This window comes from Hordeum vulgare, chromosome 1H (genome assembly GCF_904849725.1).
Source record: "Hordeum vulgare subsp. vulgare chromosome 1H, MorexV3_pseudomolecules_assembly, whole genome shotgun sequence".
Lineage (NCBI taxonomy): Eukaryota > Viridiplantae > Streptophyta > Magnoliopsida > Poales > Poaceae > Hordeum > Hordeum vulgare.
Window position 1 is genome coordinate 10190246 of NC_058518.1, and position 71931 is coordinate 10262176.

Below are 71931 nucleotides of genomic sequence, written 5' to 3' on the forward strand. Positions count from 1 at the left end.
ATTTACTATTGCCTCTAGGGCATATTTCCAACAACCTCCACTCTGGCCCCCCGCCGGCGACCAGCCAGTGGCGAAGGTAGAGGGTGGAGAGGGTTGTCCACAGCTCACCCTGAGATAAAATTACATGCATAATTATATTGTTGGCCCACCCTGGCCCATAGCGCTAGGTCGCGTGGACTTGCCCACCAACTCACTCCGGCGACGGCAAGGGGTAGGGAAGCAGAGAAAGGAAGGTTTTGGCGGCTAGGGTTGGAGTGTCTCCGGTGTCGCCCTAGAAATTCTATTAAAAATATCATCGAAAAACTGCTTTTCATGAAGTTATTACTGTACATATATTTTCATGCATGCATGGCTTCCTTGTACATTTCTAGGGCTGGCAAGTAAATTTAAATTATTGGTCTAAATAAAATTTTATTCTTACAAATTATGTCCCTAAGAAAAGCAAATTGTAATTTTAGCTGGATTTTTTTAGAGATGACTACGTTGGTACAACTTGAAAAAAGCACTCATCTTGCTCCGAGTTCACGACCTGCTTACCAATGAAGCCCGTGCCTCGCTTCTCCTCCACCACACCAATGTCGTCACTCCGCCTCCGCCTCCGCCTCTGCGCCCGCCACTGCTCCTCCACCTCGAAACCCTCACGCCGCCGGGGCTGGGATCCCCACGCCGCTTTCGCCGCCGCCGCGGAGCGTGCGCGATCTGGCAACCTCACCCCGCAGGACGCACACAACCTGTTCGACGAATTGCTGCAGCATGGCAATCCTGTCCAGGAGCGCCCCCTCAACAACCTTCTGGCCGCCCTCGCCCGTGCGCCGGCATCTAACACATGCAGAAACGGCCCTGCACTCGCGGTCGCCCTCTTCAGCCGCATGTCCCAAGGTGCCCGCCGACGGCTCGCGGAGCCAACGACCTGCACCTACGGCATCCTCATGGACTGCTGCTGCCGCGCACACCGCCTGGATCTGGCCCTCGCCTTCTTTGGCCGTCTCTTCAGGACGGGCCTGGAGGCAGAGCAATTCGTCTTCAACACCCTCCTCAAGGGACTCTGCCACGCGAAACGGGCGGATGAGGCCTTGGAAGTGCTTCTTCACAGGATGTCTGAGCTGGGCTGCATCCCCGATGTGGTCGCGTATAACATGGTCATCCATGGCTTCTTCAAGGAAGGCCAAGCAGGCAAGGCGTGCAGCCTGTTTCATGAAATGGCGCAGCTAGGCGTTATGCCTAATGTGGTGACATATACCTCAGTTATCAATGCGCTGTGTAAGGCCAAAGCAATGGACAAGGCAGAGTATTTCCTTCGTCAGATGGTTGATAATGGCGTTGTACCAAATAATGTGACATATAATAGCCTCGTCCATGGATATTCCTCTTCAGGCCATCAGAAGGAAGCGGTTAGGGTGCTAAAAGAAATGACAAGTCAGGGTATCATACCAGATGTTGTTACTTGCAACACGCTCATGGCCTCCCTTTGCAAGAACAGAAGAAGCAAAGAAGCTGCAGAAATTATTGACTACATGGTCGTGAAGGGCCTGAAACCTGATATTGTCTCGTACAGTATTCTGCTACACGGGTATGCCAACGAAGGATGCTTAGTTGATATGACTAATCTCTTCAATTCAATGACTAGAGCTGGTATTCTCCCTGACTGTCACGCTTTGAACATACTGATTAATGCATATGCTAAATCTGGCATGATGGATGAGGCTATGCTTATATTTAAGGGAATGCGGAAACAGGGAGTGACTCCAGATGTAGTCACCTATTCCACGGTAATAGATGCATTTTGCAAAATGGGTAGCTTAGATGATGCTATGGTGAAATTTAATCAGATGATTGACATGGGAGTACAACCGGACACCGCTGTTTATCGTTCCCTAATTCAGAGTTTTTGTACACACGGGGATTTGGTGAAAGCAAAGGAATTGGTTACTGAAATGAGGAACAAAGGTATGCGTCCTCCTGATATTATGTTCTTCCATTCAATCATGCAGAACCTATGCACAGAAGGAAGGGTAATAGAAGCACGGGATATCCTTGATTTGATAGTGCACATTGGTATGAGGCCTGATGTTTTCACATTTAGTTTACTGATTGGTGGATACTGCCTAGTGTGCAAGATGGCAGATGCATCGAAAATATATGATGATATGATGTCATATGGTTTAGAACCTTCTAATATGACATATGGTATACTTATTAATGGCTATTGCAAAAACAGAAGGATTGATGATGGGCTGATTCTGTTCAAAGAAATGTTGTGCAAGGGACTTAAACCTACAACTTTTAATTATAACGTCATACTGGATGGATTATTTCTGGCTGGGCGAACTGTTGCTGCAAAGGAAAAGTTTAATGAGATGGTTGAATCTGGAGTAAGTGTGTGCATCGATACATATTCGATAGTTCTTGGTGGACTTTGTAGAAATAATTGTAGCAGTGAAGCCATCACGCTATTCCAGAAATTAAGCACAATGAATGTCAAATTCAATATTGCAATTGTCAATATCATCATTGGTGCATTCTATAGGGTTCAGCGAAACCAAGAAGCCAAGGATTTGTTTGCTGCAGTATCAGCCAATGGTTTGGTAGCTGATGTCTTTACCTACACCATAATTATGTCAAATCTTATAAAAGAAGGTTCAGTGGAAGAAGCTGACAATCTCTTTTCATCAATGGAGAAGAGCGGCTGTACTGCTGATTCTTATATGTTAAATCTTATCATCAGAAGGTTACTGGAAAAAGGAGAGATAGTCAAGGCTGGGAATTATATGTCTAAAGTTGATGCAAAGAGCTACTCACTTGAAGCTAAAACTGTGTCGCTGCTGATCTCTCTCTTTTCAGGGAAAGGGAAATATAGAGAACACATACGGTTGCTCCCTACAAAGTATCAGTTTCATGAAGAAGCGGGCACAGTTGAATAGATTGATACATGGTAAACTTTATTTGTTGCTTGCCATAGGTCCTGCTTGTACAAATAATGGATTTTCTATACGTAACAGGAAATTCAGTTTAGAAGAAGCTATCAGGATGAAGTAAATAGTAATCAAGCGTGCACTGGACAGAAGAAGCAGCAACAAACTGAAGATTTATATCCTGCCAATATCCATGGCTTGGCTTCACATGGAATCGAGTCAACCAACCCCTGGCGCGGTTTCATGTGGCTCCACTGAAGGTGCAATCCTTTCTCGGCCAGTGCACCCCTTGTCAGCGCATGCGTACCCCTTCACTCTTGTGTCTGGTCTGAGAAGGAATTTCAAGAAGCTGAGCAGGAACCGGAGCTTGACCGGCTTGAGATCTACGCCGTCAAAGCCAGATTAAGGTTAGTTAATCATAACATGGTACTAGAAAGGTGTTTTGTTGAGTGTTGCGGTGGCTCCTGATGGTCTGGTTAGGGTGGTGTGTGAAGAGGCAGAATGCAAAAGTCTGTATAATATCTGCTTGTGTTGTTATTTTTGCAGCTTCTAGTCTCTACAGGTTTATTTTAGTGCCGGGCTCCATTTTTTTAATTTTTTTATTGAGACAGCACCATGTTGATTTTATACCCTGTAACTTTGCTTAACTAGATCATGCTGGTGTTAAGGCTGGGAATCACAATATCGATGGCCTCAGCATTTTTTCAGCAGTTTAACAAAACATACTCGGTGTTGTTCCTTTTTTATTCAGTGCTCAGTATATCACGGCGGTATGACTATAATAAGGATATATGGGTGATGCATTTGTAACTTCTCTGTTCCTTGGGACAGAAGAGAGCTGATAAATTCTCTATTCTTTTTGGCTTTGGTAGTATAAACATAAAGCAGGAAGTAATAAATTGATATGTGGTACTGTCTTGTTAATGAAACAGGGTCGTTATTACAAGCCTGATGTTTCCACATTTAATTTACTGATTGGTGGATACTGCCTAGTGTGCAAGATGGCAGATGCATTGAAAATATATGATGATATGATTTCATATGGTTTAGAACCTTGTAATTTGACATATGGTATACTTATTAATGGCTATTGCAAAAACAGAAGGATTGATGATGGGCTGATTCTGTTCAAAGAAATGTTGTGCAAGGGACTTAAACCTACAACTTTTAATTATAATGTCATACTGGATGGACTATTTCTGGCTGGGCGAACTGTTGCTGCAAAGGAAAAGTTTAATGAGATGGTTGAATCTGGAGTAAGTGCATCGATACATATTCGATAGTTCTTGGTGGACTTTGTAGAAATAATTGTAGCGCTGAAGCCATCATGCTATTCCAGAAATTAAGCACAATGAATGTCAAATTCGATATTACAATTGTCAATATCATCATCGGTGCATTCTACAGGGTTCGGCGAAACCAAGAAGCTAAGGATTTGTTTGCCACAATACCATCCAATGGCTTGGTAGCTAATGCTGTTACCTACAGCATAATGATGATAAATCTTATAAAAAAAGGTTCAGTGGAAGAAGCTGACAATCTTTTTTTATCTATGGAAAAAAGTGGTTGTACCGCTGACTCTTGCATGTTAAATCATATTATCAGAAGGCTACTGGAACAAGGAGAGATAGCAAGGCTGGAAATTATATGTCTAAAGTTGATGCAAAGAGCTACAAACTTGAAGCTAAAACTGTTTGGCTGTTGATCTCTCTGTTTTCAAGGAAAGGGAAATACAGAGAACACATCAAATTGCTCTCTACAAAGTATCAGTTTCTGGAACAAGCAGCCACTGTTGAATTGTTGGTACATGAGTCTGAAATTTAACTTCTATCGCTTGCCATGGGTCCATCTGCTTGTACAACAAAGGCATTTTCTATATGTAAACAGGAAGAGTGCAATTCAGTTGCACCACCAATGAAAAGGCAGAACTAGGCCTGCCAAAACAAAACCGAATCAAAACTCAAACAGATGGAGCAGCATTTTTTTTTTTTGAAGCTGTACAGTCTGCTAGCCAAACACCTACAGGAGACTGTCGGCGGAGCATGTAGTGGCTGTTGTCTAAGCGTCGTTGCTTCTTCCAGCATCTATGGCCTAGCCTCACACGGAATCGAGCCAACCAATTCCCGTCGGTTTTGGGTGGCTCCGTTGAAGAATGAAGACGCAATCGTTTTGAGCCGCCAGATATGCATGGCCAGATTACTCAGCGAGCCTGCCCCTTTTCTCTGATTCGAGAGAATTTGAAGAAGCTGAGGAGCAACAGGTGCTTGACCGGCTTGTGCGCATCGAAGCCAGTTTGAGGTTAGTTAATCATAACAGGGTACTAGAGGGGTGTTTTATTGACTGTTGCTGTGTATTATGTTATATTCCATTCTCTTGATGATTAGGGTGATCTGTGAACAGGCAGCATGCAAAAGTCTGAGTGACATATGCTTATGTAATTAGGGTGACCTGTGAAGCATGCAAAAGTCTGAATCATACATGCTTGTCTAGTTATTTTCGCAGCTCTCTCTTTGCCATGTACATGTTTTATGGATCCAGTTGTAGCAGTCTATTGAGGTCTGGAGGTTTAGTTTAGGGCCGGTCTGCAATTTTTTTGTTTTGATCGATGCAGCACCATGTTGAGTTTAATAATCCTGTAACTTGGCTTAAGTAGATCATGCTGGTGTTATCTCTAGGAATCACAATATCAGTACTCTTTGTTGTTGCACAAACTGACGCAGATCAATATTCAGAGGTAATATGGTTCTGCCCGTAATTTTCATCGACTGTCAGCATGTTTCTTTTTTATTCAGTACTCTGTATGTCATGGCGGTATGACTATAATAAGGATATATGGCTGATGCATTCTGAACTTCTCTGTTCCTTGGGATAAAGCTGATAAATTCTCTATTCTTTTTGCTTTGCTAGTATGAACAGAAAGCAGGCAGTAATAAACTGATATGTGGTACTATTTTGTTAGCGAAACAGGGTCCTTTTTATTATCTATTTTTCCAGCAATAGTGTGCCGTAAAATTATAGATCGGTTCATTCCTCTCATATCTTTTTTTGAGACAGAGTCTGATGGATTTCGGTGAGCTTCCCCATGGTTTTCTCCTCTGTTCCTTTGGTAAAGAGCTGTTCCTTGATACATTTTGTTACTATAGAACATACCTGGCCAAATGGGCCGCCACGGCACGGTCCGTTGTAAACGGGCCCGGCACGGCACGTTTACTAATCGAGCCGTGCCGTGCCAGCCCGTGAGCTGCGCCTCCAGGCCCAAGCACGGCCCGGTTATTAAACGGGCCGGGATGTTGGCCCGATTAGCACGATGGGCTGCATATTTTTAGCCTCATGGGCATGGACCATATATATAAAATAAACAGGCCGTGCCGTGCCGGCCCGCGTGCCCAGCCTCCAGGCCCAGGCACAGCCCGAGGCGTGCTGCGTGCCTGGCACGGGCCCGTTTAAGTCGTGCCGTGCCTGGTCCATGGCAGGCCGTGCCGGTGGGCTCGCAGGCCGGCCTGTGTAGCCCGGCCCGTTTGGCCAGCTATACTATAGAACAATTGGTGTGCGTTTTTTTTTTCTTTCTTTTAGTTGTACGTTGTAAAACCATGAAAACTGTTTATTTCGTTATATTCAAAATATCTAATTTATTTTCTGTTACGAGGGCTCAAATTCAGCAATTTTTGTTCCTTCATAATTTTTCATTTACTCACTGAGTAGTGAAGGTCTTTGACCTGAAATTCTTGTACTAATTTAGCAAAATCGTTCTTTGAGAAGCACTCCAAAACTGGTTTGTCTTGGATCTGAATCACATTTTATATGAACAAACAGGCGTGACACATGCATGGAAAGATCCCCAAGAAACATTGCACATTTGGGTACATATATCTATGAATACTATTTTATGAACAAGAATTTGGTAAATATTTTGATAGCATTTGTTGGGCTCTCAAGCTCAAGCCACCGTTTTACTTGGAAGAATGTATATTTTAAAAGTATTTATTAGTTCTCGAAAACTTCAGGCAGGAAATCTCACATCCAAGTGTAAGAACACACTATGAATTTACAAAAGTCAGGGAAATTCTTTTGGACCTGAGCTGTACAGAAGAGAAAAATGGCAAATAATTTTGCCTTTTTATTGTGCAGCTATCAAATGAATACATTTTCTATTAAACTTTTGTAGATCCAGAGTGTCTTCCCACATACTCCTTCTGTCCAAAAAACGATTTCCACCCTTTAGTTCATTTACACTTTTGCAAAACAACCTTTCTAAAATTTAAACTGTTGCTAATCAGCCCCCTCTACTTCTTCCTTCCTCCGTTGACCGCCTGCACCGTGGTCGTCCGTCGTCCCATCCACCGTCCGGTCCAACGCTCGACGCGGGTGACACGGAGGCTACTGAAGCTCCTGCTGCTCAGACTCCATCGGGAAAAACTAGATCCCCCGCCAGCGAGACCCTGGCCTGCCCGCTGACTTCGCCATCACCGGCCACGAGATCCCCGAGGAGGATGAGGATGAGGGGTACGTGACCCCGGTCCGCCCAGCCCCAGTAGCACGGCCGCGTCCCGGAGGAGGGAGGAATCCGAGGGGCTCGAGGAAGAGGAGGATGGCTATGGCGACGCCGGGCCGCCCAGCCCCAGTAGCAGCGGCTACGCGACAAGCATGACGAGCAACGTCGCCTCCAACGCCGGCGCCGCCTCCAACGCCGCCGCCGCCTGCGGAATCGAGGAGCCTATTTGCCCGTGCGGAGCTGGGATTTTTTTTCTTCGGCCGACAAGCTCCTCTGGTGCCCCGGTCATGCTCCTGCTGCCGCATCGAAGGTCCTGATCCTGCTGCTTTTGATGCTCTGCAAGTTGATGCTCCTCCGCCCGGAATGACCTGTGCTGCTTCCTGCTGCCGGTGAGATGTAATGCCTCCCTTTGTAAATCTGCACCTTCAGAATATGTCGCCTTGTATGAATTCCTGCAGACCGAATCAGTCAGTCGTGTGTTATGTTAATTTGGTAGCTGTGTTCAGAAATGAAACAGGATTGATGGGAGAATCTTGGAAATGAGGACATTGAGGCCAGCATGCTTGTTGTCCCAACCAAACACGTTTATGCTGTCCTCTGTCTATAGGATCTGTCATACATAAGCTCTGGAATCTGTTTTTTTAGAGAACCCTGATGTCTTGTAATCAGAAGTTCAGAGAAGATATGCAATAAACCTTAAAGAGTACAGTACTGTATTTCTACCATGCAGCTGATTACGATTAAAGAAGCGCAATAACTCTGAACTCTTATTTTTTGAATTGCAAACATGAATCAATGAGCTTGATGCTAGCTTCTGTTTGAAACTCTGAACTCTTATTTTCTGAGTCATGTGGCCCTGTAAAATTTGCACATGATTTGGCAAATCAGAAGACAAGTTTGATGGCCATGAATGCTGTCTAGGTTTCTTCAAGTTTGATACTGTTGGTTTGAAATCTGAAGATGTTATCCGGTTAGTTGGTTCGAGGTTGCAGTGCTTTCTTGCAAAGTGGGCCAGTGGGGTGACAGACCGTATACTGAAGATTTTGACCAAATTTGAAATAAAGCCTGTGATAATTATCTTATCTAACAGGAACAAGCTCTTGTTCCCCTTGTTTCATGTTTAAACTAGGTTTATACAGAAACTTTATATTATACAGATTTTAGAAACATCTTGTTTCTGTAAAATGGTCTAAAATGTAAGCCATTTTTTTTGAACTGTAGCATCACAGTGGACAATTTTGGAGTGAATGTACAGTTTCAGTAACAATAAACTTGTGAAAAACTGATTTACTCAATCAGTCATCTTAACATCATGGTTTATTTTCAGTTTAGAGTAAAACATGGTTTATTTTCAGTTTATACACAATAATGGAAATAAATAAAGCAATATGACAATACTATAACTATTGTGGCTGTACTCTCCAGGTGGTTATCATACCCAAAGCAATATGACAATACTATAGGTATTGTGGCTGCACTCTCCAGGTGGTTATCATACCCAAAGCAATATGACAATACTATAGGTATTGTGGCTGCACTCTCCAGGTGGTTATCATACCCAAAGCAATATGACAATTCTGAATATGCCACAGTACAGTCACATCAAATATGCTTGCACTTACTTTGGCAAGACCAAAAGTATCGATGGTTTAAAAAACTCAGCTAGTCAGTATCAATTTTTGGGCTGCCTTCAAATGAGTGCTTTAAGATCATCTTGCTAACTAAAGATAGCTCTCTAGGAGCTCAAACTATTCATGTATGTTATCAGACGAACCAGCTATTGAAAGAAATAGAGCCGGAGTGCAAAACAACAAGAAAATTTAACTGTGAATTCAGCATACATGAATTCAACACTTGTCGAAATGCACCGAATTCAGTTAAAATTTGGAACTGAATTCAGCACTTGTCGAAATTTAAATGTGAATCCAGCACTTGTGGAAGGCGACAAAATTTCTGTGAAAATCCCTATGCAGCAAAAAATAGCAGGCTTTGCATTCTGTGGGATTAAAGTGCTCTGAAAATCTTCTTCCGCTTCATATAGCTGGAGTACAACAAATTCTGGATGTAGCAGCAGCAGGACCATTCAACATTCAGTTTTGACCAAAACAGAGATAGGACAGGGGTGGAGTACCTTCAGGATGGAGCAGGGGTGGAGCGGCGTCCTCCATGGAGGGCATGGAGCGGGGCAGAGGTGGAGCGGCGTCCTCCATGGAGGGCACGGAGCAGGGCAGAGGTGGAGCGGCGTCCTCCATGGCGTCGGCGTCCGGGCGCGCGAGTGAGCTGCGTGGTGGGTCTGGGAGGGAGAGAAGATGGTGTGAGGCAGAGTGGAGGGACTTACCAGAGCCTCGCCGGAGCCGGATTACGCTGTAGGGTGAAAGAGGGGCTGCGGGAGGCAGGGGAGCTTCGTGAGGCAGGCGATGACACTGGTATCATCACAATTGACTATCACATTCTTCTTCTTAAAGAAGCATATCCAATACTTGTGCAAGTGGATATACAAAATTTTAATAGAAAATATAGAAACTTGTTGAGGAATCTGGTTTTGCCTGGTAGCTTGATTCTGGTCCCTCATGCCGGACTGGAGGCTGTTATAGTCATTATTCGAATTGTGCCGCTAGTCCCTAAGTGTTTTTCTTCCTTATGTTGTTTGCCAGCTTTTTACTGTCATGCGATTTTCGACTTATGTTTGGATCAAGCTGGGTTGCCTTGCTTCATCATTTGTCTACAGTCTGCTAATTCAGCTATGTTGGCAGGGGAGCACTCCTTTCTTGCAGCCGCGGATATCTTGATCTGCTGTCAAGGAGGTCAAAGCCAAAAGCTGGCTGACATAATACTGAAGCTCAGAAGCAGCAAATTTTAAAGGCACAATAGAAGTACAGATTAATTTTAGGATCAATTAATTTGGCAAACAACATAACTTAATTCAAGCACAATGTTTTTACATTATTACCTCAACATTTTGAGCTTAACGTACTCATAATCTACTCAATGAATTCATCCAGGTTGTAGTCCTCCTTGGTGGTCTTGGTGAACTCCAAGATGGTGTGTCGATGGACTATGGTTGTACCTCATGCCCATCAGGACCTTTCGGGTTCGTTGCAACGAGGGGGCGATGTTAAGGCCGGGGAATTAGGTCTTCAGCATTACCCAAGCTTGGCAGGCTCCTTCCCGAGCAGCTGAAGATTTCCACTCCGCAACCCTAACACTGAATCTATACAGGCGTATGGCAAGGGCGAAGAAGTTGTCCGGGAGAGCTTTGTTGGGCCATAATATGGAGAATACGGCCTCTAGGACCGACCTTACAAGCTCCATCATTAGTTTGATACATTATGTGGAGAATGCTGCTTGTTTGTGTTGAGCTGGCTTTGCAATTCGGCGATCCGCCTCTCGGCTAATATATACTAGTTTGAATTGATCAGTGTTGATATAGTTGCAAGTTGTGAGCAACACCACAAAAGGAGCTCACATGAGTCTCCAATGGTGTCCACGATGTTCTTCTGAAGATTTTGGACCTTCAGCTCCGATGCTGCGAGCAGGGTCACATCCATTGATGAGGAAGCACTATCATTACCCTCCCGTCAATGCAGGAACCGAGGGGCTCGACGATCGATCGTCCACCCGCACATGCTAATACCATAGAGCTAGCAGGAAATCATCGCCCCTGCTGACTTGGCAGTTTTGGAGCAATGCGTGTTAAGAGGACACCCGGGTCAAGTCGCACAGCTATGCAAGCGTGGCAAACAAGGGTCGTCCCTGCGCCTTCCCAACCACTAATTCTTCCCGCACCGTCCCTTGGAGGTTTGATTTGATCGAGCACGGGGGCTGGAGGCACGCGGGGCCCATACGTCGAGAGGGCCTAACCCTGACGACGTGTGCGGCTTGCGCCGGGCCCAGGCCCCGGCCCACCAAGGGCTACTATCGGTACCGTGATGATTGGGTTCACAAACCCAACTATGCGCATACCATGAGCGGCTTCGAACCAAACCAGGAAGAACTGAAATATGCACACCACCGATTCCCTCCTCTAAACCGGTGGTGGTATGTAGATCTTCCTGAAGACCCTGGCGAACAAGACACATCAAGACATGCTTAGGCTTAGTGGTGGCATGTAAATCTTTGTTAAGAAGGTCCCACAACCGCCCAACAAGCCCGCTCAAGACAAGGAAGAAGCAAGATCGAAGAGCCCGACAACCGCCCCACGAGCCCGCTCAAGGCAAGGAAGAAGCAAGATCGAAGAGCCCAACGAGCCCGCTCAAGACAAGGAAGAAGCAAGATCGAAGAGCCCGACATCACCTCCGCTGGCCAAGACCCGAGAACGACCTCTGCCGACAACGACCACCTTCTTTGGCCAGCACCTAGCGAGCCTTCAACAGCAAACTATCAGCTTACCTCGCGTGTTGCATCTGCTCTGCGCGAGTAAATAGCATAAAACTATTAGTTTATAAGCTATGGTTCTAAAAAACTATCGGATTTTGCTTTTTCTTAGAAAATACCAAACGTGTGGTTCGTTCTTTCATAAAACCCAAAATCTTTGTTGTTAAAAAATTAAACATGTTTATGACAGGTCGGGCCCGTACCTAAACGATCAGTCTATTTGACCGTTTGTTTGTCCGTTAACTGACATGTAGGGCCTACATGTCAGTGTCTAGAAAAGCAATCAGGTCCTCTAAAGTCTTCTGAAAAAGCAATCGGGTGCTTGAAATATTTTTGCAAAAAGCAATCAGGTCCCTCCTCTGCACCCCCGTGCTCGGACTCCGCGACTGGGTCCTCGTCGCCACGGGTGAAGCTCTTATTGAAGGACGCCTCCTCGTGGACGGCGGCGTCGTCGTCACCGTCCTTGCGCCAGAGGGCGACAGGCCGCATGAGGAGCACGTAGCCCTCGGACTGGTTGCACTGCAGGAAGTTCTGGGCATCGGTCACCTCGTTCTCCGGGCCCCAGCTGCCGTCGTCCGAGGAGTAGCGCCGGAGCACCGTGTAGCTACACTGGTTGTAGAGGAGTAGCACCCGGTGTGAGGATGGGGACGTGGTCGTGGCCTTGCCGGCCGCGCATGTGTCGTACAGGTTGAGCCCGTCGTCGGCGGTGAACAGGGCGCACGCGTACGGGCCCGGGCAGTCCTTGCCGCTCAGGGTCGGGAGCAGGTGGGCGTCGCCGGTCATGAAGTACTTCCACTGGCTGGGAGCTCCACGCGCCGCACGTGATGGAAGGGATCTCCACGGCGGCGCCATGGCTGCTGGCCGGCGACCGTCACGGCAGCTGCTGGCGCACAGCCACGGGAGGGACCCGATTGCTTTTTTCAAAAGTTTGCACGGATCCGATTTCGTTTTTGAAAATTTGCGGGGACCTGATGGCATTTTTAAAAAGTTTGCATACACTCACACGTGAGACCCACATGTAAGTTAACGGTCAAACAAACGGTCAAATAGACGGATCGTTTAGGTGCAGGCCCGGCCTGTCATAAACCTGTTTTAATTTTTTAACTATGAAGATTTTAAGTTTTTTGAAACAGTGAACCACGTGATTGATAGTTTTCTGAGAAAAATTAAAATTCGATAATTTTTTAAAACCATAACCGATAAACGGGTAGTTTTATGCTATTCACACGGCTCTTCAGCCATGCGGCTGGTGGGCAGGCGCACCAGGAGACGAACAATACATGAGGGTTGTGTCACTCACCCTCTCTAGTCTCTACAGCATGGCGCACACACCTGTGCCAAGACGTGTCACACCTTGGACAGGTGTCACCATGGTTGGTGGTGATGGGACGGGCGTCCGTTCCTTGAAGATAGTAGGTATCAACACTTCACCCAAAGCATTTAATGGGTTCATATACTTGGATCAACCCAGGATTGCTTCCTTAGACTCGAACCCATTGTGGTATCCCTTGAGATATAAAAGGAGGACAAGGGAGGAGAGCAGAAAAAGGAGAGGAAAGGGTGAAAAGTAGTAAGGAAGGGAGGCTGGACACTTGGTAGGAGACCAGTATGATTCCATTGCACTTCTCGATCCCAGGAAGGAACATCCGGGATAAACACACACACAAAGCAAGAGTAGGATACTACACATCCATACGGTCCAAACCCGAATAAACAATCGTGTCAGACTCGTACATCGTAGTAGCGTAGATCCTCGCCGCCCAGACTCGAATCATCGAAGAGGATACTTCCTCGTCCACCGTGGGCATGTGTTCTACACACGTGCGCCGCCGACACAGATCCATTGAAGACACGCCTCCACACTCCCACCAACGATGCTAGACGCACCATCGAAACAGGGGCTAGGCGGGGAGAAAGTTATTCCATCTTCAGGGAGCCGTTGTCGTCTCTCCTTCCCGAGCAGGATACTAGCCCTAACAAAAGTCGAAACACATCTAAAAACGAAGCCCTCGCATCGGCAAGGGTCGGGATCCATCACACCTCCATGACCCTAAAGACACCGGAGACGGGGTGGACCGGCGCCAGCGCTGGCGGGAGGCGGAGGAACCCTAAATTTTTAGGGGAGGAGGCGACTGTGTGACACTTTAATTAAAAGGGATCACACTACAACACATTTAAGACAAACAATCAATAAAAGAAAAATACATCTCAATCTTCAAACAATGAATGAAGAACCCCAAAGACAAAAAATGAATTACAATGTAGTCCTTCAACAATAGACTTTAGCACCGAGCCAAATATACTGCCTCCGGGGACTTGGGGGAGTAGATCGCTGCTGCCTCAGCTCCAGCTTGGGGCCCTGATGGAGGTAGAGGTTGCAGTTTGCGGATGTTGATACCAAAGCCAAACTTGCTCCCGTAAGACATCAAGGACAAGAGCAAGAATTGGAGCCGACGAAGATGAGTGTCGGGACTCCAAGTGTCCTCCCTTCGGCAAGAAGAGCCAGCGATGGTCCGGGAAGACTGATAAGCAACCACCTAAAGGGATTGGCGTGCACCGTAGCTAGTCCACAAATGTCATTATTGGAAATAAGCTTGGGATGGAGCAACCGTACTCACTCCAGGTCCTTCACTGGAATCAGGCCCGATATGATCCAACATTGGGTGAGGAAGATGAGCAATAACCGACCACCAAACCCCTTCTTATCACCTCTATGATAGATGGGAAAAGGAGCAACCACCTTATCAACTCGATTTGGTGAACACCAAGGCTATTTAGGGGAGCAATTGGCAAATATGCCTTCCTTCCTCAATCCTCCACGATGGAAGTTGAGCAAAGAAGCACGCCGACGACCACTACACGCTGCTTGCAAGCAATGACAAGGAGCTCAAGACCAGCAAAGTGCCAAATACTCTCATAACAGAACACACCCTAGACCTGCTATGTACAAATACAAGCAGACTTCCTAACCCTGTAACCCACCGTGAGTCTGAGGGCATGAGCCGTTGAAGATGGGAGGGACAGGAGTCAGGATATTCCATGAGACTTTCAAGGGGAGGGGAGGAGAGAGAAAAGGGGAGGTGGAAAGAGGCATCCAGCCACCGGCGTACTTCTCACATAAGCTATACACTAATATTGTCATGCCCAACATGTCATACCGTGGTTACAAACCGAAGGTAGGGATTGAAACCAACTACAATAATTCATTAAGAAACTACCCAAATGCATTGATGTTGTTCAATCTAGCCAGTGAGGGATAGATCATGTTTTTTTTTACAATGAGAAAATGTGTAAAACATTGTTGCTGATCCAAACAGTAAGTTAAGATTAAAACAACAAATATCAGCAGCTAAAACCAAGGCTAAACCATTGTTCAGATAGCAAAGCATGATTCAGATATAGGCAGATAACATTGTTCAGAGTTTAATAGTTCGTACATCGAGATTTCAGACAAAGAACGCATGGTCCAGATATAAACAAAGTAGGCAAGAGGAGAGGAGGCTGCGAGCGGAGGAGGCGACCAGCCGTGGCTGGGGGAGACGGGCGAAGCACCGGCGGCCGCTGCTACCACCGTCGCTCGGTAGGTTTGGTTAGGGATTTAGGGTTCGCTCGGTAGGTCTGATCGTCGCTATAGGTTTTGTCGCCGCTGGTTAGGGTTACTGGGCGGAAAGCCCAAAAGAATAGTGGGCTGATGAAAAATTCGTCTGAAAAATATAGCGTCGCGTCAAAAAAATAGCGTCAATACGCGCTATAGCGCGAAATTGCCGTATTTAGCGCGAATAGCGCCGTAGTGAGTGAAATATGCATAGCGCAGCGTTTAGTTTTCAAATACGCTATTAGCGCGCTATAGCGGCGTTTTAGCGCGCTATTTTTTTCCTTGGTTTGCATACGGCTGGCTAAGGTGGTGAGAAGGGAAGATGGTATAGGATAGATATGGAAGAGTGTGGGAGGAAGAGCAAGACGGTACCTCTGTTAAATAGCTAACCTGCTCCCTCTTGGTTCACAGAGGCATTAAAAACAGCATCGTGTGTGTACACGCGTGGGAAACCAATAGCACCGTGTGTGTACACACGTGGAAAACTGAAGCGCGGCTATGGAGCGCTACGATGGTGGCTATTGCATCGGGAGTATATACGCGTGGAAACCGAAGGGCGGGTATGCAGCGCTGCGGTGGTGACTCTTCATGTTAGTGCTGCTGTGGTAGGTCCATTGCATCGTCGGTCGGGTCTGCACTGTTGTGGCGGCTCCGTTGCGTCGTGGTCGGATCCGGTCGGGTCGGGACTCGAGAGGACAGTGCTGGGGTGGCGTCTCTTCTACGTCCTTGGTCGGAGCTCGTGCACATCCATTCATGCGTGCATGCATGCATCCTTGGCTGCTAGGCCAGGCCCTCATTTCAGGCGACAGCGTGGCAAGTCACTGACGGACAGGCGTTAACGGACCCGTCGGCCGTCGGTGGTCAAGATGGGGGGCTCTGCTCGCTTGCTCACTAATATGAAGTGTGTGTAGTATTGTAATATGTGCTATTTTGAGAAACATTGCATTTCCAGCATGGAGGTGAGAACTGCAGGGTGGTGGAGTGGTTTGACGCTCCTTGGCCAGATATCATTTTCTGTTGTTTTCATATTAAAAGCAGCATTAACAGGCAAAGATTGAAACAAATAGAGCATACAGATAGATAGAAAGAAACATAGTTATAACATAGACAGTACAACTCCATAGATAGATATGAATATTACAAACTCACACTGAACAAACTGACCAAACCTAGCTTACTAAACCTAGCTAACTGAAGCTAGCCTACTAAACTTAGCCCCAGATGGTGAAGATAGGAACATCGAAATTTATGATCGGTAGAGCAAGACTTATGCATCACTTGGTTCTGGGTTTGCGCTTCTTGGATGCATCAGAACTACTTCCTGCACCGGTGTTCCTTCTTGGATGCATCAGAACTACTTTCTGCACTATAGTTGCCACCTAGTCTTGCAGAGTGACACACTGGCAACTGAGCTGGTGGCGCCACTTCCTGGACCTAATTCTCGTCTGTGTCCAGGACGACGATAGGTGCACCATGCGTCAGCGGTGGTGCCACCACCCGAACTTCATCATCAGGAAAGCGAGTCATGTATTGTGCCCAGTGTTGACGCTGCTATGGGTTGGCTGAATCAGCCTCCTTCATTGCCCACAACAAGATGGCAATGGGGAGTAGACTTGGCATCGTCACTCCATGGACTCGATGCATGTTGTTCTTCTCCTCTTGCATGACACGAGCCCTTACTACATCTTCAGCAGCGACCATCTCTTGCATGCTGCTGTACCTATTGGCCATTTTCATGTAGTCGATGAAGAGTTGGTGGTTTCCTCTTGCTGAACCAAGTAGCATAGCCATCCAACCCGGCCCAGTTGGGAAAGGGTTGATGTTAGGGTTGGCCATGAGCTTGGAGGAGAAGAGGAGGAGAAGAGCATGCAAGTGATAGATGTGAGACTGAGAATAGGTGGAGTGTTGTATTTAAAGAGTACATTAAAGAGATGAGAAGAGGTGGAGTGCCGAAGTGTGGTAGAGAGAATAAATATAGGAGTTACAACTAGGTGGAGTGATTCAGTGGAGAAGTAAAGTGGAGTAAAATTAGGAGTTAAAGCTAGTTAGAGTGATGTAGTGGAGAAGTTGATTGGAGTCGAAGACTGTGCAAAAAATTGATCGATCGGACTTGCAGCCAGATGGTAGTACTTGGTGTTTTAATGGTGACATTTGCATTTCAGAAAATGTCATACATTTAGGCAGCACATTTCAGACTAAAAACAAATAGATATGCAAATGCCAATAGATAGATTGCAACAGACGTACATGGATAAACATAGATAGAAATATAGAAACATTCAGACATACAGACATAGATAAACATATAAAAACATAGCAACATTCAGACATTGACACATTGAGACATAGATAAATAGCAACATTCAAACCAGTAACAGTAGTCCACTGAGATGGAACTAGATTAAGCTATGCAACATGCTCACTCCATGCGCAGATGGCGAAGGCGCTCTGAACGACGAACATGGCCAGTCACCATCTTGGCGACTCCCTTTTTCTTCCCTCTTGATGTGCTTGCCTCCTCCACCTACTACTGACGTTGCTCTTGCTCCACCAGCTGTTGATGTTGTTGCAATGCCGCCATAGCATGCTGCGCCGTCTCCATCCAGGCCACGAGGAGGATGGGCATAACCCTTACGACCATGGAATCAACCTCACGAAGTTGATTGCGGTCCTGGTACATGTACCAACGAGCTCGCTGGAAAGGATCAGGTGAATCCCTCGCTTCCCCCATCGCCCAGATCATATTCTCGATTAGAGGTCGATGGAGGTTAGGCAGGTTCTTAATCTCCTCGTGAGTTGTGCATGCCCTCACCGCCAGCGCGTGGTTGTTCAGGATGGTGGGGCTGGTGAACCAGGTGGTCACCTACCTAGTGTACACCAACTTCTTATCATCACCGACACAGATCTCCTTGAGGGCTAGCTACCAACCGGCACCAAAAGCCATGGCCAGAAATGGAGATGTGGTTGGGTGGAGAAGTAGAGAGGCAGAGAGAGGGAATCGGAGAGGGAAGATAGTGGAGAAGTGGAGCGATTTGGTGGCGTGGTGAATGGGTGTGGTTATAGAGGGGGTGAAAGGATGCGTGGTAGTAAATTCTGATGCTTGGATTGTGGCAAATTAAAACATGCAACAAATTAAGAGACGACAAACATATAATAAATGGTACATAGTTCATAAGCAACAAATAATAGTCTTTTTCAGTACAAGGATTCAGAGAAGATAAATTAAAACAAACATCAGCTTGAGTGAAAACAAATTAAAACATGCAATAGTTCCACAGGAACTCATTCAGTAATGTCAACTAGGAGTAAAATAAGAACCCCGTTAAAAAAGAGTAACATGATGGTGTATTAAAGTATAGCATTAGAGAAAGGACTTTTAGAGGTCGGAAATTTTATTTTGCACACTATGTTGTTGTGTAATTACTCTAGAGGCACATCAGGAACATGGGAAATAGACAGATAAATCCCATGATCTCCAAGGAACGGCAACATCAACACCTTGTCTCCTATTTTCATGAGTTTTTCATTCTTCATGAACTTGTTCCATTTGTTGATGCATACACGACCCTCAATATCAGAAATGTTGTATGTGCTAGACATCCTAGTGACACGATGACAAACAATGGTTATGGCACCATAATCTTCCATGTCTTCGGGCACAACACGATGAGGTAGTTTCTGTTTGAACAACATATTTTGAGCATGTTATGTTACAAATTTGTAACTCACTGTTATCTAATAAATTAAGAACAACAGTAAAATGTACTAAAATGACACTAAGTAAAAGAATATGGTACCCCAAAGTTTTTGTTGCAATTAGACCATGTCAAGGTATGGAGAAATCCATAAGCTCTTCCTTCGTCGTAGTTTCCAACATCATGATGCTGGACTAACATTTATACGTTCATCATTTGACGTATGACAGTCTCCATCATTCTCCAGTCCATCATTCTCCAGTTGACATGTGTTCCCTGAGTGACAGCGAGAGTGTCAATAATATGTCTTTTCTCATCAGACAATTGGTAGTATGCTGCAATATGTCACACACAATTAAATTTAGAACATATGGTATGTGATAGAGTAATATTATAAAAAACAATTGACCGAACATTGCAAGGGCAAAGCCCCCCACAGCCTTAAACCTTTATTAAATAAAAATTACAATATGTATAGTTACCTCGGTAACCCAAAGAAAAGTAAAATGAAAACGATAAAAGTCCTAACCTAACAAAAGAGCTACATTCAGGGGGGCAAGAAGGAGACCCATTTCAGCAAGTCTTCTTTAAACCTAGGCTTAACCTTGTGTGCCATAAACGACATGTCAGTTACAAATCCTGACTTCCAGACAACAAATCTAGCCTGCACATTCTAGAAAACCTTATAATTTCTCACAAGCCAAATGTTCCAACAGGCGATGAACACCATCTCGGAGAAAAAAGGCTGCTGAAAAGAATTTTTAGCATTGGAGGCTGCAACTTACATATCATTAGTATCACCCCAATCAACTTGCAAATTGTTCCATACTCTGCTACTGAAAAGGCAAGTGAAGAACAAATGATCCCTATCTTCCCTGACTTTTGCATGGCAGATCCTGCAATTAACACCACCATCCATATGCCAATGCCTTCTTTCTACCATGTCCTTGGTATTCAATCTGTCCATGACCACCATCCAGGCAAAAACCTTGATCTCGAGGGTACAATAACTAGCCCAAATCCAATTCAGCAAAGGATTAAAAGTTTGCTCCCTATGCACATGTGAATAGAAAGACTTGGGGGTATAAGGCTTATTTGTTCCCATCCAGGACCACACATCATTTTGGCTTGTGCTGGGTTCAAAGTCCCTTATGATAGTTTGAAGTGTAGACAACTCCAAAAAGGCCTGCTCAGAGAGAGGTAGATTAAACCAAAGGGACAAATCATTAGTGCTCAATCCATCTTTGACCATTGTCCAAGGCTCCTTAACATATGAAAACAGTCTAGAGAATCTGTCTTTGAGAGGGAATGTTACAAAAACTTACAGGAAGAAGAATGTATTTTACTTCGATGAACGATAGGAAGATTTCCAGTTGTGACTAGGCTTGTTCCTACAGGATATTTCACCATTCTGAACGTAATCTCATGGCCCACATAAAACTTGTACACTCTAACAAATTCCTTCCAAGCATTACGAGAAATAGATGTGACACCATTTTGGTTGGTAATGTCATAGGGGAATTCAAACTGCTCTCGGGTCATGAAACTTTCATGAAAATAGCCATTCTGGTCCATAGGAATTCTGAAATTCTTCGTGAAAATGTATCTCGTGTAGCAGGGGGTAACCTAAGTAGCATACTAACGATAGTTAAGAAGTATAATTGATATAGTAATACGTGGGGCTCGTCTAATCAAAATATGGAATTATGCCAAAATAGAAAGGTAGAAGAGTAGTTTACTAGTTCATAAGAGAAAAATAAAAAAAACTAGAAATACAAAGGTTCGTCCATTTGCTCAACTAACTAATGTCTATGCAATATAACTTTTTTTGCGATAAACAATACAAACAACTAGCAATAAGAAATAGGTTCTATCCAGCGCAAAACAATTTTAACCCAACAATTTCAAGACAACAATTTTTGGGCGGAGGATGTTGTAAAATTCTCATTAAAGCTTATATGAAAATTTAAGAATGGATCTTATTATCCTGTTCTCAAATCCCGCGCGTAGTGTGCCAGTGAAAGACTTCTTCGGATTATTGTCGCCTGTGCACAAACCCTTGGTGTTCAAACATATGCAACACTATGATTGGAGAAAGACCAAATCATCAATACTATCATACAGATATTGGCTTATTAAAAGCAGATCTGACTGATTGTATAGTTGAAATACCCCGTTCATCTCTGTGGTCATTGTCGATCGTAGCTTAACGGCCCGAATCAATGTCCCGGAGGATGGCCGAGCTACGCCGGTAAGATTGAGGGGCGACGATGCAGAAAGCTTTGAAGATGGTGAAATCTGAATGATGGGTGTGAGGAGATTTGTTCGCTGGTGGTAACAAGACCTAATGGAGGAGAATCTGAAATGCCAACTTAACCTGCACTAGTTGCCCCGTTTGTCACGGAAAAGATCATTACGAGATATTCTTAGCGCAGTTAGTGGCTTATTGGTTTGCTGCATGCCATTATTAGTTGTCAGGCGGCAAGTTTCCACCATCCTGAAAAAGTTTTGCAAGTCTTGTCATGGTCGGGTTTTTTTACGTACAAAAATGGAAAAACATTCAAAACCAGTTGGTGGGGCTTCATGGGTAAAAGCTGTGCACAAAATTTATCTATGTTTATGAAAAAGAAGGGGTGCGCAAAATTTTAGGTGATTTGAAGGAGGTCCAAAATATCACCTTGTGAGACCAAACGGTTTGTTCGTAATGAAGTGATTTTTTTGACCTTCTCCAAATCACCCCAAATTTGTTGTATATGGTGGCATGCATGTAGTAAACATGATTATCAAAGCAATTTCAATAATAATGAAGTGTACATCGTCCCCCTAAGGTAACGTATGACGTGCGTCCCTTTGTTTCACCGAGCCACTATTAACTATCAAATATTCAAAAAATGGAACACTTTCATATATTATCTATGTTTATGAAAGAGAAGGGGTGCGCAAAATTTTAGGTGATTTTTAGGAGGTCCAAAAAATCACCTTGTTAGAAAAAATGGCTTAAGTACCAAACGGTCCGCAATGAAGTGATTTTTTTTACCTTCTCCAAATCACCCCAAATTTGTTGTACATGGTGGATGCATGTAGTAAACATGATTATGAAAGAAATTTCAACAATAGTGAAGTGCACATTGCCCCCCTAATGTAACGTATGACGTGTGTCCCTTTGTTTCATCGAGCTACTATTAATTATAAAAGATTCAAAAAAAGAAAACTTTTAGATTTTATCTATTTATGAAAGAGAAGGGTGTGCAAAAGTTTAGGTGATTTGGAGGAGGTCCAAAAAATTCACACAATTAGAAAAAACAAGCTCAGTTTCATGATTCTTGAAAAAAGTGTAAAAAAGTCCTTGATCATGGACAGATATACCTCACAACATTGGTGCAGGTTTTGCTATGTCACTCATAAATTGAGAAGTGCACTCTCACTTCATTAATTTATGAAATGACACAACTTAACCTGCACCAGAATGGTGAGTTATGGCTGCCATGCTAAAGGACATGACATCCTAGGCGTATGAGGCTATTTAAATCGGTGATTACGTGGCTCGGTAAGCAATGTCCTACTAAAATTAAAGGACCTAACGCGGGGGCATGTCACGGATGAAGGAGTTTTTTTTTAAGTGACGAATTGTGCGCGGCCTTGACCTCTCTCTCCCACGAATTTTCACCCTCCAAATCTCGCTCCCGCCTCCGGCGTTAGATCGCCTCTACCTATCCACGCACGTTTTTGCCGCCGCCGCCACCGTGCATTACTGATCTCGTCGCCGCCCAAACGCCTACACTCTTGCCGGCGAGGATGATCCTACCTGCCGGTGGAGGCGGCGTGGGTGGTGCGCTCCGTTCAGCGGATGTGGACCCCATGCGCGAACTGGTCGACAAGGTCTTGGTCCTTGCTGATTCGCAGCCGCAACTGGTCCAAGACATCACCAATGATGGTGAATCAGTTAGTGTCTTTAGATATTTACCCTAGAATTTGCCTTCTCAGGGTTAACCATATAAATTGCTCTCTTGTTATTTCTCGCTGTTCGTAAATTCTATCCTACCGCTTGCTTTTTTCATTATTTGTATGGTTATCAATACTAGGGTTTGCAAAATTAGAGGAATAGATCATTTGTATTCCCATACATTATGTCTGTCTTTTATACAACCAAAGTTTTATGGAACCAATGCTAAGAAAAAACAACCCATTTTATGGCTGGCATTGATATAATGTTGAATTCGCTGACATGAGATTTTTTTGTTCTTCTAATAGCTGATTGCAGATTCAGAAGAATGGAAACGCTACCTACACCCGAGGAAAACTTTCAGGAAGAAAATCTACAAGTGTCTCATGGATGCAAAGATTGTGTACCGACGTAACTGGCATAATGTCCGTTCTGCATGAAAGATAATGGGCATTCAAAAACCCTGGCAATTGCAGCTTACAGAAAGAGGTGGCCTCTTGAGACAAAACCTGCTAAGTTGGCCAACATATTGAGGAGGGTGAAGAAGACCTAAAAGTATGGATTATGCTGCATTCGCCACCACTTTGTAGCTAGAGTCATGATAGTTAATGATTTCCAAATGAAGAAGACCTAGTAAATGATTTCCAAATGAATATTAAGATGATGTGGCTCTATCCCATGATAGTTGATGCCTCTTACAGCGGTTATTCTGATTGGAATAAGAAAATGTCTTCATTATAGTCATGTATCTATTGCAGGATATGTTTCACACAAGGGGGATTTTTTTCTATATATTAGAATAAAGACAATGATTTTTCGTATCTAGGAAGGGTTTTTGTTCTATCTATTGCAATCCAAAAATGAATCAGATTCATAAACCACGCACCAACAGTAAAATCGATGATAGAATCCCTAAAATCCTACATATGTAAAACTAGCACACCCATATGAGATCGATGCTCATCTACTTTACAAGAAAACCGCTAATGGCACGGAAAAAAAAACTCCTTGAAAGGAAAAACAAATCTGCTAAAAACAGAGTACTACTTTGTGTTTTGATTTTCGGCTGAAAAAAACAAATTTCGGCCGAAATTCAGCCATCTCGTCATGGGCCGGCAGATGGGCCTTTCGGACGAATTATTCAGCCCAATTTGAAATTACTTGGCTTGGCCCAGGTTCCAGACTATTCCTGTTAGCGTCTGGCTGATACAAGACCACGAAACCTAGCTCACAAACCCTAAAACTCTCGTTTCCTCTCCTGTCCTCCTGTGTGCGGCGCCGTCGCTGCACACATAACTCCTCACGCAGCTCATCCGGCGGTCCGGCCAAGAAGCTCGACCTCCAGATCCACTAGCGTCCTCCACCACCATCCTCCTCTCCGTTGCATCTCCAACGCTACGGCATGGTGCTCGAAGGCTACGGCAACGAAGCTGACAAGTTCAACGGAGGAAGGAGCACGGGGCAGGGGCAGCAGCATGGAGGGCGTCCACTTGATTTTGAACTTTGGTGTGATGATTGTGGACTGTCAAGTTCAGAACCAATGTGCATTAGGGTTATGTTGGACTGATGTTGTTATTTTAATTCCTAGATAATTTGCTGAACATTATATGATTACTCATGATGGTTGTTGGGTTGCTATGCTTTTGCTCTGCTAGATTTCAAAATTCTATGATTTTTTGTTGAATTTCGGCCGAAATTCGGTCCAATTTTGGGCAAAAATTTAAAATTTGGTTTTACATTTTCGTTCGAAATTTTGCCGAATTTTTTGAATTGACCGAAATTCAGCCATTTCTTTCTGGGCCGAGAAAAATGGCAAACCGAAAATCAAAACACAGGCACTACCTCAGAGAGCTTGTCGATAGCATCCTCGTCGAACTCGGCGCCCTTCCTAAATTCTTTGTCTTGTTCCTTGATCTTGTTCTCCTCGAAAAGTTCATCTATTTCGTCATGGACCTCGCGCTTGTGCTTGCGCTTCTCCTGCTCCAGATATTCGGCGACCTTGTCCTCCTCATGCTCGCCGACCGGAAGCTCGATGGCTGAGATGGCCGCTGGAGCAGGCATAGCAGTAGGTGCACCGCTAGTCGTCGTCGCAATGGCGGTCTCACACGCGCCAACCGTGGCGGCATCCATGGCAGCAGAATGCTCAGCTCCGATGGTTGTGTCCTGCTTGTCCGCCGCTTCTTCACGCAAAGGCCGCATCGTCGAACGACGAAAGGAGGAGGGTGGGGGAGGAAGGGAGGAGGGTGGTGGCCAGGGATGTGGTATGGATGGAGAGGGAGAGGACGAGGGTTTTCTACCAGAGTTAGAGCATCTCCAACAGCCGCGCTATACAAGCGCCGCGCCGTAAAAAAGGCTGGATTTAGCACGCGCGACGCGGCGGGAGCTCCAGCAGGCGCGCAAAAACTGCGCGCGCGCCATTTCCAATTGAGCGCGCTGGCCGAAACGCAATCCCGCACCCATTATTTGCTGCGCCGGCTCCCGCGCGCGCGACTCTCCCGCGCTCGCTCCTTCTTTCTTCTGCGCTCTCTCCTGCTATCTCCTGCGCTGTGCACTCTCTGCGCTCGCTGTACACTCTCGCGACCGGCCCATTCGACCGCGCCGCCGCCGCCGCTCGTGCCACCGTTCGGCGCTGCACCGGCCTATCCCCGAGCCGCCGTCGCCGCCCGCGCCCGCCGGCGCTTCCCCGGCCTGTCTCCGCTGCGGCCGCCGCCCGCGCCCCCCGTTCAGGCGCTTCCCCGGCCTCCCCGCGCCGCCGCGCTTCCGCCCCACCCCTCCTAGTCCGGCCGGCCCTCGCGCGCCTCCGACGTCCGAGGAACAGCGCCCCACCGCTCGCTGCCGCGCCGCGCCCTCAAGGTGTTCGACAAAACGCCTACAAGGTATGTATTGCTTCAAATTTATGAATTTGGTGCATGTTTTGAATTGTAGTTTTTTATAATATAGTATTGAACATTGTAGATGAGTTCGTCGTATGCTTCTTCCGAAGAAGAATTTGATATGGAAGAGGAGGAGGATCTTGCAATGATCATAGCTATGCATATCAATAAAAAACCAAAGCACGGTGGTTCGGTTATGGGTCGGGAAATTTTTTGGAGAGATAGGATTGATGCCCATAACAGATTGATGAAGAACTATTTCGTGGAGAATCCCACATACCCGGAGTCGTATTTTCGTCGCCGGTTTAGGATGAGCACAGACTTGTTCAAGCGCATTGCAGAGAAACTTGCGAGCCATGACCGGTTTTTCCAGCAAAGGAGGAATGCCGCCGGAGAGCTCGGGCATAGCACCTTTCTGAAGGTGACAGCCGCTTTGCGTATGTTGGCATACGGTATCCCGGCTGATTTAGTTGATGATCACTTGGCTATGGGTGAGAGCCAAGCCATCATGTGTGTCAAGCGCTTTGCAGTGGGAATTGTGCAAGTGTTTGGCGAGGAGTATTTGAGATCTCCCACTGCCGAAGACGCTGCAAGGCTATTGGCGATGAACAAATCTCGCGGCTTTCCTGGCATGCTTGGCTCAATAGATTGCATGCATTGGAGTTGGAAAAATTGTCCAAAGGCATGGCATGGGCAATTCCACGGCCAAAAAAAGGGTTCCACTATAATCCTTGAAGCGGTGGCCGATCATGAGACTTGGATTTGGCATGCATTCTTTGGAATGCCTGGATCTTTGAATGACATCAATGTTGTCAATCGGTCACCACTGATGAATAAGATTGCGAATGGTGAGTTGCCACCGGTGCAGTTTGTAGCAAATGGCCGTACGTACAACTATGGCTATTATCTAGCGGATGGCATCTATCCAAAGTGGCAAACCTTCGTGAAGCCGTTGAAAAAGCCAGAAGGTAAGAAAAATCTAGATTTTCACAATACTCAGGAGGCTGCTAGAAAAGATGTGGAGAGAGCATTTGGGATTTTACAAGCCCAATTTGCTATTGTGAGAGGACCGGCTAGATTTTGGGATCAAAAAATGCTTTGGTACATCATGCACGCTTGTGTGATCATGCACAACATGATCATCGAGAATGAGCGTGGCCAAGATGTAGACTACTCACAGTATGAGCTATTGGGACATCCCGTGCGAGTGCGACGGAGGGCTGAAAGGGTTGCCCGTTTTGTTGCCTCGTATCATGCCATTCGGCGTCCCGCAACACACAATGATCTTCAGAAGGATCTGATTGAAGAGTGGTGGGCATGGCATGGACGACAAAGAGCATGATTTGATTGCTTTATTTGTATTGTATTGTTCATGAACTATTGGTTGTGTTTATTGCATTATTTGTTGTACTGAACGAGAAACTATTTATTTGAGTTGTAATAACTATTATTGTTGATTTATTTTGTTTGTTTGATCGTTTTTTCACTATTTTTTAAAATGTATATGTGGTTTGTGCCTGCTGCGCGCGCTGCATTTTTGGGCACTGCTGGAGCAGCGCGCGCGCTGCATTATAGCGCGGCTGTTGGAGCCAGCGCCTATCCCTGCGCTAAACCAGCCGTCGCGCGCGCTGTAAAAATATTTTTTGGGCGCGGCGCGAAGCGTGGCTGTTGAAGATGCTCTTAGAGAAGAACGAAATGAACGGTGGAGAAACTGAGGTGGGGAGGGGGGTGAATTAAGACGGTTGTGGGATGTACTCACCTCAACAGAGATGTGCACCACCGTTGTGCTGGTGTCGTGCACGTCCTGCGATTCGCTGTGCACCACCGTTGCCTTTGCTGGCATGTGGACCCAGCGATGTGTAGAACTGATTGGTGGGTCGTGCGCGTTTCCTTAGTTATTTTGGGTGTTTTTTATTTTCTTTTCATCTCCCTTTTTTACTGTTATAACGACAAAAAATCAACAAAAATTACATGTATCTTTTTACTACACAACCCACCTTACCTCCGGGCCAACAATAAAGAACAATTCACACACTTTTTTTTCCACACATTAATTATTGGACCACATGGACAAGTGTTGGTCTCATTAGACTCACGTAAGGTATGAGGGCTCACACATGCACCAATAGATGGTAATTGCAAGACAAACAACACAAGCATCCATGCCAAGTTTAATAGCTTTTTGATATTTTATGGGTTTTCTATGGTTTTGTCGACGATAAAACCAAAGTATACTTACTGTAGGTGGAGCAACGTCCGCTCATTGTCGGAGATCATTCAAGTTTTGTGTGTACTATTGGACTGGTCATGCACACCTCCTCGTCAATTTGGTGTTGTGCTAAAGATGACCAAAATTTGACCCTGTTCATCGGAGGGCGTCCAAAAAAATTAGGTTCATTGAAAACTTGGCATCGATGTAAAAACCCTAGAAAACATACCGATGGGGGAGCAACGTCCGCTCATTGTCGGAAATCGTCCAACAAAACAAGCATCCATGTCAAATTTCATTGTTTTTTTATGTTGTATGGACTTTGTATGGTTTTCACGATTGAAAAATCACTAAAATACTTCTATATTGCATGGTCAAGTGGTTTTCTAGGGTTTCAGCGCCCAACCGCGTCCCACAAGCGAACCCCTACCCACCTCCACGCCCCTCAACCCACCACTGCCACAACACACCCACCCAACCCACCTGCACTCGATGATTGGGGATTTATCAAAATATCTCCCTAGCCGCCATCGCCCTCCAACCCTAGTACTCCCTCCGATCCGGTGTGTAGGGTGTACTAGGAAATTCTATTAGTTCCGATTTACCCTCCTTCTAAGGCCCGCTTCACAATAACTCCCCTCTTTAATTACTCTCCATCTCCCCATTTTCTTTGGCTGATGGAAACAATTCGCATAAGAGGCACATGCATGCAGGCTGTAATTCGTGGAAGAGGTGCATGTTGTGGGCCTGGACGCCTCTTTGCTTGCCCTCTTTAATAGCCTAATCAATCAAATGTATCCTAATTGTACGTTATCTATGTAATGCAATCTATATGCTACGTATAAGAAGATCAGTGTTAGTAGAAGGTACTTAACTTAGCATGAAGGCCAGCAAAACAAGAATGAGAACCATATTTGATTTTGAATACACAACAGAAAACACAAATCGCAGACTACACGTACTGCAATTATCTGATTGATCTTCAAATGCATAACAACTTCTGGTCTTCAAACACATAACATGAAATACTGACAAAAATACATATGCAAAGCAAATTCTGATGTTGAGGTTGATCCAAGGGATTTTTGTTTGTGAGGCCCAGCATCTTCAGCAACGTATCCATGCTCCCACCTTAAGTGTATAAATAATTAAAAATTTCAGATTAAATACATGCAAAGGCAATGCCATTTGGTAATGGAAAGATGACAGTATGGTCATTTGAAGATGACAAGGCAATCTGTCAGAATAACCCACACATACCAATTTGAATACCAAGTTCTATAAGTTAATGTTGAATTAATATGAATTTTGCAAGATAAAAAATCAGTGCTTTGATGAGATTGAACAGAATGTATTCCATAGCACATGCAAGAAGCACATACAGGAAGTGAAGCAAAAGGGTATACAACACTATAACATGACCAAGCCAACATCCCTAGTCCTCCTAATATTTGAAGAAGACATGCCCTATATTTTTGTTTTTAGCTGCAGACTTGTTGAAGAAAGACACAACTTGACAGTAATTCAAAAGTGAAGAAAGTGGCTGCAACATGAAGCAAGTGACTACAACTTGCTAGCAACATGGCAAAATTTGTTCAAAATTGATAAATAGTTGACATCCAACTACTCTAAAACTTGTTTATCTTAACACTCACACCTCTACCTCAGATCAAGTGCGAAGCTTACTATTCCTCGGCCTCAGACCTCTGTCCTGTGAGACGAGGAGAACGACGAGGGAACCGTGGAGAACGGCGGGGAAGCGACATCGCGACAAATGCTTTCCTCCTCTTATGGTTGGTGGGCGATGACTCCACGGGCTCTTGGATCAATGCCGAATTCACAAACGGAACCATGATGCTTCTCTCTAGTTCTTCATCCTCTGGATGATCTATCTTGGACCGATAGTGATTCCGACTGCTCCATGGCCCAGAGGAGGACCTCTATAGGGTCCTGAGCTAGTCCGCCCGGGTGGATAAAAGATCTCTCGCTCTTATTCAAATGTGTGCACATCACATGCACTATCCCCGCTAACTGCCTCTTGTCGTCCAACCAAGAACCGATCTCCCCTAGCCTGGCTAACTTTACCTCGTCGCCACCGGAGAGCTTCACGTACCTGTCTTCTGTGGTGGTTCCGGATTGGGTAGAAAAGGGGATCGCCGGTGGTGTCGCCATGGAAGAGGAGATGAGGGGCGACGGAAGAAGATAGGGCTCGGCGGCGATAGTTGGGAAAAATGATGGGCTCGGCAGAGACGGTTGAAAAAATGATGGCAATGGAAGACGATAGGGATCGGCGGCGACGGTTTCTAGCGTCAGGGGCGGCGCTGGGAAGTAAAAATGATGTCAATGGAAGAGGATGGGGCTCGACGGCGATGGTTTTGGATTGTGCGATAGGGGCGGCGGCGTACGATGAAAAAATGTTGGACTAATTTGCCCTCAACTTAACAGTACCAATCCCACCATTTTTAGTACTTTCGAGTACTTACGAAACACTACTACGGAGTACTAACAATTTGATGACCCTCAGATCGACGAGGAAGGACGGTTGAAAAAAAGACCAACCATGCTAAAACTTGTATATATGACATATCATCCTCCTAGGCTATGAATTTATCTTTTTTGTATGGATCGCATTTCAAGGTATTTGATCCTGAAATTTTCCATACATACACATAACCTCCGTGTTTACCCGTACAATGTTTTTAGATTTTTTTTGAAGATGAAAATTTTGAAATTTGAATTTTTCAACAAATGGCCTCCATGGAGGCCGAGAGCCAAAACGCCTCACTCTACATTGTACTCCCTCCGTTCCTAAATATAAGTCTTTTAAGAGATTTCACTAGGATCTACATACGAAGCAAAATGAGTGAATCTATACTCTAAAGTATGTCGTTATACATCATACGTAGTCCACTAGTGAAACCTCTAGAAAGACTGCTTTTATCTAGCTACAGGGTTTTATTTTCTTCGATCTGCACTGATGCTTAGGCTGATCTGGCCAACATATATGGATGTGATGATGATCGTTGCAGCTAACGTGCACATGTGAATGGATGAGAGCTACGCTGCTCTGACATCCATCAGCCCTTCTTTCTATCTATTAGCGACGACAAATCAATACCATATATTTCATCAAAAAATATACTTTCATATGGTATACATTCGATATTGTACATGTCCATGTTTTTTTCTATGAACTTGGACAAACTTAACGAAGTTTGAGTTTCAAAAAATCTCATATGCATTATATTTTGGCAAGGAGAGAGTAAATAACTACATGATTAACAATCTCAAATACTTAAAGAAAAACAACAATTATATATCTGATTTTGGACAAAGAAGTCTTCAACGTGCTGTCGGTCCTGGATCGGCGGCCACGGTTGGTATCCTCAGCTCCGTCTCGAATGCAGTGTTACTGCTCATGTCAGTGGACTGCGCACTAACATAAACATTGAAATTAACGGCGCCGCTGCTCCCACCGGTGTGGAAGCTAGAAGTGCGGCCCTCCTCGAGCTCGACACACTCCTGTAGCTGCGCCACCACATCGGCCATGGTGGGCCGCTGTGCCGATCCCTGTGCGGTGCATTTCAGTGCAATCTCCGCCACCTTCCACACGCCGTTGATATCATAATTGCCCTGCATTCGCGCGTCCACCACGCCCTCCATGTTGCCCCGTGCCAGCCGCTGCCTTGCCCATTGGACGATGCTCGTGGGATCTGGATCTGAAAGGATGGCTGGTTTCCCGGTGACCAGCTCCAGCAGCACCACTCCGAAGCTGTACACGTCGCTCTTGGTCGTTGGCTGCATCGTTGCTTGGTACTCTGGATCAACGTACCCGGGGGTAAAAGCGAGCGTGTTCGTGAAAAGATTTGTGTTGTTGTGGTATTCAAAGGCTTTGGTCAAGCCAAAATCGGCGATCTTGGCTTCTAGCCAGGCATTCAGCAGAATGTTGGTGGCCTTGACATCCCTGTGGATGAGAGGCGGGTTGCACCCCGTATGCAGATACTCCAACCCTACACATGACAAGAACATCAATCTGTAAGTCAAATGCGTGTCCAATTGCAATAAGCTTCTTTGGATTTGAGCGTGCACCTTGTGCAGATTCAAGGGCGTTTTTAAGTCTCTGCCTCCAAGGTAAACATCCTCCATTGTGTCCGGTTCCTACAAATACAATAATAGCGTGTGTTCTGAATTAATAGAAAGTACCTCAGTTGAACCACTAGGGCGACTTGCACATTCACTATATGAGAGTTGAAAGCCAAATCCTTTTTGTTAGCAGTAGTTGGTATTCATACCTGCAATGTGCTCTCGTAGGGTCCCTTGTGCCATGTACTCGTACACAAGTGCCATATACGCCCCATCCTTGCAGTAACCAATCATCGAGACAAGATTCTTGTGATGAATCCGGGTTAAAATCTGAGCCTGCACAAGCAGATAGATTCCACATCGTAATCACACATTTCTGCCAAGAGTTGAAGGCGCATGCCGTTAAAGGATCTGGTCCACCGCACCTCTGCAAGGAACTCCTTGACGCCTTGATTGGAGGAGTGTGACCGCAACTTCACTGCCACTTGAGTACCATCCTCCAGGAAGCCGTCATAGACACGGCCGAACCCTCCTTGGCCAAGCACCCGGTCAAAGCCATTGGTTATCCTCTTGAGTTCCTCGTACGTGAACCGACGATTCTCAACTAGTCGCAGAGAGTCATCATCGCCGCCATAGCTCGTCGACATCGCCTCTTCGTTTTGTGGCTTTACCGCTGTCCTGTTTCTCATTGATCCTTCATGTACACACAGGAAATGGATGAATTAATAGACCAAATATGGGCATTATTGTGTGCTAGCTCGATCATCCTGAAAAGGCCTCACTCTAACCTTGTTGCTGGTTCCGTCGTCTTAGGAAGAACAAGACTAGTAGAGCCACTGATACTATCACAACAATCACAAGTACAGGGACGGCAACATAGATGGCCAGTTTGCTCTTCCTTTTAGTACCAAGCTGACATGAATTGCCGTCGGTGCAAAGGTTTGGATTGTTGCCATGTCTAATAAGTCGAGGACCATGTTAATAAAACAAGTGCCAACCAAAAAAAATTAACAAAAAAACTTAGTCGAATTTATCAATTATGTATATTCTATGTTCAACCTTAGATCCAAGGAGCCATCTTGAATTCTTTTGAGAAGTCCAGAGGGAATTGATCCATTGAGTTGGTTCCCAGACAAATCTCTAGAGGAAAACAAATTAGACACACTATATATGTACTCCCTTCGTTTCTAAATATAAGTTTTTTTAGAGATTTCACTAGTGAACTACATACAGAGCAAAATAAGTGAATCTACACTTTAAAATACGTGTATATACATCCGTATGTAGTCCTCTAGTAGAATCCTTAAAAAGACTTATATTTAGGAACGGAGGGAGTACATAATAAGTTAATAACTCAAAGCAATTCAGATAAAGTTTGACAAGACTTTTATATATGGTGCTTGTTGGAACTATTAATCTTGTTAATTATTGCATATGTGTCATATATTGTGTCTGAGTGTGTGCTAATTAGCTAGGGCTAGTTGTTGCCCAACTTACATGACTGTCAATGATGGTAACTGTGAAAGGGCATCTGGAATTGAACCAGTCAAGTTATTGTTTGATAAATTCCTGCAAGATATGGAAACAATAAATTTCATTTCTTCAAGCTTGTGTTGCCGAGAAGTACAAACAAAGATTAGGCCAAATAAATCTAGAATTCCGAGCGTACAAGTATTGGAGAGCCTTTAGATGCGCAAAAGATGACGATATCTCACTATTTAGACCACTGGAGGACAGGTTTCTACAAAAAGCACATACATAAAAGGATCAGCTTCATTTTTCATAGCTGTATACGGAAGGTAATTTTTTAATCTCTCTCACCACACTCATCTATAATTTCTATTGTTGGTCTTAGGTTCTCAACTTAAACATCCCATACTACATTAATATCCTAACAAATACTTCAACACAAGTAGTATATTCTTCAAACAAATCAAAAACTACTAATTTTATGGTTTCACCACGTCTCAAAAAATGCATCTACAATAATCAATCTTGACCGAAAATATTTGGAGAAATAGAAGGAGAATACCTCAAGAAACTTGGGGACGGTTCTATCTACTCCTTTTGATGGTAAAAATAAGAGATTAGGGTTGGATTTGGTGGAGAAGGAGAGAGGGGCAGGGGGTAGTTCTTCTGCAGCCGCCGCATGAGGAAGAAGACGGGGCTGCGAGTGGGCTGAGTCCCACCCACGGCCCCGGGCAGTTTATTTAATCCACCTGAAAACGTAAAAGCCAATGGCGTTTCCAGAAACGCAAGAGGGCTTGGTGTTTCTGGTCTGCCATGTCAGCGAGTAACGCTTGCTGGGCCTGGCAGTGGGCCAGGACATAAACGCACCACAGTTTGGCGTTTCTGTGTTTCAGAGCAACGTTGCTTATCTGCGTGTTTCTATGAAGTTAGACAACGCCGCGGGCTATGCCGTTGCCAAAGGCTCAGATAATTAAATGCGTTCGGGTTCAACTTGTCACGAGCTTCGCTGTCAAGGTCAAAATAGTGATTTCGGCCGGCCTGGCGCATGGCGAGAAATCCCTTCATGGACTTTATCTCTGGTACTACTTAGCTAATTGTAGCAATAAGGCATGTCCAACGTTAACCTATAAATTTCCTTCCGGATCCGTCCGCGGACATGGGTCCATGGATACGGATGCGGGGGAACGACATCCAACGCTAGCCGTATACACTAGGTCAACAATTCGAACCAACAAAATTTGATCAAATTGAACGGATTTCATTCAAGTTCGGATATAATTTACATAAAAAGTTGATATTTCGACTGTTTAACTAATAAACTAGAAAAAAATCCTAAACCCTACACCGGAAGACAAAAAATATTTGAAAATGTGAAAAAAATATTTCATTGAAAGTTTTAAAATCAGAAAATATGAATACAAGATACACAATTCAAGTGTGAACATAAGAAATGTACGTGTGGAAAACTTACTAAAAATGTGAAAATTGATGAACTAAAATTACATAAATATGAGATGAAATTACAGAAGATATTAATATTATGAAGAACAAGACAATGATAGGAAACCCATAAATACTGTTAAAAATTTCATTAAAAAATTTCAAAAGGTGTATTATTTGTGTATAATTTATTTCCGACTTTTCTTTAATTCCCGAAACCGGGGAATGGGATCTTGACTTCCCCTTTTCTCATTTAAAACATTACATGATTTCCAATATTTTGAAAATTTATATGAATTACTTACATGCTTGTGATCCTTGGAGGGTTGGCAGCGGCATAGCTGCAGGCCAACCCATCCCATGCCATAGTCGTGGGAAAGCATGGGTCACCCATCCAGTTCTTCCGCACCTCGTACTTGGCCTTGACCGCCATGGCGGCAGATGCTGCGCTCATGCATCCAGCACTTAAATCAGATTGCACCCAACATTTCAATAGCACAAGGTAGATAGATAGATAAATATGTGCTTAATTAAATTGAGTACCATCTTGGGAGTCGGTGCCAAGGTTGGTGGTGGGGATGACGGAGTACACCTCGACGGCGTTCAGGATGGGCGGCAGCGTCGAGTTTGCGGTGGCGTTGATGGACAAGTTGTAGACGCTATGCCGGCTGGGCTTGGTATCGTAGATCGCGTTGTTGATGAGGTACTCTGGCGTGAAGCCCGACGGGTACGCGAGCTCGCCATTCAGGTTGATGTAGAACTGGCGCAGCTCACCGTTGCTGGCGTTGAGGAGCTGCAGCTCGGCGAAGTGCAGGATGGCGACGTACCCTGGCCGAGCAGGGTCGTCGTCCCGGGGCTCGGCGTCCGAGGACTCCCAGCCGAACCAGATGTTCCCAGAGCCGTTCCGCGCCGCGATCGCCGTTTGCATCACCTTCCACGGCGCTTCAAAGAGGTCGTCACCCACGCCGTACACTCTCTCGCTCGTCGAGATCTCGGCCCAGATCGTGGCGTCGTACCACGGGTACCACATCCGGTCATGCGCATCATCGGGGTACCTTATGAGAACTGTCTTGTCTATTGGGGCGGCGTTGAGTCTAGCCAGCATGACCAGCCCCTGCTCCGCCGTTGCCTGCGGGTAGAATGTCTTCTTCAGCGGTCTCAGGTCCAGACCGGAGATGAAGGGTGTCCCACTGCCGGTGTTCACCAGGCACACCTGCACCAGGTTGTCCGGCACAACGACGATGGCCTCCACCGTCGCAGTGTTGCCCTGGTCCGTCCCCCACGATGACATGTTCACCGCCGCCCAGAAGTTGACGCCGATGTGGAGCTCGAACGACGCCGGCGTCCGGTTGAGACCGTCGTAGTTGCCATAGAGGAAGCTGGCACGAATGAGGTACTTGAGGCCGGACACCAATGAATGGAGCGTGTAGCAGTTGCGCACGCCATCGGGGAAGCTCCGTAGGTTCTGGCCGCGCCTAGATTGTAGCGGTCGGATGTACTCGGCCGAGATGTTGTGGTTCGTGCCGGCGTCAGTGAAGCCTGCGTCCGAGACATACAACAGCTTCGTGGTGTTGTCTATGTAGCTCGCCTGCTCCGTTAACCCACAGTCTATACTGATGAAACCTGCCCACACACGCCCAAATGTTATATGTGCTTTCAGAGGGGGGATGAGGATGAATGATACCTCTGCTGTCAGGTTGGGCGCGCCGTTGGAGTAGGCCACCGCTGAGGCAGAGAAGCAGCAGCCACTGCCGGAGTTCCATTGTTCTCCCCCAGCGCTGATTGACACACATGCATGCCAACAGCTAAGGGAGCATCATCATCATAATATACAGAACAACTACACCAAGGAAAGCAGAGACTTCCTAATTAAGTGGGAGTATTTTTTGCAGACCCATGGATGAAGTGGATTGGAAGATACATATTAACTTCCTAATTAAGTGGGAGTATTTTACAAGAGATCTGTTGTTAAAGTACGTTTGGAAACTTAATTTTATTTTCCAGTCCTCACCAACATTTTAACCATATAAGATGATATGATACATGGTACAGTATATGACATAAAATGACAAAGGACAAGAGTGGTAGAAAGGCTTGTACCTTATATCAGAAAGTCTTCCTGTTTTAACGAGTCGATGTATCTTAATCCTTGTCTATAAAATTAAGTAATACATATTTGTTCCCAGTTGCAAACAAAATAATGCAAGGAAGATGACATCTACTGTCTAGCTTAGCTGCTTGTTACAGTATGTCCCTTGCCGTGTTTGGTAAGGTAGCTTATTACTGGCAGCCGGTCATTGTAGCTTGCAAATCACGCACACTATACCTGCAAATCAGTAACTAATTGACAGTTGATATTAATTAGCAGCTAGATAGGACAGCATGATTGATATTATTACTTCATGCAACATAAGTCAAGTTGTCCATACATGATTTATATATATGTCGTCAAGTTGTTAAATTTTTTTATATATGTCAACAACAAATGGTACCGATGGTCATGATGCATTTTGTGTGGGATAACTGTTCTTGACTTGTTTGCACTCGAGTTGGACAAATTAAGGTTTGTAGTTGTCATGAGCAATGGAGAAGGATTGGGATTGACATCTTTTGCATGAAAATTAATATTGTATTCGTGAGGATCAAGTACTGGTCAACTACACTTTTTATGTTTACTAGTTAGCGTGTGTTGCTAAGGAAAAATAAATACTCCCTTTGTCCCAAAACAAGTGTCGTTGATCTAGTACTAGAGATGAGGTTACCATCATGCAGGTTGAGACTGTGTCCACCGCCCTGAAAGAGATATTATCTGATTTTTTTTTAGAAAAGGAGGATCACCCCGGCCTTTCCATCATAATGATGCATGCAGCCATATTATTAAACAAATAAGGTTCCAAACAAGTTCAATAATCCAAGAAAGAGCATAGATAGCTCATAAAAGATAACGAAGCCAAATACCACATCCGGCAATGTAAAGAAAAAATAGGCTACGATGACTATACACCTAGCCTATTAGTGTGTCGCCATCCATATCGGTTGAAGATAGCATGAGCTGTCGTCTCCTATCGGCTGCACCCAGTAACAAAAATATCCCTGGACTTCGTTGGCGTGAGTAATGACCACATACGGATCCAAGCCGTAGCTCTGAAAATGACCTTCAAAAAATTGGTGAAGTTCTTCCTATTAAAAAACATGTCATTTCTGATGTTCCATATAGCCCAAAGCATGGCACAAATTCATATTCGAATGTGTCTTGATGTATTAACATCCACTCCATTAAGCCACATCTCAAATAACATGTTCATACATGTTGGAGGGTTTATATTGAAAGCTATATGAATACTACGCCATAAAAGTCTAGCCAAAAGGCATTTAAGAAAGAGGTGTTTGATAATATCATTTTGATCACAGAAGCAACATCTAGAATTACCCACCCATCTTCTTTTGAGTAAGTTATCTTTCGTCAATATGACCCCTTTGTGGAAAAACCAGATAAACATATTTATCTTCAGAGGTATTTTTACTTTCCATCTGAGTTGGGATATAGGTAAGGGTCTAGTATTAATAAAATCTAGATGCATAGATTTCACGGAAAAATACTCAGTGGTTGTATGTTTCGAATGAATTGAGTCTGGTTGGTCAGTTAGTTGAACTTCCATCAGCCTACAAACCCAATGGAGCCATGTGTTCCATCGTTCTCCTACTAGAGCCCTCCGGAATTGAATATTCAGGGGTATTGTCTGCATAATTGTAGCAATGTAGGAGATATTGTCTGATGATTAGCGATGTACTTGGAGATCGCCAAAGTTTCCCTCGAGGCAGTACTCAAACTTCTTCAGAGAAATAAATGTACATGACGCGTTTAAATGGTTATGGAAAGCTAACTACCGAATGAAATTAAAGGTTCTTTGTTGGCTTGTGCTTAAGCACCGGCATTATGACACTGGAAACAACTTCAGCTGCCTTGTTTGTTCTGCTCACACCGAGTAGACTTTGGAACATCTGTTTTTTAATTGCTCATTCAGCCCTAGTGTTGTACTCTTTGGGTGTTTATTGGCATGATTCTCCAGACATCCTTTCAGTTTTGAAGGTTGGCAAAGCTGGGTGGTCGAGACCCATGTTTATGGATGCCTTTCTGATGGGAGCTTTGGATCATTTGGAAGGAGAGAAATAACAAACTTTTCAGGGGTATTCAACCGACTCATTTGTCTTGGATTAGTATAAAAGATTCAAATGTGATTTATCTCTGCTCATTCATAGATCGATCCAAGTCTGGCCTAGTCCAGTGAGAACGGTTGGACATCTTGTAAATGTGTACCATTATTGGTTCATTGTGAGTATGAGGCTCTCCTACTCTATTCATCAAGGGTAAAAAAAAAGCGGTTATCCGGGTAAAACCTTCTAGGCTTGTTTCGTTTTGTTTTGCCACCTAAATTTGTTGGGTGATGTGACACGTTAGGAGCAAACTTACTGTCGTATGAATTATCATGTTCTATGGAAATTACAGTGACATTCTCGAAATAGGCTTTCGCCCTGCTTTACAAAAAATAAATAACAAACGACATTCAAAGTGCGTGTATCAATTGTTGAAATTATTTGGTGGCCGTGCAGGAATTTATTTAGAAAGCCAAGCAGGAGCGTCATGTCTAAAGGAAAACAAAGATGGTGACACCATCGTTCATCTATCATGTGTAAGTAGAAATATGCAACGAAAGGTGCACCTTTAGAAAACAATGCACCATTCCTAGAGAAGGTGACAGTATATGATCTCACCGAGACGAGATCAACCATGAGAGACACGGTTAGTTACGTCTTGTTAAGACTTAGAGGTGTACACTCAAATAATTATAACCAACTTGTCTCGTTGCTCGTAAGATAATGCATGCGAGTCAACATCTTTCGTCTTTTCTTTTCCCACTGAGTGGGTGGGAAAGAGAATGGATTTTTTTGAGAGACGAGAATGGATAATTGTTGAGAGTTCTAGTTCTATTGGTAGCTTTTTTTAAACACGTTATAGACGCAAGCGTTTGTCATCGACGGAAACATCTCCTCCCACTAAACACGCATCATCAAAAATCTTAAAATGAATCCAGGAATAATGCAAGCACTGGTACTTGAACCCTGGTGGGTTAGGGATACCACTATCCCTCTAATCATCCAACCACAGGTTGGTTCGCTTTCCGCTCATAGCTCGATAGGAATGAAGCAAACACACAGCTTGCATGTATTGGGCCGGCCCAATTAGTCACCAGGCTTATTTCCCAACCAAAAATTGGACTGGTATATTTAATAGAAAGTATTTTGCATAAGTGTTTCAAAATTGCTCTGGAAATAAAAATTATTTCCAATTTTTAAAAATTCTCATGAATTTGAAAAACAATATTCATTTTCTAAAAGCATCAGTTTACAAAAAGTTCCAAGATGAAAGTCAGATAGAGGTTTCATTTTAAAAAAACTACAGGGAAACATTATGAAAACTTGCTAAAAGGACCTAGGTATATGGGCCGACCCAATAGTACGTGCAGGGTGGGGTGGGATGAGGGTGTGTACACGCGTTTGCTCGACCACCACCACTCTACGCGCAAAATGGATTGGCAAGAATTGTGGAACTTATTTATTTATATTCTATCTATTTTGGAATTGTCGAACCTAGGTATATGGGCCAACACAATAGTTCCAAGTTGTTAAATTTTTTTATATATCTCAACAACAAATGGTACCGATGGTCATTATGCATTTGGAGTGGGACAACTGTTCTTGACTTTGTTTGCACTCCAGTTGGCAAAATTAAGTGAGGAGTGGTTAAGGCTTGTAGTTGTCATGATCAATGGAGAAGGATTAGGATTGACATATTTTGCATGAAAATTAAGATGAATTCATGAGGGTCAAGTACTGGTCAACTACACTTTTTATGCTTACTAGTTAGCGTGTGTTGCTATGGAAAAATAAATACTTCCTCTGTCCCAAAACAAGTATCATTGATCTAGTACAAAATTTGTACTAATTAAGAACTAAATCTGCATCACTATTTTGGAACGGAGGGAGTATTATATTTAAGGATTTAGTTGGGCTGAGCTCTTATGCGCGTGACCTTGACATGAGGAGGGGAAGGATATGTGTAACACCGGCGACAAACTTAATTCTTAATACTAAAGGTTTGCTGCTACTCCTCTAGTCCTGCTTGCTCAAAGATGTGCCTCACAATAGAACAATAGAGTTCTTATTTGGCATATGATCACATATCTTTTCTTTGTAGCGACAAAATCAAGAAACATCATAGCCCCTTCAATGGCCTTTCTACATTGTGTCCTCAACATGAAGATGCCTCACATATTTTCTTCAACTGCAATCACGCTTTTCATATGGGGGTGCGTCAGATGCTCCTATCGTGAAACTGGAATCCCCCCATCTTTAGTGAGTTTGCCGGTGTTATGCAACAGCTATAGGTGTAGTCAATCTTCAACGCGGATATATCTGTTACATATTTCTTGGGCACTGGTTCTCTCAGCTCGGTATTCAACCTTCCTATGTCCATTCAAGTTAGAGATGAGGTTACCATCATGCAGGTTGAAATTGTGTCCACCGTCCCGAAGGAGATACTGTCTGATGATTAGCGATGTACTTGGGGATCGCCGAAGTTTCCCTTGAGGCAGTACTCAAACTTCTTTAGAGAGATAAATGTACATGATGCGTTTAAATAGTTATGGAAAGCTAACTTCCCAAGGAAATTAAAGATTCTTGTTAGATATTTCTTGGCCACTGGTTCTTGGTTAAGCACCGACATTATGACACTGGAAACAACTTCATCTTCCTTTTTTGATCTGCTCACACCGAGTAGATTTTGGAACATCTGTTTTGAATTGCTCATTCAACTCTATGTGTTGGACCCCTTTAGGTGTTTATTGGCCTGGTTCTCCAGAGAGATGCTTGCAGTTTGGAAGGTTGGCAAAGCTGGGTGGTCGAGACCCATGTTTATGGATGCCTTTCTGATGGGAGCTTCGGAGCATTTGGAAGGAGATAAATAACAAACTATTCATGGGTATTCAACTGAAACATTTGTCTTGGTTTAATATAATAGATTCAAATGTGATCTCTGTCTGCTCATTCGTAGACCGATCTATGTCTGGCAAGTCCAGGGAAGGCGGTTGCAGTTCTTGTAAATGTGTATCATTATTAATTCATTGTGTTAGTACGAGGCTCTCCTACTGTCTTCAAGTATAAAATAGAAGCGGCTATTGGGGTAAAACCTCCTAGGTTTGTTTGGTTCTATTTCACAGGCAAAGTTGGGTGATTTGGCACATTAGTGACATTTTGGAAATACCTGCTTTATAAATAAAGTAAAACAAAGCGACATTCCAAGTGCGTGTATCGGTCGTTGAAAGTATTTGAGGGCCGTGTGGGGGTTTATTTAGAAAGCCAAGGTGTCTAAAGGAAAACAAAGATGGTGATGCAATCATTCATCTATCATGCGAAAGTAGAAATATGGGACGAAAGGTGCACCTTTCGAAAACAATGCACTATGCCTAGACAAGGTGACAGTATATGATCTCACCCAGACGAGATCAACCATGCAAGACACGGTTGGTTACGTCAGGTTAAGACTTAGAGGTGCACGCACAAATAATTATGACCAACTTGTCTCACTTGCTTGTAAGATAATGCATGCGACTCAGCATCTTTCGTCTTTCCTTTTCCCATTTAATTAGTGGGAGCAGCAGGAGAATGGTTTTTTCATTTGAGAAACGAGAATGGATAATTGGTAGGAGTTCTAATTCCGCCCATAGTTTTTTCAAACACATTATAGACGCAAAGCGCTCGTATAAACGCACATACAGTCACCCTATAAACGCAGACGCGCACGGCCTATCCTTACGAGCATATCCTTGAGACTGAGTCGGCATATCGTCTTCAGATTTATGAAGTCACCGTAGGCACCTCGTCATCGACGGAAACATTTCCTACTACTGAACATGTATCACCGAAAATCTTAAAATAAATTCAGAAATGATGCGAACACTGAGAGTTGAACCCTGGTGGGCTGGGGATACCACTGTCCCTCTAATCATCCAACCACAAGTTGCTTCATTTTCCGCTCATAGCTCGACAGGAATGAAGCAAACGGATAGCTTGCATGCATTGGGACGGACCAATTAGTGACCTTTGTTATTTTCCAATTAGTCACCAGGCTTATTTCCCAACCAAAAATTGGACTGGTACATTTAATAGAAAGTATTTTGCATAAATGCTTCAAAATTGGTCCGAAAAAAATTCATTTCAAAAAAATTAAAATTCTCATGAATTTAAAAACAATGTTCATTTTTTAAAAGCATGAGTTTCCAAAAAGTTCCAAGTTGAAACTCGGATAGATGTTTCTTTTTTAAAAACTTCAGGGAAACCTTCTGAAAACTTGGTAAAGAACCTGGATATATGGGCTGACCCAAAAGTGCGTGCGGGATGGGGTGGGGTGGGGGTGTGTGCACGTGTTTGCTCGACCAGCACCACGCTACAGGCATAATGGATTGGTGAGAATTATCACTAGCTAAGCGCTACTGAGAATAGATAATAGATTAGGCTGGAAGGTCCTAGGCTTCTTGATTGCTCAAAGACGCATGGTGCCCTTCTCACCCGTGTTGGATGGGCGGGCACTGTCGCGTGGCATTCGTGCACGACGAGGCAGGAGAAGACGGGGGCGGACTAGTAGTAACCCCAGAAAATGCAGCTCGCGGGAGGCTTTTTTGGATGGAAAAGACAAGGACCTGAATGATATTGCAACTAGCCCGATGAAACCAACTGAGGAAGGTGGTGTGAACGAAGAAAAGGCTCGTTAGCTGGCAGTGCAAACAAAAAATTAGACCAAGTAGCCAATGGGGCTAATGGGAAAGGAGGAGGTAACTGAGGTGACGCAATGCCACCATATCCTATGTCCCTCCAAAGGAAAGGAAAAAACAAAGAACAGCGGTATCAACAAGTAGCAATGGGGAGAAAAAGGACACAAATGACAAAGACAACAACAGCCTCCCTTATGCGTGGCGGTTGTGCGACCCCGCGACAGTTCATGATGCACGAGCTCGCAGGGTGGAGCGTTGTCGATCTTATGCGTGGTAGAAACACAACTTGCAGAAGTTCACATGTTGTGTTTGGGAAGAAGTTTGGGTTTTGATGGTGCTTACAGTGTTGGAAGCTCGCGGTGTAGTGATGGTTTACGTAATTATTGGAAGAAGGAGATGGGTCTTGAGCTTAGAAACTTCTCCACATGCCATATTGAGATGGAACTGAAAGAGGAAGGTAAGAACCCATGGCGGCTCACATGCTAGTATGGAGAGGCAAACACTACCATGCAGTGCGATATGATGCGCTTTTTCGGAATCTGACTGTGATATCTAGCTTTGTATTGGAGATTTTAGTGAGGTTCTCTGTTAAGAAGATCGTACCAAATCTGCAGGATATGTCACACTCTGTTTCGTCAAGCTGTAGATGTTTGTGAGCTTCGTGCTATTGGGTACAAAGGTTCGGATACTTTGAGAGGCGTATAAAGGGAGGGGGGCAGTGTTACGTGTAATAAGTCGCGGCGACGCGCTGCACATGTCCGGTGCGTGTATGGGCGCGCAACAGACGTGTGTGGTGCGTCGGGACCGCGGGGGGCGTATGTGTGTGTCCACGCGTTCGAGCGCGTGGGCCGTTGCGTGTAGGCGAGATACACGGAGGAGTGACTGCGTCGTGGCGCTGGACTTGGCCTGCGGCGACTGCGTGCGTACGCGTCGTGTGCGCGGGCCTGGAGCGCGGGATGCAGGGAGAGATGCTTGTGCCATGCGTGCATTGGAATCGGTCTGGAGCTTGCCGCGTAGTAGAGCGGGCGAGATGCATGCAGTAGCTGGCCGTTGGAGTCCCGCCGCAGCGCGCGCATGCGAGAGCGTCGTGGGCGCAGGCGAGACGTGCGGATCAGCGCGAGTCTCCTGGAAAAACTGCATGCACGGGAGCGGCCAGATCGCCGGGTGAGCGCGTGTGCGCATGTATAGCTGGGCTATATAACTGGTTCTGTAGCCAGTGTGCTGAGTGGAGCGAGCGCTCAAGAAATACAAGCGGCCGTTCGTCGGCCGGAGGCGTACGTGCGCCAGGCAAAACACTTGTTGCGTTCATTCTGTTCTTCTTCTTCTACCTTTGTCCAGCAGAGAGAGAGAGCTCAGGTGAGGAGAGCTAGGGCTAGACCCCAACAGGCAGTACTCCCGGGTTAGGTTGGATCGTGCATTGGCTATGGATATGGTCCAATGTGTTCCCTTGGTGACACTTCATCATTTGCGTGTGGCCAATTCAGACAACTGCCTGACTATTTTGACAAACCAAGCAACAACTTTGCACCAGAGATCAAATAATTCTTTTTGTTTGTTACAAGGTGACGTTGGAAAAGGCGTGAAAAGTTTCTAGCATTGCTTGAGCAAGTATGGGGCATGAAGAAAGCTGGCATGTAGCAGAGATCACTAACAAACCACGAGTACGATCGGTGCAAATATGTCCCGCGGATCAACATCGTTTGGGGCGGTGTTGTAGGAACAAAGGGAGTCCCGCAAGTGACTTGGAGAGTTGGTACTGACCCAGCCCATGTTGGTCTGTCTTATGAGGAGATAAAGGTTGAAGAGCGCATCACTCAGCATTGCTCCCGTGAAGAGGTGATGTGTCGGTAGGGAGCACTGACCCAGTGGTTGGCGCAAGGAGATAGAAATACTTTTTTTTTCAACGGGAAGTCTTCAACCCCAGAAATTAAAAGCAGCACTGTTTTCCTCTATTGCTAAATGGATACAATCTACTACCTATTTTTTCCTAGACATGCAATATGCCATATCAGCAAGGCATACATAAAAGTTATAAGTTACGTTTTTTCCCATTGACTACTATATCCATACAACATTGTCATACCTCATCATTAGTTCATGCATGTAAGTCCTTAGTTTCATTTGACATAGTAGTATATTTGTTGGGCACTTGGAGCATATCTTTAAAGATGATCATTAACTCCTTTTTTGGGGGAAATGGCACTCTTTTAACTGCAATCTATTTTTGACCTTTATATACCATTTGGTATATGCTTAATATGTTTTTAAGTGTAAATCGAGATTGATGTTACATTTTGTTTTCATCAGTTTTAGTTGTTTATTAGCACATAATCATGCATTTGTTTAAATAAAATTACTGAAATACGGGGCATCATCTAGTTATACAAGTACATGGACTCTAATGCCTTACTTAAAAAAAATACAAATTGCACACAACTTATCTGAAAAATATTCAATTGCAGTAAATTTAATTAGTAAAAATTACAACATTTTTAGCATTATCACAACAACTTGAAGAAAATAACAATCATATAAATGATTCAAGATGAAGATGTCTTTCAACGTGTAGCAGGAGCTAGACCGAGGTCCACCGTTGGCATCCTCAGTTCCGTCTGAAATGCAGCATTCCTGCTCACATCAGTGGATTTCCCACTAGCATAAGCATTATAATTCCATCTCGAGTAATCATTGTTGCTGTCGCAAGTGTTGACATCACGGGTCGGGCCCTCCTCGAGCTCCACGCACTCTTGTAGTTGTGCCACAACGTCGGCCATAGTGGGCCGGTGTACTGATGTGTGTGCAGTGCATTTGAGTGCTATCTCCGCCACCTTCCAAACGACATTGACATTGTAACCGTCATGCATTCGCACGTCCACCACACCCTCGATGTTGCCTCTCGCTAGCCGTTGTCGCACCCAATGAATAATGCTCTTGGGTTCCGGGTCCGAGAGGATGACCGGCTTCCCGGTGACCAGCTCTAGCAATACCACACCAAAGCTGTACACATCGCTCTTGGTCGTGGGTTGCACCGTTGCCTGGTATTCTGGATCAACATATCCGGGTGTACCAACAATTGTATTTGTTGAAATGTAATTTTCATTGTAGTAGTCGAAGGCCTTGGACAAACCGAAATCTGCAATCTTGGCCTCCAGTCTGGCATTCAACAAGATGTTGGTGGACTTGACATCCCTATGGATAAGAGGCGGGTTGCACCCCTTGTGCAGATACTCCAAACCTACACGACACAAGACAAGCCAACCATGAGATTCTGGAAAGAGAGATGTGTGTCTGGCAGCACAAAGTGCATGCCTCCAAAGAATTCAAAGGCTAGAATAGTTTTCTCTTTTACTGTACAAAAAATAAAAAACAATTGAATTCATTTGACCATGAACCTTGTGCAGATTCAAGTGCGATCCGAAGCCTCTGCCTCCAAGGTAAACTTTCATGAATTCCTGCAAATAAAATAAGACTGTGACTCCCGGATTAATAAACAATAGTTTATACGAGGATCACTTGCATATTTGCGTGGCTAGATTGTTTGTATATGCTATATATTTTCATGTGAGCCAAAAGCTACTTTTTATTGTTAGTAGGAATTGTGATTCATACCAGCAATGTGCATTTGCAAGGTTCCTTGTGACATGTACTCATACACAAGAGCCATATACTCCCCATCCTTGCAGTAACCAATCATAGCCACAAGATTCTTGTGATGAATCCGGGTTAGTATCTGAGCCTGCACAAGCATATCAAATTTTCACATGGGAATCACACATTTGTACCAAGAGTTGAAGACATGTGCTGCCACAGGATATAATCCATTGTACCTCTGCGAGGAACTCCTTGATACCTTGATTGGAGGAATGAGATCGCAACTTCACCGCCACTTGAGTACCATCTTCCAGGAAGCCATCATAGACACGACCGAACCCTCCTTGGCCAAGCACCCGCTCAAAGCCATTGGTTATCATCTCGAGTTCCTTGTAAGTGAACCTGCGGTTCTCGACTAGTCGCAGAGAATCATTAGCACCGCCATGACTCGTTCGCATTTCCTCCTCGTTCTGTGGCTTTATTGTGACCATATTGTTCATTGATCCTTCATGTGCAAATAGGCAATCGATGAATTAATTTACTAGGAGGACATTGTTTTGTGTTGGCCGGATCATGCTGGAAAAGGCCCCACTCTCACCTTTCTGCTTCTTTCGTCGTCTTAGCAAGAATAAGACTAGGGTTGCCATTGATACTATCACCACAATGACAAGTAGGGGGACAACAACGTAGATGGCTAGTTTGTTCTTCCTTTTAGCAACAAGCTGACATGAATTGTCCTCGGTACAAAGGTTTGGATTGTTGCTATGTCTAATAAATTAATTATCAAGTTAATTAATGAATATGCCATATGAAAATTGTGAAGTGTGTATGCATACCTTAGATTCAGGGAGCCATCTTGAATTCTTTTGAGAAGTCCATAGGGGATTGATCCATTGAGCTGGTTGTCGGACAAATCTCTAGAGGAAACAAATTAATCACACACTATATATACATGATTAGTAAATAATTTGATCAAAGTCTTATTAATTATTACATATGTGTCATGGGTGTAGTGTTTGAGACTTAATAATTAAGTTAATGTGCATGCATACGGACCAAGATGACATTAGCTAAGTAGTGCTAACTAGTTCTCAACTCACATATCTGTCAAGGACTGTAATTGTGAAAGGACATCTGGAATTGAGCCTGTCAAGTTGTTGTTTGACAAATTCCTGCAAGATATGGCAACAAAAACTTTAATCTGTGAGTGTGTTTTTATTCTTGAAACCTAGAAAAATATTAAACCAAATAAATCTAGAACTCCATATGTAGTACAAGTATTTGAGAGCCTTGAGATTTGCAAATGAAGACGATATATCACCATCCAAGCCATTGGATGACAGATTTCTACAAACAAAAACACATATACAAAGGATCAGTTCCACTATCCATAGCAAAATAAGGAGCCTCTCTGTCTCTCAACTATTTTCTAGTTCTAGATTTAGTTCCAAAACTTTTTAGCTAAACATCTTGGACTCTAAAATTTTCAAACTAGACTATTTTGGTCCCAAGCCACAGCCAGAGTAGTAAGAATAAGACGTTGGTGGTTCATCACAGTAAGACATTGATCACACAAAGAGGAAACATCAAGACCATTTCTTCCCCGGCTGACCCCGGAGAGATGGAACACCCCACCGGAGGGATGGTGCAAATTGAATGTTGATGTTGCCTTCGTGGAAGCGGACAAGACAAGAACTACTGGTATGATTCTTTGTAATTACAAGGGAGAGGTGATATTTGCATCTTGCTACTATTTGACATCATGTGCGAGTGCGCTGGAGGCAGAACTCATTGCTTGTCCGGAAGGTATCACACTTACAATTGAGTGGAGCACACAATCCTTAATCTTGGATATGGACTGCACCATTGCTATGATAATGCTTAAGGGCATAGAAGTAGATAGATCACCAGTTGCGACGATGGTGGAGGAAGTAAAACATGTGCTGAGCTTGGGATGACCACATGAAATAACACATGTTAGGAGAGGCTTGAATTGTGTTAGCCATGCACTTGTGCACTTAGGGAGGCAGATCGGGCAGAGTTTGGATGTGCCATGCCTCTAAACATATCTTGGCCTTATGTAAACTAGAGTGTAATGCTCCTAGTTGATGAATGAAGTTCTACATTCGCAAAAGGAAAGACGTTGGTGGTTCTTCACACGAAAGAAGCCCATCACAAAACACACGATAAAATAAAAACTTGAATATCATAGAAAAGTTACTTAAAATAGGGGTTATGAAACTGAAATTCATAAAAACATAGCGGTTCGCATGGCAGGCATCGGAGTACCTGTTAAATATTGGAAAACATTTCTTTTAAACCGAGTGATAACAACGAAACACAAAGTGACACACCCGGCGCATGTCCCCTATGGGGCCCGTCCACCGCCTCACCTCCTAATGTTATGTAGACACGAGACCTTATCCACACATTTTCCTATATCCTTCTTCCTTTTTGGACGATGCAACCTTCTCTCTACTGCATTGTCTGAGACGGGTGCCGGGACCTCGACATGGCCCCATCCCCCTTGCTTCGTCCCTGCCATCTTCTTGCTTCATCCGGCCTGCTTCATCTCCCTCCTTCATCCTGCCATGGTCGCGTCCAGCGTCTACTTCATATACATTATAGCAAGGTGGAAACGCTCGCTGTGCATGCTGATTTTATTATGGTGTGGATGGCGATGCGAGGGTTCCTCAGGCTGCTGCAGTCGTCGACGGTGTCGCCGGGCGACGCCGCTCACAGTACATGTTGCAATCGGGAGGCTTGGGAGAGGAGTTGTAGAACATCAACTAGCTCACAACGCGGCGGTGCGGTGCTATAGGCTGGGCGACGGGCTGCAACAGTTGGCGAAGCTAGCAATGGGGGCTTGACAGGGCCGCGAGAGCTACAATGAACCATGTGGGGTCATTGAAGCTCCGATGGGGTTGCAATGAAGCACCGAGGGAGGGGGCAGTGAATCTTCGTCGGGGTTTCTGCCGTGCACCATCGGTGTTGGGCGATGCTTGCATGGAGGAGCTGATGCATGGTGCTGCCATGGAAGTCGCCTGATCATGTGGCTAGGAGCGTCTGAATCGAACGACTCTAGGCCTGTTTAAAATCATTTGGCTAACTGGTATCAGCAGCCTTAAATCTAACCCTTCGTTCAAAAAGGTATTTCTACCTGATTTAGTCGAGCAAGCAGCTGCATATTCCTAGCAAATTACGACCTCTGTTCTAAAATGTAAGACGCTTTGGCAGGATTAGTTTGTTTTAGCGTACGGAAACGTCTTATACAGTGGTAATATTAATCAATGTCAATGTTGTGAAAATATTATTAATGGAAAAATTTATAACTTCCAAACCACAACGTTTTGGCAATAGATCTGAACGCGACGCTGCCATCCGATCTGCATCTGGCCGTCAGCTGTAATTGTCCTTTTTTCTAATCCTTTTGCACACGGATTAGATTTTTTCTGGTTTGCTTCTTGTCTTTGTTTTTTGCACGTAAAATTTGATCAAACAAGAGAAAAAATAAGGTGCATGAATTCGAACCTGGGACCAACTAGATTGAACTCATGTCATTGTGCAAAGTACATTGGAGTCAGATTATCTTACCTAGTTTTAGTAGCGCCTTTGAAAACACATTCCTCTATTAGTGCGTTACTGTGTATCATTGGTTTCTCTATAGTTTACCATTGTTGCTTTTTTCATGTCACTTTAGTGCACTAATGTTTCACTTTTATGTGCCTAGGGGGGAGGCCTGTATCCCATGGAACGCTTTAATAGTGGTGATGACGTTGTTGGCTATGATGTCAGCGGTACCTCCACAGGAGATGTAGGTTATGATGGTGAGATTTAGTCACACACTTTTTAACTACTTAATTTCTATATCGGTAAGTACTTAGGATCTACATGAATTTGACTAGGGAAAAAGTTGTTCTAAACGTACCCCCTCTAACCTAGCATGATACAAGCAGCATGGTAACTTTGGACCTCGAGGGGGTAGGGTGTTAAACTGTACCCTAGTAACTTTATGTGTACATAACATGATAATTTACACACCGCAAACATGATAAGTACTCCCTCTGTCTATATTATAAGAGCGTTTTTGACACCATTGTAGTCTTAGAAACGCTCTTATATTATGAGATGGAGGAAGTAACATAAAGATATCGTGGTAACTTTGACCCAAGAACCACAACCCCCTAAACTTCTGTGTTAATAGTATGACAATCTACTCGCCGCAGTTCCGATAACTTGTGTTCAAGGACAATGATGATTTTGATCGGAAAAAATGTTGAAAAGATGCCCCGGTAACTTCTACCTAAATAGACTTATATACAACATTGTGGTAAGTTTTATCCGGGGAAAAGTTGTTGGAAACATACCGTTAGTAACTTTTGTAAATAGCATGATGCTTTACTCACCCAGATTTCATAACTTACGTTGGAAAACCATGATAACATTGCCCCGGGAAAAAAGTTGTTGAAAACATGAGGGAGGGGGGCAGGTTGTTGAAAACACACCCCCGATAACTTCTATGTAAATAACATGATAATATACGCACAACGGTGCTCATAACTTCCATACAAACACCATGATATCTTTGAATAGGGGTCCCGGTTACTTTGCATATAACCTGGTAATATACGTATAACAGAGGTCATAACTCAAGTACAAATATTATGGTAACTTTTGACCACCGGAATTAAAGTTGTTGAAAACCATACCCCGATAACTTCTGCGTAAACAGAATGGTAATATAGGCGCAATATAGCTGATAGCTCACAACGTAAACACGATAAGTTTTGTATAAGTTTTGTATAAATATTATCATGTTATTTTTCTTTTACACAACGTAAACACGATATTATCATGATAGCTCACATGCAAAAACACAGTAACTTTGACTAAATATTATCATGTTATTTTTCTTTTACACAACGTAAACACAATAATTTTGTATAAATAACATGATAATATTTAACTGTAGACCTGGTAATTGACGTCCAAACATTGCGGTAACTTTGATCCGGACAGAAGAAGTTGAAAAACACACCCTCGATAACTTTAATATCAATGTCATAGTATTTTACACGTCACATAATTGATCATACATGGCTAATAGGCCGACTCAGGCACTGCACATCGTGGCACACGCCTAAACGGGCATGTCCTGACACGCGCCTAAACAGGTCTGGCCTGGTACAATGCGCAAAGTTCCATTTTATAAGTGGGTCATGCCATGTTGGCATGTGAACGTCACCTTGTGGTTGAAGCACGACATCGATCATAGACCATGGGTATTGCATAACTTACTCACATTACCATGGTTAATTTTGACCCACCAAAAAAATAGTCAAAATTAACATGCCCAGTAACTTTAGTGTAAACACCTTGATAAGTTACGTACTATATGCATGATAATTTACTTGGTCCAAGCGTCGTAACATTTTAAAAGAAAATGGAAAAGACGTCGAAACATACTAACATGAGATCTAGTTTTGAATCAGGGCGACAGTTTCAGTTTCAAAACATTTAAAAAAATTTAAAATAGGAAGAATCTTTTGCTGATACCATCTGCTTTGTCCTTTTGTTTGCATGAGTGCATGGTATCATGAGCCAAGGCTGGTTTGTATGCATCCCTCTGCCACCACGCACGCGATTAACTCGTAAGACTGCATGCATGTGTGCATGCTTGTGTGCTAAGTTACAAAAAGGTGTTCGGATCTGTTATTTATTTTCCGTTCAGTCAGAAATTAGCATAGACCTATTAATAAATATTAATCACATTGCTTTTTTCAGAGGCTTTCATGTTGTGCATATATGATTCATAGTTGGATGATGCCAATGAGTCCTCAGGTGCATGGCGCGATTCATGCCCAGAATCTTCAGCTATGGATATGGATCACATATGTAAATAGTGGTCAGTAAATAGGGAAACGATTTGAGTTGGGTGACCGGGGTTGCCTCCCGTGGGGTGCGTGCCATCATGGGCCCATGCACCGCTTGTCCTCTCCATCCTCATCTCTTCTCTTGCATCTCTCTTCTTCACCTTTTCCTCCCAACCAGCTCTATGAAGGACTCTCACGAGCTCGATCATCTCCCTCCTTCCTCTCACATCTCCCCCCAATGCGATGCGCCCGCCGACAACCATCAGCCACCACCCAATTCGTGTCATGCACCTCTACCCCCGTGCTTTCACGGTCATGAGAAGCCATATCGATCGGGAATCCAACCAGTCGATACGGAAAATATGCGAGGCCACATTTGAGAAAGATGGTTGTTTCTATTTTCTTTACATAATCACAGAGTTTGAGAAAGATGGTTGCTGAATTTGTTTTACTTTTCTGTTTAATATAATGACTAGGCTGCCACGTTTCTCTATCAACATCCATATCATTGTTGGCATAAGCTTTGACCCGGTCAGTGGCCTGTTATGTTTGTCCAATTTGAAAAGTTTAGGGCTGAAGAAGTATGGATGATATTGAAGTTGAGGGATTATTTTTTTATAAACACAGTGAAGAATAGCAGTCGAGGGGCCAAATATTGCTTAATATGTATGTAGTTAGGACCGTGTATTTTGTCATAAAATATACTCCCTCTATCCCAAAATAAGTATCATTGATCTATTACAAAATTTATACTAATTTAGTATTAAATCTGCGGCATTTATTATGAGATGAAGGAAGTAAGTCATCAGGTCTGGGTCAGATGAGCTTCTTACATGGTTGTGATCCTTGGAGGGCCGGCAGTGGCATAGCTGCAATTCATACTATCCCACGCCATAGTCTTGGGAAAGCACGGATCACCCATCCAGTTCTTCTGCACCTTGTACTTGGCCTTAATCGCCATGGCGGCAGATGCTGCGCGCACGCTTGCACTAGCTAGTCAATCACATCGATCGCACCCAACATTTCAATAGGTATTATAGATGATGTGCTTAATTAAATTGATTACCATCTTGGATGTCGGTGCCAACGTTGGTGGTGGGGATGACGGAGAAAACCTCGAAGGCGTTGAGGATGGGCGGCAGCATGGAATTGGTTGTGGCCTTGATGGTGAAGATGTAGGTACTCCCGCGCGGGTAGGGAAAACTATTGTAGACACAGCCTCTGTTGAGATAGCCTGGTGGTGTGTAGGTGTAGGTCGGACCCGGGAACCTGCTTTCGTCGTTGAGGGTGATGTTGAACTGGCGCACGGCATCCCTGTCCAGGAGCTGCAGCTCGACGAAGTGCAAGACGGTGAGGTACCCCGGCAACGGATTGTTCGGTTGGGGCTGAGCGTTCCAGCCGAATGTGATGCTCCCGGAGGCATTCAGCGGCGTGACCGCCGTCTGCAGCACCGCCATGGGCGCCTCGAAGTAGTCGACATCGACGCTGTCCACCCTCGCGGTCGTCGACATCGCTGCCCAGTCCGTGGCGCGGGACCAAGGGATCCATAGCCGGTCGTACGGATCATCGGGGTACCTCATGGTTGTTTCGTTGATCGGGGCGTAGTTTCGCCTGCTCCGCAGCAACAGCCCCACCTCCGCCGTTGCCTGGGGGTAGAGAGACATCTTGAGCGGCCTCAGCTCCAGCCCGGAGATGAAGGGCGTCCCTTCGCCGGTGTTGATCAAGCACACCTGGACCAAGTCGTGTGGCACGACGACGATGGCCTCCAACGTCCCCATGCTGTCCTGGCCCGACCCCCACCACGACATGTTCACCACCGTCCAGAAGTTAACTCCGATGTAGAGGTCGAAGGACACTGGTCGCTGGTTAAGGCCATCGTAGTTGCCATAGAGAAAAGTGGCGCGGAAGATGTACTTGAGGCCGGAGACCAGGGATCGTAGAGTGTAGCAGTTGCGGACACCATCGGGGAAACTCCGCAGGCTGCGGACGTTCCTGGAGCCCCACGGTCGGAAATACTCAGCCGAGATGTTGTAAGGCGTGCCGGTGTCAGTGAAGGCAGCGTCGGAGACGTACACCAGCTTCGTCTCCTCATCGACGTAACTCTCCTCTCCCTGTAGCCCGCAGTCTATGCTGATGAAACCTGCACACATGCATATGCAATCTAAAATTAGGCACCATGGTTACCAGAGAAGCCAGCAAAAGAATTAACATTGTCTTTCTGTTTTTTCTGCCGGCGACGAAGAGAGGGAGAGAGAGATACCTTTGCTGTCAGGCTGTGTGCGAGTATGGTGTACGCTGGCGGTGAGGCAGAGAATGAGCAGCCACCACCGGGGCGCCATTGTTCTACCGGCGCGTTGATTGCATGCAAGCTGCTAATGGAGAAGCTTAATCATAATATGTAGAACATCACTAAGGGAACTACATGCCTGCTAATTAAGCATGCTATTATTTGCCGACCCCAAGGATCAAGTGGAGGGATTGGGGCCCATGATTTGACAGTAAAATTGAATCATTGTTAACCATTGGTTATATAAGTGTGACATGAAGCTGATTCTCAACCTCTTGCAGCTCAGATCTCTTAAAGTCAATAGTCAAATTGAGGTTAGATTTTAAATGACAAGTGGAAGGAGTCGCCAATTGCTGAGGGCATGCGATCATGGCTGCATAATTTAGCTGAAACTCAAAGGAGGGCAATATTTGCATATAAATTAACTACTTTAAATATTAATATCCACTTCGGTGCCCCGGCTCAGATGAGATCTGTGAACAACAACATGGTTAACAACAGAAAACTAATACACAAATCAGAAAAAAAAATCCAAGCAAGATGTGCATGTGCATGATGTTCATGCAAATTTGGTACAGTTTGGACATTCTAGGAGCATGCAGAAAAAAGACAAAATCGGATGTGAACAGTGTTATTTTCCAAAAGTTTCTTACAAACCTGAATTTTGGTTTCCGTATTTTTCCACGAGCTTCTCGAATGTCGAAACTTTATGAAATTTGCACGGACATCACATATTTGAGCCTCTTGGGTCACAAAAAAGGAATTTTTTGAATTATTCTACTTTTCGCGGTTTTACTGTTCATGTCTGGGCTCATTTCAACCCGGGCACCAAAACGCCGTGTCCCTTCAAATGCACCCGTAAAAAAAGTCGTGATACACAGTACCCCATCTATCAAGGTTTACATCACACACGTTTTTATGTCTTCAATTCGATCAGTCAGGCGGGTGTGATATATGTTACCAAAAATAAATCTTTGGACTTGGCACTGAAGGAAGTTTCTAAACATATATACTTTTAGTTCGACCTTACACACATTTCATTAGTCAATCGTTTTCTTTTCTAAAAGTGGTCGTAGAAGTGGGGGGGGGGGGGGGGGGGGGTCCCACCTCAATATATTACCCAAAGAGACGGTGGTACAAGGCTACATACAATACAATACATATTTACATAAATACTTTGGATATAAGGAGAGTGTGAGAGTTGTGTCGAATATTGTGTATAAGGTAGGTTACAGTTGAACTTTGAGTTGTATTGGGTTTAGACAGGATATGAAGTCGTCGTGTACTAATAAAACACTTCTATCCTTGCCTCTTATATATAGTAACGATAGACACATGATGTAACCTATGCCAACATAATAACCCATCATTTTGAACATCCAAAGGGAACTAGCAACGGGCTTGGGCAAGGCAATAGCTAGCACCCGCAGTTAAAGCCAAGACATGAGCTGCTCACGTGAAGACCAAGTTTGTTTGGAATTACTAGTAGTACGCGTAGGACCGGAAGATTTGTTTGTAGTTGGGCATCACGTGGAAAGCTCAGTTAATTCTTTGCAGAGTCAGCCGTATGAAAAACCATGACACCAACAGGTTACAAGTTTGAGGTGGAGAAGTTTGACATAACTGAAAGCTTTGGGTTATGGCAAATAAAGGTGAAAGATTTGTTGGCACAACATGGATGTTGAAAGGCATTGTGGGAGGTCGAGCCAGCAAAGACTGAATTATCATGTGATAGATGGAAATTCGCGGAAGATGATTTGCGAGCCTAGAGCATGTCATGCAGTCGGATAAGTTTGGTTGGGTTGCATTGGACAGTCTGGCGGATCGAAGCGACTAGGTTGGTACAAAAGACGGTGGTGAGATCGGCAGCAACAATATAGGAGTGCGATGCTGAATGAACGACTTCTGGGAATGGAAACACACGGCGCGGGCTTGATAGCTTTGTGTCTTCGACAATACTATGGAATGGGGTTGATTCTGTTGGGGAACGTTGCATGGGAAACAAAAAAATTTCTACGCACACGAAGACCTATCATGATGATGTCCAATTACGAGTGGAGATTTAGATCTACGTACCCTTGTAGATCGCAGAATAGGAAGCGTTAAGAAACGCGGTTGATGTAGTAGAACGTCTTCACTCCCTCGAACCTTCCTACGAACCGTCCCGTGATCCATCCCACGATCCGTTCCAATCTAGTGCCGAACGGACGGCACCTCCGCGTTCAGCACACGTACAGCTCGACGATGATCTCGGCCTTCTTGATCCAGCAAGGAAGACGGAGAAGTAGATGAGTTCTCTGGCAGCGTGACAGCGCTCCGGTTGTGGTGATGATCTACTCCTGCAGGGCTCGTCCGAGCTCCGCAGAAATCCGATCTAGAGGTGAAACTGTGTGGTATAAGCTAGAGTTGCACGTGGCAAAGTTGTGTCTCAAAAAGCCCTAAACCACCAGTATATATAGGAGGGAGGGGGAGGGGCTAGCCTTGAGGCACAAGGCCTCAAGGGTGCGCCGGCCGCCAGGGAGGAGGAGGACTCCTCCTCCAATTTGGTTTGGGAAGAAGGAGTCCTCCTCTTCCTTTCCACCTCCCTCTTTCCTTTTTCTTTTTCTTTTCTTTTGGTATTTTCTTTATGTGGCGCCATGGGCTCCTTGGGCTGACTCCACCAGCCCACTGAGGACTTGTGGCGCCACCCCTAGGGCCTTGGGCTCACTCCCGGATGGGTGGGCCCCCTCCGGAACCCATTCGTCACTCCCGGTACACTGCCGGAATTGCCCGAAACTTTCCGGTGACCAAATGAAACCATCCTATATATAAATCTTCGTTTCCGGACCATTCCGGAAACCCTCGTGACGTTCGTGATCTCATCCGGGACTCTGAACAACATTCGTTAACCACACATATAACTCAATTATACTAAAACATCATCAAACCTTAAGTGTGCAAACCCTGCGGGTTCGAGAACTATGTAGACATGACCCGAGGCACTCCTCGATCAATACACAATAGCGGGACCTGGATGCCCATATTGGATCCTACATATTCTCCGACGAACTTATCGGTTGAACCTCAGTGTCAAGGATTTATATAATCTCGTATGTCATTCCCTTTGTCCTTTGGTATGTTAATTGCCCGAGATTTGATCGTCGGTATCCGCATACCTATTTCAATATCGTTACCGGCAAGTCTCTTTACTCGTTCCGTAATACAAGATCCCGTGACTTACACATAGTCACATTGCTTGCAAGGCTTGAGTGTGATGTTGTATTACCGAGTGGGCCCCGAGGTACCTCTCCATCACACAGAGTGACAAATCCCAGTCTTGATCCAAACTAACTCAACGGACACCTTCGAAGATACCTGTAGAGCACCTTTATAGTCACCCAGTTACGTTGCGATGTTTGATGCACAGAAGGTATTCCTCCGGTGCCAGTGAGTTATATGATCTCATGGTCATAGGAACAAATACTTGACACGCAGAAAACAATAGCAATAAAACGACATGATCAATATGCTACATTCATAGTTTGGGTCTAGTCCATCACATGATTCTCCTAATGATGTGATCCAATTATCAAGTGACAACACTTGCATATAGTCAGAAAACCTTGACTATCATTGATCAACTGGCTAGCCAACTTGAGGCTTGCTAGGGACATTGTTTTATCTATGTATCCACACATGTATCTATGTTTTTATTCAATACAATTATAGCATGGATAATAAACGATTATCTATAAACAGGAAATACAATAATAAATTTTTAGCATTGCCTCTAGGGCATATTTCCAACAGTCTCCCACTTGCACTAGAGTCAATAATCTAGTCCTCACATCGCCATGTGATTTACATTGTAATAAATCTAACGCCCATACAATTCTGGTGTTGATCATGTTTTGCACGTGGAAGAGGTTTAGTCAGCGGGTCTCCTACATTCAGATCCGTGTGCACTTTGCAAATATTCACGTCCTCTCCTTCGACGTAGTCGCGGATGAGGTTGAAGCGTCGTTTGATGTGCCTGGTCTTCTTGTGAACCCTTGGTTCCTTTGCTAAGGCAATGGCACGAGTGTTGTCACAGAACAGAGTTATTGGATTTAGTGCGCTCGGCACAACTCCAAGATCCGTCACGAACTGCTTCATCTAGACACCCTCCTTTGCTGCCTTCGAGGCAGCCGTGTACTCCGCTTCACAAGTAGAATCTGCTACGACGCTTTGCTTGGAACTGCACCAGCTTACCGCACCCCCATTAAGAATAAACACGTATCCGGTTTGTGACTTAGAGTCATCCGGATCGGTGTCAAAGCTTGCGTCGACGTAACCTTTTACGACGAGCTCTTCGTCACCTCCATAAACGAGAAACATTTCCTTAGTCCTTTTCAGGTACTTCAGAATATTCTTGATCGTCGTCCAGTGATCCACTCCTGGACTACTCTGAAACCTTCCTGCCATACTTATGGCCAAGCTGACATCTGATCTAGTGCACAACATTGCATACATGATAGAACCTATGGCTGAAGCATAGGGGACATAACTCATTTGTTCTCTATCTTCCGCATTTGCTGGGCACTGAGTCTTACTCAATTTTATATCTTGTAACACTGGCAAGAACCCTTTCTTGGACTGTTCCATTTTGAACTTCTTCAAAACTTTATCAAGTTATTTTCTTTATGAAAGTCCTATCAGGCGTCTCGATCTATCCCTATAGATCTTAATGCCTAGAATGTAAGAAGCTTCTCCTAGGTCCTTCATAGAGAAACTTTTATTCAAGTAATCCTTTATGCTCTCCAAAAACCTCATGTTGTTTCCAATCAGCAATATGTCATCCACATATAATATTAGAAACGGCACAGAGCTCCCACTCACTTTCTTGTAAATACAAGATTCTCCAACCACTTGTATAAACCCAAGTGCTTTGATCACCTCGTCAAAGCGTTTATTCCAACTCCGAGATGCTTGCACCAGTCCATAAATGGATCGCTGGAGCTTGCACACTTTGTTAGCATTCTTTGGATCGACAAAACCTTCGGGTTGTATCATATACAACTCTTCCTTAAGAAAACCGTTAAGGAACGCCGTTTTGGCATCCATCTGCCAGATTTCATAATCGAAAAATACAGCTATTGCTAACATGATTCAGACGGACTTAAGCATCTCTACCGGTGAGAACGTCTCATCGTAGTCAACTCCTTGAACTTGTGAAAAACCCTTTGCCACAAGTCGAGATTTATAAACGGTCACATTAATGTCTGCGTCCGTCTTCATCTTAAAGATCCATTTGTTCTGAATAGCCTTGCGGCCTTCAGGTAGTACTTCCAAAGTCCACACTTTGTTCTCGTACATAGATCCTATCTTGGACTTCATGGCCTCCAGCCATTTGTTGGAATCCGGGTACACCATTGCTTCTTCATAATTCGCAGGTTCATTGTTGTCTAACAATATAATTGATAACACGGGATTACCGTACCACTCAGGAGCAGTACGCGATCTTTTCGACCTGCGAGGTACGATAGGAACTTGATCTGAAGTTTCATGATCATCATCATCAACTTCCTCCTCAATCGGCGTCGCAGTGACAGGGGTTTCCCGTTGCCCTGCGACACCATCCAGAGGGATTAGAGGTTCGAAAAGCTCATCAAGTTCTATCTTCCTCCGACTCAATTCTTTCGAGAGAAACTCCTTCTCAAGAAAAGCTCCATTTTTAGCAACGAACACTTTGCCCTCGGATTTGAGATAGAAGGTATACCCAACTATCTCCTTTGGGTAACCTATGAAGACACACTTTTCTGCTTTGGGTTCCAGCTTTACAGGCTGAAGCTTTTTGACATAAGCATGACATCCCCAAACTTTAAGAAACGACAACTTTGGTCTTTTGCCATACCACAGTTCGTATGGTGTCGTCTCAACGGATTTTGATGGTGTCCTATTTAAAGTGAATGCAGCTGTCTCTAATGCATAACCCCAAAACGATAACGGCAAATCGGTAAGAGACATCATAGATCACACCATTTCTAATAAAGTACGATTACGATGTTCGGACACACCATTACGTTGTGGTGTTCCAGGCGGTGTTAACTATGAAACAATTCTACTTTGTCTTAAGTGAGCACCAAACTAGAAACTCAGATATTCACCCCCACGATCAGACCGTAGGAACTTGATCTTCTTGTTACGATGATTTTCAACTTCACTCTGAAATTGCTTGAACTTCTCAAACAGTTCAGACTTGTGCTTCATCAAGTAGACATAACCATATCTACTCAAATCATTAGTGAAGGTGAGAAAATGACGATATCCGCCGCGCGCCTCCACAATCATCGGACCGCACACATGTCGGGACCCCGATCCTAGGTCATAAGAACCCAGCCTGTAACACATCACATCACTTTGCGGCCTCACGCACGGTAAACTCCACGGCTGCCACCTTACCTTGGCCGGGACCGTTTGTGTCTTTTGGCTCACGTATATGAATATGTTGCTAGCGTTCAAACGACAAAGAACCCGGGTCGACATGACTAGTTATAAACCCAAGCGGTACATCCGTACAGGGACAGGCATGCATAACCCAGCAAAGCAGGTGTCGGTCATCAGCGTGTGTAGACGAGTCGTAGCAAGCTACACGGACTCCATTACACCGCGTGACATTTCCCCGAGGGGACACACACACTAGGAAAGAAGGATACACGCTGGTCAATCAATGTGTCTAGAGCAGTAGCAAGCTACCAGGGCTCGATAGAAGCACAAAGAGACATTTCCCTGTAAAGAGTACTACTAAAGGCACACAACTAGGTGTCGAATCCCACACATATAATGCATTTCAAACATACACACATTATGCACGGTATGTGTAGATACAACATGGCATCACAACATAACTCTATGACTCAAGCATTTATTAAAGACTCATAAGAATCAACATAGTGTGATATTACAAACAGGGGTCTCGTGATCCGACACTCAAGTCATACAAACAACAAGCGGAAGCAAATCATGTCTGGGTACAGACATCTACTAAAAATGGCTGCAAGAGCCTGAAAAGCTACTACGACCCTACCAAAGGAGCCAGACCTCTGTCTGGGATTCCCAAGCTATTCCGGTCAACATCGAACACATCGCGTAGAACCTTTTAATGAGTCTAAGTCTTCTCTGCAAAAACATAAATAAAGCAACCGTGAGTACAAGGGTACTCAGCAAGTCTTACATCAGAACTATCTGTTGGGATTATGCCCTAGAGGCAATAATAAATGTATAGTTATTATTATAATTCCTGTATCAAGATAATAGTTTATTATCCATGCTATAATTGTATTGAATGAAGACTCATTTACATGTGTGGATACATAGACGAAACACCGTCCCTAGCATGCCTCTAGTTGGCTAGCCAGTTGATCGATGATAGTCAGTGTCTTCTGATTATGAACAAGGTGTTGTTGCTTGATAACTGGATCACGTCATTGGGAGAATCACGTGATGGACTAGACCCAAACTAATAGACGTAGCATGTTGATCGTGTCATTTTGTTGCTACTGTTTTCTGCGTGTCAAGTATTTATTCCTATGACCATGAGATCATATAACTCACTGACACCGGAGGAATGCTTTGTGTGTATCAAACGTCGCAACGTAACTGGGTGACTATAAAGATGCTCTACAAGTATCTCCGAAGGTGTTAGTTGAGTTAGTATGGATCGAGACTGGGATTTGTCACTCCGTATGACGGAGAGGTATCTCGGGGCCCACTCGGTAATACAAAATCACACACAAGCCTTGCAAGCAATGTAACTTAGTGTAAGTTGCGGGATCTTGTATTACGGAACGAGTAAAGAGACTTGCCGGTAAACGAGATTGAAATAGGTATGCGGATACTGACGATCGAATCTCGGGCAAGTAACATACCGAAGGACAAAGGGAATGACATACGGGATTATACGAATCCTTGGCACTGAGGTTCAAACGATAAGATCTTCGTAGAATATGTAGGATCCAATATGGGCATCCAGGTCCCGCTATTGGATATTGACCGAGGAGTCTCTCGGGTCATGTCTACATAGTTCTCGAACCCGCAGGGTCTGCAGACTTAAGGTTCGACGTTGTTTTATGCGTATTTGAGTTATATGGTTGGTTACCGAATGTTGTTCGGAGTCCCGGATGAGATCACGGACGTCACGAGGGTTTCCGGAATGGTCCGGAAACGAAGATTGATATATAGGATGACCTCATTTGATTACCGGAAGGTTTTCGGAGTTACCGGGAATGTACCGGGAATGACGAATGGGTTCCGGGAGTTCACCGGGGGGGGGGGGGGGGCAACCCACCCCGGGGAAGCCCATAGGATTTGGGGAGACACACCAGCCCTTAGTGGGCTGGTGGGACAGCCCAAAGGGGGCCTATGCGCCAAGAATAAGAAATCAAAGGAAAAGAAAAAAAGAGAGGGAGGAAGTGGGAAGGGAAGGGGACTCCTCCCACCAAACCAAGTCCAACTCGGTTTGGGGGGGGGGGGGAGTCCTCCCCCCCTTGGCTCGGCCGACTCCTTGGGGGTCCTTGGACCCCAAGGCAAGGCCCCCCCTCCCTCCTCCTATATATATGGAGCAATTAGGGCTGATTTGAGACGACTTTCTCACGGCTGCCCGACCACATACCTCCATAGTTTTTCCTCTAGATCGCGTTTCTGCGGAGCTCGGGCGGAGCCCTGCTGAGACAAGATCATCACCAACCTCCGGAGCACCGTCACGCTGCCGGAGAACTCTTCTACCTCTCCGTCTCTCTTGCTGGATCAAGAAGGCCGAGATCATCGTTGAGCTGTACGTGTGCTGAACGCGGAGGTGCCGTCCGTTCGGTACTAGATCGTGGGACTGATCGCGGGATTGTTCGCGGGGCGGATCGAGGGACGTGAGGACGTTCCACTACATCAACCGCGTTCCCTAACGCTTCTGCTGTACGATCTACAAGGGTACGTAGATCACTCATCCCCTCTCGTAGATGGACATCACCATGATAGGTCTTCGTGCGCGTAGGAAAATTTTTGTTTCCCATGCGACGTTCCCCAACACTATCTACATATGCATCCTGTTTCAATGAAAGGATTGTGGAGTTTGATTGCAGCAAGCCAGCTTTGACTCTTGGCTAACCTGTACTACGACTACAAGTTCTTTCTTTGAGGTGGGATAGCACACACGAGTCCACATATTCACCAGTTCAATACACCACTATGGATCCGCTCTCGTCTCCCTATGAGAAGGCCTTCCATAGCACTCACACTTATCTTGCATGTTTTAGAGTATCATGAGCTAGGTTCATGCGTAGATGTCTTCTCGAGTAGAACACAAAAGTTTTTGTGGGCGGTGATGTGCGTTTTGCTGGCCTCTTTAGTCTTTTCTTGATTCCGCGGTATTGTTGGATTGAAGCGGCTTGGACCGACATTACTCGTACGCTTACGAGAGACTGGTTTCATCGTTACGAGTAACCCCCTTTGCTCAAAGATGACTGGCAAGTGACGGTTTCTCCAACTTTAGTTGAATCGGATTTGACCGAGGAGGTCCTTGGATGAGGTTAAATAGCAACTCATATATCTCCGTTGTGGTGTTTGCGTAAGTAAGATGCGATCCTACTAGATACCCTTGGTCACCACGTAAAACATGCAACAACAAAATTAGAGGACGTCTAACTTGTTTTTGCAGGGTATGATTGTGATGTGATATGGCCAACGATGTGATGTGATATATTGGATGTATGAGATAATCATGTTGTAATAGAAATATCGACTTGCACGTCGATGGTACGGCAACCGGCAGGAGCCATAGGGTTGTCTTTATACTAACGTTTGTGCTTGCAGATGCGTTTACTATTTTGCTAGGATGTAGCTTTAGTAGTAATATCATAAGTAGCACGACAACCCCGATGGCGACACGTTGATGGATGATCATGGTGTGGCGCCGGTGACAAGAAGATCATGCCGGTGTTTTGGTGATGGAGATCAAAGAAGCACGTGATGATGGCCATATCATGTCACTTATGAATTGCATGTGATGTTAATCCTTTTATGCACCTTATTTTGCTTAGAACGACGGTAGCATTATGAGGTGATCTCTCACTAAAAATTTCAAGACGAAATTGTGTTCTCCCCGACTGTGCACCGTTGCTACAGTTCATCGTTTCGAGACACCACGTGATGATCGGGTGTGATAGACTCAACGTTCACATACAACGGGTGCAAAACAGTTGCGCACGCGGAACACTCGGGTTAAGCTTGACGAGCCTAGCATGTGCAGACATGGCCTCGGAACACATGAGACCGAAAGGTCGATCATGAATCATATAGTTGGTATGATTAGCATAGGGATGCTTACCACTGAAACTATACTCAACTCACGTGATGATCGGACTTGGGATAGTGTAAGTGGATCATGAACCACTCAAATGACTATAGAGATGTACTTTTTGAGTGGGAGTTTAGCATATAATTTGATTAAGTTGAACTCTAATTATCTTGAACATAGTCTAAGTCCACTTTGAATATATTTGTGTTGTAGATCATGGCTCACGCGACAGTCATCCTGAATTTTAATACGTTCCTAGAGAAAGCTAAGTTGAAAGATGATGGAAGCAACTTTGTAGACTGGGCTCGTAATCTTAAGCTAAGCTTACAAGCTGGGAAGAAGGATTATGTCCTTAATGCTGCGCTAGGAGATGAACCACCCGCTACGGCTGATCAGGATGTTAAGAACGCTTGGTTAGCACGTAAGGAGGACTACTCAATAGTTCAATGTGCAGTCTTGTATGGCTTAGAACCGGGACTTCAACGTCGCTTTGAGCGTCATGGAGCATTTGAGATGTTCCAGGTGTTGGAGTTTATCTTTCAGAAGAACGCCCGGATCGAGAGGTATGAGACCTCCGATAAATTCTATGCTTGCAAGATGGAGGAAAACTCGTCTGTCAGTGAACATGTGCTCAAAATGTCTGGGTACTCAAACCGTCTAGCTGAACTGGGGATTGAACTCCCGCAAGAGGCTATCACTGACAGAGTCCTTCAATCACTACCGCCAAGCTATAAAGGCTTTGTGTTGAACTACAACATGCAAGGGATGAACAAGTCTCCCCGCGAGTTGTTTGCGATGCTGAAAATCGCAGAGTCTGAACTCCGTAAAGAGCATCAAGTGTTGATGGTGAGCAAGACCACTAGTTTCAAGAGAAACGGCAAAGGCAAGAAGGGCAATTCGAAGAAGAGCGGCAAGCCTGTTGCCAATCCGCCGAAGAAACCCAAGGCTGGACCTAAGCCTGAAACAGAGTGCTTCTATTGCAAGGGTATGGGTCACTGGAAGCGCAATTGCCCCAAGTATCTGGCAGATAAGAAGGCGGGCAAAGAAAAATCAGGTATATTTGATATACATGTTATTGATGTGTACTTAACCGGCTCTCGTAGTAGTGCCTGGGTATTTGATACCGGTTCTGTTGCTCACATTTGCAACTTGAAACAGGAACTGCGGAATAGACGAAGGCTGGCGAAAGACGAAGTGACGATGCGCGTAGGAAATGGTTCCAAGGTTGATGCAATCGCCATCGGCACAGTGTCACTTCAGCTACCATCGGGATTAGTGATGAACTTAAATCATTGTTATTTAGTGCCTGCGTTGAGCATGAACATTATATCTGGATCTTGTTTATTGCGAGACGGTTACTCTTTTAAGTCTGAGAATAATGGTTGTTCTATTTCTATGAGTAACATCTTTTATGGTCATGCACCGAATGTGAGAGGATTGTTCATATTGAATCTTGATAGCGATACGCATATACATAACATTGAGACCAAAAGAGTTAGAGTAAACAATGATAGCGCCATATTTTTGTGGCACTGCCGCTTGGGTCATATTGGTGTAAAGCGCATGAAGAAACTCCATGCTGATGGACTTTTGGAGTCACTTGACTTTGATTCACTTGACACGTGCGAACCATGCCTCATGGGCAAGATGACTAAGACTCCGTTCTCCGGAACAATGGAGCGTGCAAGTGACTTGTTGGAAATCATACATACCGATGTGTGTGGTCCAATGAGCGTAGAGGCACGCGGCGGATATCGTTATTTCCTCACCTTCACTGACGATTTAAGTAGATATGGTTATGTCTACTTGATGAAGCACAAGTCTGAAACATTTGAAAAGTTCAAGCAATTTCAGAGTGAAGTGGAAAATCATCGTAACAAGAAGATCAAGTTCCTACGGTCTGATCGTGGGGGTGAATATCTGAGTTTCGAGTTTGGTGCTCACTTAAGACAATGTGGAATTGTTTCGCAGTTAACACTGCCTGGAACACCACAGCGTAATGGTGTGTCCGAACGTCGTAATCGTACTTTGTTAGAGATGGTGCGATCTATGATGTCTCTTACTGATTTGCCGTTATCTTTTTGGGGTTATGCATTAGAAACAACTGCATTCACTTTAAATAGGGCACCATCAAAATCCGTTGAGACGACACCATACGAACTGTGGTATGGCAAAAGGCCAAAGTTGTCGTTTCTTAAAGTTTGGGGATGTGATGCTTATGTCAAAAAGCTTCAGCCTGAAAAGCTGGAACCCAAAGCGGAAAAATGCGTCTTCATAGGTTACCCAAAAGAGACAGTTGGGTACACCTTCTATCTCAAATCCGAGGGCAAAGTGTTTGTTGCTAAGAACGGAACTTTTCTCGAGAAGGAGTTTCTCGAGAGAGAATTGAGTGGGAGGAAGATAGAACTTGACGAGGTTGTCGAACCTCTCATCCCTCTGGATGGTGGCGCAGGGCAAGGGGAAACCTCTGTCGTTGCGACGCCGGTTGAGGAGGAAGTTAATGATGATGATCATGAAACTCCAGTTCAAGTTTCTGTTGAACCACGCAGGTCGACGAGATCACGCGCTGCTCCAGAGTGGTACGGTAATCCCGTCTTATCAATCATGTTGTTAGACAACAATGAACCTGCAAATTATGAAGAAGCAATGGTGGGCCCAGATTCCAACAAATGGCTAGAAGCCATGAAATCCGAGATAGGATCCATGTATGAGAACAAAGTGTGGACTTTGGAGATACTGCCTGAGGGCCGCAAGGCTATTCAGAACAAATGGATCTTTAAGAAGAAGACGGACGCTGACGGTAATGTGACCGTTTATAAAGCTCGACTTGTGGCAAAGGGTTTTTCACAAGTTCCAAGAGTTGACTACGATGAGACCTTCTCACCCGTAGCGATGCTTAAGTCCGTCAGAATCATGTTAGCAATAGCTGCATTTTTTGATTATGAAATCTGGCAGATGGATGTCAAAACGGCGTTCCTTAACGGTTTCCTTAAGGAAGAGTTGTATATGATGCAACCCGAAGGTTTTGTCGATCCTAAAATGCTGACAAAGTGTGCAAGCTCCAGCGATCCATTTATGGACTGGTGCAAGCATCTCGGAGTTGGAACAAACGCTTTGATGAGGTGATCAAAGCATTTGGGTTTATACAAGTGGTTGGAGAATCTTGTATTTACAAGAAAGTGAGTGGGAGCTCTGTGGCGTTTCTAATATTATATGTGGATGACATATTACTGATTGGAAACAACGTAGAGCTTTTGGAGAGCATAAAAGGTTACTTGAATAAAAGTTTCTCTATGAAGGACCTAGGAGAAGCTGCTTACATTCTAGGCATTAAGATCTATAGGGATAGATCAAAACGCCTGATAGGACTTTCACAAAGCACATACCTTGATAAAGTTTTGAAAAGGTTCAAAATGGAACAGTCCAAGAAAGGGTTCTTGCCAGTTTTACAAGGTACGAGATTGAGTAAGACTCAGTGCCCAGCAACTGATGAAGATAGAGAGCATATGCGCTCCGTCCCCTATGCTTCAGCCATAGGTTCTATCATGTATGCGATGTTGTGCACTAGACCGGATGTTAGCCTGGCCATAAGTATGGCAGGTAGATTCGAGAGTAATCCAGGAGTGGATCACTGGACAGCTGTCAAGAATATCCTGAAGTACCTGAAAAGGACTAAGGAGATGTTTCTCGTGTATGGAGGTGACGAAGAGCTCGCCGTAAAAGGTTACGTCGATGCAAGCTTTGACACAGATCCGGACGACTCTAAGTCGCAAACCGGATACGTATTTATTCTTAATGGGGGTGCAGTAAGCTGGTGCAGTTCCAAGCAAAGCGTCGTAGCAGATTCTACATGTGAAGCAGAGTACATGGCTGCCTCGGAGGTGGCTAAGGAGGGTGTCTGGATGAAGCAGTTCATGACGGATCTTGGAGTGGTGCCAAGTGCACTGGATCCAATAACCTTGTTCTGTGACAACACTGGTGCCATTGCCTTAGCAAAGGAACCAAGGTTTCACAAGAAGACCAGACACATCAAACGACGCTTCAACCTCATCCGCGACTACGTCGAGGAGGAGGACGTAAATATATGCAAAGTGCACACGGATCTGAATGTAGCAGACCCGCTGACTAAACCTCTTCCACGGCCAAAACATGATCGACACCAGAACTGTATGGGTGTTAGATTTATTACAATGTAATTCACATGGTGATGTGAGGGCTAGATTATTGACTCTAGTGCAAGTGGGAGACTGTTGGGATTATGCCCTAGAGGCAATAATAAATGTATAGTTATTATTATAATTCCTATATCAAGATAATAGTTTATTATCCATGCTATAATTATATTGAATGAAGACTCATTTACATGTGTGGATACATAGACGAAACACCGTCCCTAGCATGCCTCTAGTTGGCTAGCCAGTTGATCGATGATAGTCAGTGTCTTCTGATTATGAACAAGGTGTTGTTGCTTGATAACTGGATCACGTCATTGGGAGAATCACGTGATGGACTAGACCCAAACTAATAGACGTAGCATGTTGATCGTGTCATTTTGTTGCTACTGTTTTCTGCGTGTCAAGTATTTATTCCTATGACCATGAGATCATATAACTCACTGACACCGGAGGAATGCTTTGTGTGTATCAAACGTCGCAACGTAACTGGGTGACTATAAAGATGCTCTACAGGTATCTCCGAAGGTGTTAGTTGAGTTAGTATGGATCGAGACTGGGATTTGTCACTCCGTATGACGGAGAGGTATCTCGGGGCCCACTCGGTAATACAACATCACACACAAGCCTTGCAAGCAATGTAACTTAGTGTAAGTTGCGGGATCTTGTATTACGGAACGAGTAAAGAGACTTGCCGGTAAACGAGATTGAAATAGGTATGCGGATACTGACGATCGAATCTCGGGCAAGTAACATACCGAAGGACAAAGGGAATGACATACGGGATTATACGAATCCTTGGCACTGAGGTTCAAACGATAAGATCTTCGTAGAATATGTAGGATCCAATATGGGCATCCAGGTCCCGCTATTGGATATTGACCGAGGAGTCTCTCGGGTCATGTCTACATAGTTCTCGAACCCGCAGGGTCTGCACACTTAAGGTTCGACGTTGTTTTATGCGTATTTGAGTTATATGGTTGGTTACCGAATGTTGTTCGGAGTCCCGGATGAGATCACGGACGTCACGAGGGTTTCCGGAATGGTCCGGAAACGAAGATTGATATATAGGATGACCTCATTTGATTACCGGAAGGTTTTCGGAGTTACCGGGAATGTACCGGGAATGACGAATGGGTTCCGGGAGTTCACCGGGGGGGGGGAAACCCACCCCGGGGAAGCCCATAGGCTTTGGGGAGACACACCAGACCTTAGTGGGCTTGTGGGACAGCCCCAAGGGGGCCTATGCGCCAAGAATAAGAAATCAAAGGAAAAGAAAAAAAAAGAGGGAGGAAGTGGGAAGGGAAGGGGACTCCTCCCACCAAACCAAGTTCAACTCGGTTTGGGGGGGGAGTCCTCCCCCCCCTTGGCTCGGCCGACTCCTTGGGGGTCCTTGGACCCCAAGGCAAGGCCCCCCTCCCTCCTCCTATATATATGGAGCAATTAGGGCTGATTTGAGACGACTTTCTCACGGCTGCCCGACCACATACCTCCATAGTTTTTCCTCTAGATCGCGTTTCTGCGGAGCTCGGGCGGAGCCCTGCTGAGACAAGATCATCACCAACCTCCGGAGCGCCGTCACGCTGCCGGAGAACTCTTCTACCTCTCCGTCTCTCTTGCTGGATCAAGAAGGCCGAGATCATCGTCGAGCTGTACGTGTGCTGAACGCGGAGGTGCCGTCCGTTCGGTACTAGATCGTGGGACTGATCGCGGGATTGTTCGCGGGGCGGATCGAGGGACGTGAGGACGTTCCACTACATCAGCCACGTTCCCTAACGCTTCTGCTGT

At 44.6% G+C, this 71931-nt stretch overlaps 3 protein-coding genes and 1 long non-coding RNA gene across 6 annotated transcripts; 2 read left to right on the plus strand and 2 right to left on the minus strand.

The window, feature by feature from the left end:
* The first annotated feature begins 318 nt into the window (after positions 1–318).
* On the plus strand, positions 319–3694 carry LOC123442292 (protein Rf1, mitochondrial-like). Its single transcript, XM_045118334.1, has 2 exons — positions 319–2932; positions 3000–3694. Exon 1 carries the CDS (start codon positions 540–542, stop codon positions 2919–2921), a length of 2382 nt encoding a protein of 793 aa, XP_044974269.1. The 5' UTR covers positions 319–539; the 3' UTR covers positions 2922–2932; positions 3000–3694.
* Positions 3695–4635: 941 nt separating this feature from the next.
* LOC123442387 lies at positions 4636–10359 on the plus strand. The gene is made up of 2 exons (XR_006630465.1): positions 4636–5210; positions 10158–10359. It is a non-coding gene; the product is annotated as an uncharacterized LOC123442387 (long non-coding RNA).
* A 20954-nt stretch (positions 10360–31313) lies between these two features.
* On the minus strand, positions 31314–36961 carry LOC123404421 (probable LRR receptor-like serine/threonine-protein kinase At1g51880). Of its 2 annotated transcripts, XM_045098347.1 has the most exons (11): positions 36771–36961; positions 35630–36709; positions 35392–35530; positions 33846–33917; positions 33674–33745; positions 33236–33316; positions 32965–33134; positions 32602–32870; positions 32386–32512; positions 32183–32251; positions 31314–32103 (listed from the first exon to the last, which is right to left on the minus strand). In XM_045098347.1, exons 1-11 carry the CDS (start codon positions 36877–36879, stop codon positions 31436–31438), a joined length of 2856 nt encoding a protein of 951 aa, XP_044954282.1. In that variant the 5' UTR covers positions 36880–36961; the 3' UTR covers positions 31314–31435. The 2 variants fall into 2 exon arrangements, with proteins under 2 accessions (XP_044954282.1, XP_044954290.1); XM_045098355.1 differs by lacking the exon at positions 33236–33316 and having other exon boundaries at positions 36771–36919.
* Positions 36962–46320: 9359 nt separating this feature from the next.
* On the minus strand, positions 46321–55838 carry LOC123404434 (putative leucine-rich repeat receptor-like serine/threonine-protein kinase At2g19230). Of its 2 annotated transcripts, XM_045098366.1 has the most exons (11): positions 55639–55838; positions 54445–55518; positions 54212–54350; positions 48781–48852; positions 48606–48677; positions 48342–48422; positions 48104–48273; positions 47742–48010; positions 47524–47650; positions 47307–47366; positions 46321–47149 (listed from the first exon to the last, which is right to left on the minus strand). In XM_045098366.1, the coding sequence occupies exons 1-11, from the start codon at positions 55715–55717 to the stop codon at positions 46473–46475; spliced, it is 2820 nt and encodes a 939-aa protein (XP_044954301.1). In that variant the 5' UTR covers positions 55718–55838; the 3' UTR covers positions 46321–46472. The 2 variants fall into 2 exon arrangements, with proteins under 2 accessions (XP_044954301.1, XP_044954308.1); XM_045098373.1 differs by lacking the exon at positions 48781–48852.
* Positions 55839–71931: the final 16093 nt, after the last annotated feature.

Bases quoted from the DNA above. Each gene is read 5' to 3' on its own strand.
- LOC123442292 (XM_045118334.1), top strand. From the start codon at position 540: ATGAAGCCCGTGCCTCGCTTCTCCTCCACCACACCAATGTCGTCACTC.
- LOC123404434 (XM_045098366.1), bottom strand. From the start codon at position 55,717: ATGGCGCCCCGGTGGTGGCTGCTCATTCTCTGCCTCACCGCCAGCGTA. The intron at 54,351-54,444 runs GTAATCAATTTA...GCGTGCGCGCAG, and splicing joins TGGCACCGACATCCAAGATG to CATCTGCCGCCATGGCGATT. The intron at 48,678-48,780 runs GTACTACATATG...CATATCTTGCAG, and splicing joins CTCAAGGCTCTCAAATACTT to GAATTTGTCAAACAACAACT.
- LOC123404421 (XM_045098347.1), bottom strand. From the start codon at position 36,879: ATGTGTGTCAATCAGCGCTGGGGGAGAACAATGGAACTCCGGCAGTGG. The intron at 33,135-33,235 runs GTTGAACATAGA...TCGACTTATTAG, and splicing joins GATGGCTCCTTGGATCTAAG to ACATGGCAACAATCCAAACC. The intron at 32,104-32,182 runs GTGCACGCTCAA...TGTCATGTGTAG, and splicing joins CGCCCTTGAATCTGCACAAG to GGTTGGAGTATCTGCATACG.